This window comes from Hakea prostrata, chromosome 11 (genome assembly GCF_041222555.1).
Source record: "Hakea prostrata isolate BN-2017 chromosome 11, UWA_Hpros_2, whole genome shotgun sequence".
In the NCBI taxonomy this organism is placed as follows: Eukaryota; Viridiplantae; Streptophyta; class Magnoliopsida; order Proteales; family Proteaceae; genus Hakea; species Hakea prostrata.
Genome location: NC_142610.1, coordinates 6,588,457 through 6,660,545, shown reverse-complemented (window position 1 = coordinate 6,660,545; position 72,089 = coordinate 6,588,457). Strand labels below are relative to the sequence as shown.

Genomic DNA, 72,089 nt, shown 5'->3' with positions numbered 1-72,089 from the left:
TTATGCATTAGCCTTAAGGTGTGTCATGTAACACATAAAGTTAAAACTTGAGTTATAAAGATGACACATGTTCGTGGGAAGCATAATGTACATATATCTCCTTTTTGTGGCATTGAGTCACAGGTGTCGAACCATAATGTACATACTTTCGTGGCATTGAGTCACAGGTTCGTGGGAACCATAAAATATATTCTCTTATGGCATTGAGTCAGGTTCGTGGGAACCATAAAGTGAGAGATTTGGACTAACAACGGAATGACACATGAGGATTTCAATCAAGTGTCATTAGTTGCCACACTACCATATTGCATCCATTTTCAGTAGAGTTAAGAGTATTTGTGACCATGGATGGTCCTGTGTCGCTTAAAAGATGCAATCACTGCCATGATTCGGTACTTAAGGCTCTATGTGAAGGGATTGAGTTTTAGGATTATCCTCAGACCAATATAAAGTTGTGCACATAAAGGTCAAAATGTTTTCAACATGTTTTTTCAAATGTTTTCTTAAAACAAAAGAGATGTTTTGTTTTTTGCTCGATTGTGTCACAATCAATATAGCCCAAGTGGGAGAATCTTAGAATATTAATTAAATATTCCACATAAGATGGGCTTTATCGATTGTGTTACACTTTGATTTGGTTTCTTATTAGTCTAATATGGGTAATATACGGTTACTAAAACTCTTATATGGATTGGCTAGTGTGGGATAATAGGGACCGTTAGATCTTGATGGACGATCTAACGGATTTGCCTATATAAAGGATGCTATAGATACCAAAGAAGATTTTTTTTTATTTTATATTTTATTTAATATTATTTAAGGTTCATCGGGCTAGCTTGCGTGCACCATGATTACATCATCAAGTAGCTTTTTATATTAATGCAAAAATTAAATGTTTACTTTATATATATGCCGTCGAGTGGATGCAAACCCACGACCTCCCCGTGGGAGTGCGGGTCTTGTTCCAACATGATTTTATCTTGAAGACCAACAAACCATAAATGAACTAATTATTTTGCACATTTTTTCATTTTTAGTACTCACAAAAGAACCTAGATCTTGTAATAAAGGAGTTCTAGTTTTTGGTGTAGTCCATGTGTAATTGAGAGGCCAAACAATCACTTAAATCCTAGCAATAACAAGTGGAACATTATAATTAGGGTTTGGAATCAAATCGGATGAGCATTTGACAAAGTCACCTGACCTGACCTGAGAAGGGCCTGTCAACCACCCCTAGGCTGCTAAAATGCCCAACTCTCCTTGTTGCTTATTTTGAAGACCTAACTTTGAGGGGTTTGGGGGCTCATCTAGAACGAAAAATACACCCCAACAACACTTCCAATAATCCCCATAAAAATGCCTTTGCAAACATCCCCAGATTTCCAATGTTGTCAGAGATAGGATTTCTCTGAGAGAGGATACGGATAAAACAACAAGACAATATTATTGCACCCAACACCATAACTACCATCAATCAATTCATTAAACCAACAATAAATGTGGGAAAATTTATTGGAAAATGAAGGAAGATGGTTTTCTTACCTAAACATGCTTTCAACCAAGTGATTGGAGCTTTGGCATTGCCCAAATCTCTAAGAATCTCACCAACTCCAAGTCTCTCCACCCCTTTTGAGCTCTTAGCATCCAAGAAATATAAGTAATTCATTAATGAGGCTTATAAGCTATAAAATACGGTTTCCCAAATTAAAATTCTGTTTTTTCTCTTTTCTGGGTAGGTGGCGGTTTGCTCAATAGATCAACCGCCCCCTCAAAATATGCATTGAGATGGGGTTTTCAGCAAGGTTCATTCGGTAGACTTACCTAACTTTACTTAGCTTGAAGATAACATCTACTTGGCTTGGTGACCTTCCATCCGTGATTTCCATGCATGTGAAATTCATCATTCAAAATCTTCTAAGTTGGCTTTAGATCTTCTTCCAAAGTCATTTAAAGTGATTGAGTCATCAACTTCATCATCTATGTCAATGGGCTTTACTCCCGATTCCATGGTCTTAATTTGAATGTCCCACGACTGCATTCTACTGGCACTCCGGGTTCTCAGACTTTCAAGATGGACTTTTGGGTTATAATTCTAGGGGATTTCACAATTATAGGGATAATGGCGTGCCGTTTGATCCTTAAACGGCAGACCGTTTAACTTTGAAATGGTAGGCCTTTAGCTTTCTTGTTGTTTTGATGTTTCAAACGTATGGAACTTGGGAGAGTTAGGATATTGAGGTGCCTAACTTATTCAATGGGTGAATCAACTCTAATTCTCTCCTTAAGTTCAACAAACCTATTCTCACTTAGGGGTTTGGTAAGTATGTTTGCCAATTGATGGTTGGTGACTATAAACTCAAAGACAACCTCACTCTTTTGTATGCAATCCCTAAGGAAGTGATGCATAATATCTATATGCTTGGCTCTATAGTGAAGGACATAATTATTGCTTAGGTTTATTGCACTAGTGTTATCACATTTGATGTGACATTTAGATAAACTTATAGTTCAGTAAAGTTTGCTTCATGCATAAAATTGTGCATAACACTTGTTGGCCGCTATGTATTCTACCTCGGTTGTGGAAAGAGCCACACAATTTTGTTTCTTGCTAAACCATGACACAAAACATTGCCCAAACAAGTAACAAGTCCCACTTGTACTCTTCTGTTTTTACTTATTTATTTGTTTTTATAGATAATGGTGTTACAGAATCACATGTCAAAGATTTATTTGAAGTTCAAAGTTATAACAACTACTTAAGTTTATATCGAAATAGAAGAATGTGGTGTAGATTTAGAAGTGTGCATGTCTTGAGGTTTCCTAGATCATTTGATGTAAAATAGTGCTTGAGCATATTCTTAGTAATTGTACACTCATATATTTGGTTTCGAAGAAAAGAAAATTAAAAAAACCATAATAATGAGGCAAGAGTTTTGAAATTAAAATTTGAAAGTAAACGTAGGTCGGTTACCTTCCGGTGATCCATTCATATCTTAACTAAAATTTATTATTGCACAACTCTCAAAAGACATTGTTACAACATACAACTACCTAAGTTAATATCTAAAGAGAAGATTTGGTGTTGATTTAGAAGTGTGCATGTATTGAAGTTTCCTAGATTATAAAATAGTTCGATTCTTGATTATTGTACCATCATATATTTGGATTTAAAGAAAAGAAAATTGAAAAACCATAATAATGAAACAAGAATCTTGAAATTAAAAGTTGAAAGTAAATGTAGGTCCAATCACGTTACCTTTCCATGATGCATTCATATCTTAACTAAAATTTATTACTATACAATTCTCAAAAAACTTTGTTTGATCTCATATTAGTTTTGAATTTCAATTTTGTTGTATTCCTTAAATTCTTCATCTCTCAAGTTATCGTTTTTCTTCTTTACTTCAAGCCTGTTTTGGTGGTTAATTCTAATCCTCCTCCCCTTTTTTTTTTTGTCTATATTTTATTCTTGTATTGAATATATTTGGCTTCATCCGTTATGGTTGTTCCACAACTTCTTTCCTCTTCGTAAAAGAAACCCAAATAAAATGAGTTGAATTTACATCAAAGTACCATAGAAAAAAGAGCAAATTGCACTGGCACCCCAAATGGGAGGCCTTAAAGCACAGACACCCCACTTTATTTTTAAAAAGCACAGAGACCCCAAAATTGAATTTTTATTGGATATTTTAGTCAAATTTATCACTGAAAACAGTTAAATCACTGTTTATTTTTAAAAATATCCCTATAATAAGCCATGTCTGAAAGGTTTTCAGTGACAAATTGGACAAATATATCTATTGAAAATCCAATTTTGGGGTGCCAGTGCAATTTGCTCTAGAAAGAAAAAGCGAAACGACTATAAATTGGATCCAAATTATTATAATTATATTGAAATGACACATAACACATAAAAAATAAAAACCGATCTATTATAAAAAAAATAAAAATAAATAAATAAAATAAAAAAAAGGCATCATTCATTTGTTATTCATGTGAAAAAAATCACTACTTGCTGTTTGCATGATTTTTTATTAGAATTTGCATGATATTCACCTATAACTGATAATTGTCCAAAATTTTTTCATCATTGTTTTTTGAAGTTTTTTCTTTTAACTTTAAAATTTGTGCCAATGGAATTTCATAATATTAGGGTATTGGAGGAAACCAACATTAATGTATGCACCCAAATATTGATAAAAATATGTTTAAGTATAAAGGCAACAAGATTCAATTAAAATAATAGAATGGAGCAAAGTGGTTGACGAAAATGCCAAAGAAGTTGATTATAACAATGGTATACCTAGTTCTAAAAAGCCTATTGATATTTATTATTTGACAATATTTAAGAATTAATTTTTTTCAAAAGGCCAAATTTTCTAGAAGATTTAAAATCAGAAAACTTGTGTTTAAACTACTAATTCGATATAATTGATTTGTAATTGTGTTTTTATGGTATAAGAATAGAACAAATGGATCCTGTTCGGATGGGAGGTAATTCAATCTTTAGAGTTTCTGCATATTTTCCAAAATATTCTCTTCATAGTGTCTAATGCATATCATAAAGACCAAACTTTGGTTCAAGATGATGAAGTTTTTGGCTTCAGATTAATCATAGAAATGGATTTAAATTGAGTTGACTTGTCAATGGCAAAGAAGAAAATTCGAATTGAAAATTGAGTCCAAATAGTTAAAAAAAGAATAAAACTTGTTTTGTTTTTTATATGGCAATGGGAGTAAGGTTACTTACATTATGTTGAGAATAATTTTGTTTGACTATGATTTGATTTGTACCTGTTTTATTTCAAACATAACCATCTTCCAAATGAATAAAGTTTTTGTACCCTTTTGATTTTTAGTTTTCATAAAACTTTCTAAATCTTGTGATAAAAGGACTTTCTAAAAGAGCAATCCGAAGGCATAGTCATTGGGTTAGTTTCCGTTTAAAAAGTTTTTGTTCTTAAATCATTGCTTTAAATTTAAAATTTTTAGTTGCAAATGCCATCATGTTCAATATCCTTTGACTTTCATGCTTTGTGTTGGATACTAATGATGAAAATAATGCAACCATACATAGCTCTGAAATTCTTAACACATTCCCTAGGATTTCAACAGTCACAACTTGAATTTGAATTTGGAGTGCAACGGCAACCAAGTTTCTAAACAAATGACATGAGTACCTCATAACAGTTTTCTTGGTTTTAGTGTTTACCTTTTAGATCTTGGGAATTCTTTTTTTTTTTTTTTTTTTTTTTTGTAAATAGTGACTTTTTTCACCAGCTGAATTCTGTCTTGTTGATCTCTGAGTACCTTGGTGTTTAGATATTGAAGAAACATGAATTAATATGTTGGTGAGAAAGTATCCAGAATTTTTGTTTGAAGATCTTCTTGAATATTATGGATGAACTCAAACCATGGAAAGATTTGAGTGCGAGCGAGAGTTAAAATTGTAAATCTACAACTAAAAATCTCAAAAATAAAATAAAATAAAATATTTTACATTTGCATATATGCTTCTATTTTTTTAACCCATACATTTGGATAGCTTATTAATACATGACAAACATCTAATAGTAGCACTTGAAAAAAGGAATAAAAAAATTTATAAAGGTACCACCAAAGGTCAACTCAGTTTGCCATGATCAACACCTCCAACGACTAGGTTAGGGTCCGATCCTCCCTTATGGTATATAAATAGTCCTTATATTTATTCTCAATAAGTTAATATAAAATACCTTTTAATGAAAAACTATAAAGGTATTTTGATTACAAAAATGACGATAATGTCTTGATTATTATTATTATTATTATTATTATTTTTTTTTTTTTTTTTTTTTTTTTTGATTACCATAAGAGAGGCAAATGCAAAACTTTATTTTGTTTGAGTTAAAAATGACACGGATCCTTTAGGGTATGAATCCTCTAAGCTAAAGAATTAAATGAAGCTGTAACCTAAGGCTTTTGTATGGTCCCAAAAAAAACTTCACTTCTTAGCCTTAAAGGTTTGAAGCATCAATATCTTGTATTGTGTCAACCATGTGATTCTAATAGGACTTGTCATCTCGTATGGAGTATTGTATCATACTGGTGAATACATTATAATCCAATACAATATGTATCCAAAAAAGGAAGAAGAAATGTAACCATATGTATCATGTCGGTTGTATCCAATAATATAAATACTTATTGGCTAGCATAGTATTATATTGTAGGATACTTTACACCTTGCTCATGTTCATGCATTTGTTATGCATAAAAATAACAAATCAATGCCCTCACTGCCTTTGTTTGCATGATATTTTATAGCAATTAATTTTCAGAAAGTTTTTTTTATCATCACTACTAACTTACATTTCTTTACTCAAAAAGTAAAAGGTTATGATATAATTTAAAAAATGATGATGAAAATGGAGCTTTCTGGCGGTAGGGCACTGGAGGAAACCGACATTAATTAATATAAACAGTTGAAAATATGTCCAGATACAAACACAAAATTTCTAATTATAATGAAGGCAATGAAGGCGATCTTTGGTGAACAACCAAAAGTGATGGATTAAAAGAAAGGTGTGCTACTTGTTCCAAAGCTATTGATGTTTTTATTATTCTATTATATTTAGGAATTTTTCCCTTAACTAGTTTTGACCAGGTTTGAGGTATTCTACCAAAGACAAGTCTAAACTGCTAATTCTATTAATTTTTTATAATGGTATTTCTATGATAGATATTCCAAATAAATTAATCCTACATTAGAGATACACATCCTTTGCAACTATAAGGAATCAGTTATCCTTCTGCGATTTAAGGAGAGTTCAACACTTAAACATTGTCAAATCCAATGATGGAACATGTTTCTTAAAAACAAGGCAGCGGTAAGAAAAAGTGCAATAATTTAGAAAGTATATTAATGCTTTGTTTTAGGAAACATGTTCTACTGTTGGAACTGCCAATATCCATTAGTTAAATTTCCTTGAGGAGTAGATGGATGGTTGATACCTATATGCCTTGCGAAGGATGTGAAATCATGTACTGGAGGCAATTCAATCTTCTAGAGTTTTAATATATGTTCTGAAATATTCTATTGATAGAAGCTCACACCAAAAAACTTGACCCTAGATGATAGAATTGGTTTTCGATTAACAATAGAAATGGATTTAAATTGAGTTGATTAGTCAAAATGGTGGGGGATTCAAATTGAAAATTAAATAGCAAATAATTGAGAATATAAGAAAAATGGTTTTAATTATATAAACATGATTTCCCCCCATAAGACTAACAACCCATCAATAAACAAATTGTTTTGCACATTTTTTTTATTGCAGTATTCATTAAAGATCTATAAAAGGACTTTAGTATATGATGGAGCCCATTACTTAGAACGAGTTTCCTCCATTTCTTTTCTATTCATTTATACAAATAGAATCAAAACTGATGGTGCTTCCAAGAGATCTAGGGGTTAAGTGTAATGATGTTGTTTCTATCAAGTATTCATATATTTGAATTCTAAGGAGAAAAAAAAAAGAATATAATACTTTCACATAAGAAGTCAGAGTTCAAATCTCTTTGAAATCAGAGGCTAAGCCTCACCTATACTAATTATAAGAAGATCAGATCTCTTGAAGAGGATGAACCTCAAATCCCCAATAAATAAATAAAATAATAATAATAAAACAAAAAATTTGATGATGCATTGATGCTTATATCTAATTTTCTTAAAAAAAAATTTGGAATCAGAGGCTAAGCCTCACCTATACTAATTATAAGAAGATCAGATCTCTTGAAGAGGATAAACCTCAAATCTCCAATAAATAAATAAAATAATAATAATAAAACAAAAAATTTGATGATGCATTGATGCTTATATCTAATTTTCTTAAAAAAAAATAACAAAACAAGATGGTTGGATGAGAATATAAGAAAATAGAAATAAAAATATTATAAATTGTTATTGAACATATGGGATCTATTGATGCACCACGATTTAATTTTATATATGATACTTCCGGATGAACAAATAAATATCTTTCCTTTTAATTTCATTTTTATTTGGGGGCATTGGTTCATGGACTCTAGCGTATAAAATTCATCAAATTATGGTTTCAAAATACTTAAGAAATGGTTGATCAATGGAGCCAACAACAACTACGCCTCAGCTGATCAATTGATCAATAGAGCTATCCGAGCTAACAAGCTAAGATTTTTTCAAATTTTTTCCGAGCTAACAAAGCTAAGACTTTTCAATTTTTTTTCTTGTCATCGGTTTTGGAATTCTAAGTTCTAATGTTTGCTCAATTTGTTTTTTTCATCCAGTTATTATTTATCCATTGGGTCATTGGCTCAAGATGTGTTATTTACTGAAATAATGAAAATCTTGGAAGAGAAGTGTGAGCATTAGATTATTGAGCTTTCTTTAGTGTTGAATCTTCAAGAAATATGAACCAGTACTGCTATCTCAACCAAACATAATACAAGTGGTAAGGTACTCCTAATTTACATTATGGAATTGCTACAAAATCAAATTTTTGCTGCAATTGTGGAACTGTGAACTGGCTAATTTCCTAAGGTGATAATTTGTTTATAAGAAACCCTCATTTGTCGGATTCCTTGTTGTCATTCAGGTAAATAGATAATATTATCCTCCAGAAGCAAAATGTTACCTATGAATAAAACATGAAGGGATCTAAAGAAAATATTATCCTCCAGAAGCAAAATGTTACCTATGAATAAAACATGAAGGGATCTAAAGAGAATTGTAGTCGCTAGCTCTCAACTTCTTGGGTTTAATACAAGGGGGAGCTAAGGTAATTCATACAATAAAATTTGTTTTGACTTGTGAAACTCTCGCATGAGCTCTGAACTTGTGAGGTGAAAAATAACACAAAGCCGAAAATAGGGAGACAGAGAAACTATTTTTTTCTTATATTGCATAATCTAAGTGGGTTTAGGGCCACTTGTATTATTTTTGGGTATGATTTTATTTGACAATGACTATGTATGTTTGTTTTTTCCGATGACCAACAATCATCAATTAACAAATTCTTTTGCACATTTTCGATTTTTAGTATTGAGGATGAATCCTGCATCTTGTAATAAAAGTATCTAGTTATTTCTAGTTTTCATGATGTATCATACATTTCGTAATAGAAGGATCAAAATATATTATCACAATATATTAAATAATCTGTGGGGCATTTTGGTCTCCTCACATTTGAAATTTGAATATACTAAACGGCGGCTAACTGTGTTTGTCTGCTTGGGACTCGCAAGTAATATATTGCATTAAGGGGACCCAACATTAGTTTATGATCCACTAAAGGGACCCACATGTAAAAGACTCTTTTTAAAACATTTTCTTTTCATGCGATTTTACAGTAATCCTTAAAATGAACATTACTTTTAATCCAAGAAGAATAACAAGATCTACAACATATCAAAAGAAACAATTTTTCGAGCTCTACAGCTCCCTTATCTGGGTTTACCCTGTATATACCATTTGACCTCCAGATTCTATCATTTAGTGAGTTTTCGGACATTTTTAGTTTTCTAGTTAGATTTGAATTCTTAATTTGAGTTGTTTTCACTTTGTTTTATTTTTCCTTAATATTTTTAGGACTTCTTAGTTGTAATTTAATAGGCGTCATTATCATTGCAAGGAATATTCTACTTTTGAATAATAATTTTCAATTTATGAAAATTTCTAAAGTATTTGGCTTCAAATTAACCACAAAAAAATTTATTTAAAATTGAGTTGGCTAGTGAAATGGTAGTGTTATGGATATTTTATAATAGACCTATCTAAGTCAACCAAGAAGAGCCAGAACCGATCAAACCTTGGTCGACCACTAATAGACGAAGACACTAAGCAAGGTGTACAATTTGAATCATATCCAACCTCCTTAAAGCTAGGGATAAGGATTCCGATCAAGTCGGGTATTTTGAATTACTCTTAGAGTCCAGGTTAGACTCCACAACTACAATCCAAATAATACGCTCTTGGCAGATAATATTCCTCTCTCAAGGAAGTTAGCAACAATTATAGAGTTTCAATCGAACTCCATTATTGCACAATTAAGCTATGAGCTTCTAATAACTCGATCATCGGAGACACGCCTATTCTACAATGTCTCAATTGGGTTATATTATGTTGGCTTTAGGTAAGAGGTCCTATCGGGCTGCTTTATTTCATTTGATCACCCATGCCTATTCTAAAGCATTATTGTTAATAGGACTGTTATTATACCTATCAAAGAAATTTGATACATTATATAAGGTATGGCTGTAAAAAGAGGAAGAAGCCGAGCTACAAGAAAAATTCCCGCTGCTACCATAGTAGCCGCGTGTATAAGAGCCGAAATAGGAGTAGGGCCCTCCATGGCATCGGTAACCATACATGAAGGGGAAAAAAGTGCAAATTTAGCAACTGCACCGACGAATAATAAGGAAGCACAAAAAATAACAAATAAAGAATGAACTCCATTATTATAAATAAAGTTATTGAATATTTCGAACAAATCCCGAAATTCAAAACAACCCGTTATCCAATAAAGACCTAAGATTCCTAATAATAAACAAAAATCTCCTACACGATTAGTTACAAACGCTTTTTGACAAGCATTTGCCGCAATGGGCCGTGTGAACCAGAAACCTATTAAAAGATAGGAGCATGCTCCAACTAATTCCCAAAAAATATAAATTTGGATTAAATTTGAACTAGTAACTAAACCCAACATAGAATCATATAAGTAAAAAATCTTAAATATCCTTCATCATGAGACATATAATTGTCACTATAAATAAGAACCATAATTCCAACAGTAGTGATTAAGATTGACATAATAAAAATAAGTGGCCGAACTCTAAGGAAAAATCATTATTGATGGTCCAAGACCATACATATTCATAGATAGAACTGTCAGTTATTTTCTAAATAGACAAATGGACTGAAAAAATCATAACTATACTTAACAATAAAACACTAGGAAAGGCCCAAATACGACGAAGATTTTTTGTTGCCGTTGGAACAAAGAGAAGTCCCATCCCTATTAACTTAGGAACTGGAAGTGGAAGGAATGGTATGATCCACACATATTGATAAGTCTGTTCCATAAGAAAATCAAACTTTTTAATTCTTATTAATTATTTCCAATTCGCCAGCTCTTATCTCCTTTTGAAGGAGGTCAAAAAAATAAAGATAAAGATTGAAAAAGTCAAATATATATTTTTTTTTTTCAGTTTTTTATTATTCTAATTTTTCCCATACTTCCAATATGAAATTCAAATAAAGAGGTTGCAAGTGATCAAATTAGATGATCAAGCCACTAGTGAAAAGTTACTACTTAGTTATTAACGCTAGTTATTAATAAAATATTGAAAAAGATAAAGTATAGGCAAATTTCAGTAATTCGATTAATGCTATTGCAATAACTAATTTACAATAATTAATAAATAAAAATTCCTCGCCAACTAGTGGGCACAAACATTCCCGAACACATCTGGAAGTGTATCATTATCTCCCTAAACAAATCATGGACGGGAAGACGGAATCTACTCTTCAGAGCATCCTCATAGAGGGCAAACTAACTGGGATGAAGAGTGCTCGCCCTTTCATCATTGGTCGGGACACGAAGAAGAAAACGCAGAAGGAAATGAAGGAGGTAAAGGAAGGTATTTATAGGAAATAAGATTCCAATCTAATGACATTTACGAGCCCAACATCAGCGGTCTTAATTCGAATATTTTTGAATTCGGATCCAACGTCCCTTAAAGCAACAGATGGACGGTGGTCAAGGACATAACTTTTCAAATTCACAGTAGCAATTAATGCAACATGATGACAGTGATAATGGTAGACCACGCATTGTTCTCGGAGAGCGTGCTTCGATATTCGTGCACAAGTGACGGCTGTTTCATGATTGAGACGTTATGTTTTTCGAGGAAAGGATCTGATCGGACCGATCAAGGACACCCTACACGGGAGTAATGTAATCCCTCGGGTCAAACACATCCTCGACTCTAATGAACTGGGGGGCTTATGTTAATGACTAAAATAGTCATTCTTCCCTAACCGGTCCGACTAGCAGGTTCAATACAGTTGTCTCGACCCTAGTGATAGTGGCCGGTCCAGCCATCATGTTCAGGGAGCCTGATCTAGGTAAACTTCTATCACCTGTCAACTACCTAGAAGGATAAGTCAGGTAAAGAACTCTTTGTAGAGTTACTTTCCTAATACAACTCTTCTTAGAGTTATATTATGAGTCTAACCCTGATATCTAGAACTAAATAAACACCTCAAGCAAGCATAATAAAGTAAGTATTCATATTTTGTATGATCAATTACTTGAATTCTCTATTGAGTAGTTGTGATCATATCTCATTGGTACTGACTTGCTCGTCAGAGATGTACCTCGACCCCCAAGGTCGATCACATGTTTTGCATGAACGTGACAGGGAAGGACGAGCAGGATTCCATATCAACAGGTAGGAAAAACAAAATTCAAATTGTCAATGCAGGGTTGGTAGAGTGGTATGATCCATACTTCTTAGTGGAGAGGTCATGGGTTCAACCCTTGCGAACGACAAAGCTCCTTTGACGATGTAATCAAGGTGCACATGAGCAAATTGAAAACTTATTATAGAATAAACAACTTTTTTGTTTTCTAAGTTTTTGTTTCTAAGAAAAGAGTTCACATACTAGGCTTCCATCCAGATTAAAATGGATTTCAATGAGGGAGTTAGATTGTAAATTTTAATTAAAAAAAAATAAAATTAGAAAGATACCATCAAAAGTCAGGTCAGTTGGCATTGACCACGCCTCCCAACAAGGAGGTCAGGTTTAATCCTCGTTGATGGTATAAAAATAGTATCTACCCCTATTCTCGGTAAGTTAATATAAAATATTCTTTAAAAAAAGTCATGAAATTATTTTAATAAAAAAATTATCAATATGTCCATAATTTGTTTTTTTAAGAGCAAAGGGAAGACAAATGCCAAAGTTATTTTATTTGAACTAAAAATGGCTTTGGCCAAACCTTGGGGGACAAATGAAAAATACCCAATTTCAATAAATGAATGTTAACAAGAAAAATATTAAAAAATAAAAATTGAAAATATGATAATGAAACAATAGTCTGCATGATGCACTTTTGGATCTGTTTTTCTTAGTGATATAGTCTTAAATAAAAATGGTGGTTGAATTGGTCGAGAATACTAAAAGGAAAGAAATAAAAATATTAAAAATTGAAAGCTGTTACTCTTAATAAAATAAAATTGGTTGACAATATGGGAGCACTCTTTAGGCATGCAAAATTAAATTAATTGCATCTCATCTAACGAAAAGTGGGAGGCGTTATATTTTTTTATTCCAATTTTATCAGTTGTCTCAGTAGATATTAATTTTATTTAAAATATTTTGAAAATGTAGGTTTCCACATGAATCATGATGCAACCATTTCGTAATTAATGGAGCCCATAGGAGGTGACAGGAGCGCCCAAAATGCTTGAGGAGTTTTAGAATCTTGCCGGCCTAAAGGAATGTGGAGTGATTATTTCCGACAAAATCAAGAAAGGTGGAGCGGCTGCACCATCTAGTGTGATGCATTTTTCTTTTAGATGATGAAAGAAGGGGAGGTCTGGGGATTGCATTTTGGAATGAGCTAAAATCGATTTCTAATATGCTTTATATACCTTCTCATCTTGCATCTGCGTTTCAAGAAGAAATTGAAGCCATCAGGGAGACTCTACTGCTGACTAAGGCATTGGGTTGGACTGTTGGAGGAAGGTAAGAGTGGAATCGGATTGTGAACGTCTAGTGAAAACTCTCAACAACCTTGACTGTACTAGAGAGATTGCAATCTCTACGGTAGATGATATTCATTTTCTGATGTAGGATTTTTCCTCCTGTCAATTTGACTATTTCTAGGGATTGTATGGACTTGCCACTCTCTAGTCTGAAGGGCTCTCACTGTGTCGAGTAGAGTGGAGTGGCCTTTACCCTGTCCATTGGCACAAGTGTTTTTTTCTCCTAAGTTTGTGAGTTGTTCTCGGTTTGTAGTTATGTAATTCTGATTTGGACCCTCACCCAAAAGAAAATAAAAATAAAAAGATAAATTTCCTAAAAAAATACTATAAGAAAAAGGCTTAAAATTTGGATCAAATGTATTATAATCGTTTGATACAGTACATGTATTAATAAAAAAAAAAAAAAAAACCTTGTTTTATTTATCTGAAAAAGTTGGCTTAATGGAAAAAGATTAACATTTCATAATATGGATTATGAGTTTGAATCTCTTCGGGACCTAGTGGTGAAGTCCCCATTTACATTTAAATTATAGATAAAAAAAACTATTTTAAAGATATAATCAAGTCAGGCCCAAATTAATATAGACGAACCTCATATCTAAAAAAGAAAAAATCTATTCAATTAGGCCTAATCTAATTAATCCCTTTAAAGTTTTAGTATGTCTTGCAAAGTGTCCCTTAGATACACTTCAATGCCCATTTGAAGCCTCCAAATGAGGCAGGACAACTTGGTCCAAGAGGATACAATTGCCACTGAATTACATAGATTAAACTCCAAACCAGATGGTAGATGGGATCAAGGGCATCTAAGATAAAAGTTGGGAATGAGAGCTGTTTGACAAAATGACTCGTTTGTTTCTCAGTTTGAAGATCAACAACATTCAAGGAACAAACTCTGTTCACAAGAGCGGAAGAGATAGGCATGCACTAAGAGTGGAAGAGAATCACGCACAAGAGCAGAAGAAAAACATGGATTTTTAGAGTTGAATGAAGCTTTAAGCTAAGGCTTTTGTATGGTCTTAGAGAAAAGCTTCACTTTTTTTTTCAGCCTTAAAGGTTTAAAGCATCGGTATCTTGATCATGTCAATAATGTGATTTTAAGAGATGTATCATTTCGTATGGAGCATTTTATCGAACAAGTGAATACATTTTAGGGCAATCCAATATGTGTCCTTTAGGAGATGATATGTATCATGTCATTGTATCCAATAATGCGGATACATATCAGCTAGTATTGCATTGTATTGTATTCTAGGATACTGTAAACCTAGCTCATGTTCATGCATTTGTTATGCATACAGTGCCCTCACTGCATTGTTTGCATGATATTTGGTTATAATAATTAATTGTTCAAATTTTTTTGTGCATCACTTTTAACTTACATTTCTTTACTAAAAAATGCAAAAATTATTTTAGGATTTGAGAAATAATGATGACAATGGAATTTTATGGCACTAGGCTGAGCACTGGAGGAAACTAAAATTAATTAATATAAGCACCAAGATATTGAGAATATGCCCAAGCACAAACACAGAAAAACCTAATTATACTAAGGGCATGGAGGATGATGTTAGGTGAATGTAAAGGAAAAGTCTCTTAACTTCAAATTCAACTTCAAATTCAAATTCAAATCCACCATAACTAACTCTATCATCAATTGATCTTATCTCCAACTTATCAAAAAGAGTTTGAGTTATGGTTAAAGTGTCAACAAGTTGTAAAGTTTGATTGTAAACAATATATAATTCTAATTCAATACTCAAATTGTGATTCAAATAATATTAATATGCATCTCCCACTCACAAATTTTAGTGTGGAAGAATTCTTTCTCAAACGAAACTCTAACTTGGTATCAATTTCTCCACCTCTGAACACAGTCCACATGATCCCAAGACCTTTGTTCTCCCCACAATGAGCGTACCTGCTTCCTCTAGCTCCACCACTGTCATGGCTGATCCTTTGAATTCAGCTACAAACATTGTTTCTCTTCTACCTGTAAAGCTTGATTGAAGCAACTATATCCTTTGGAAATTGCATATTCTCCCTTTACTTCATGCACTTGACCTTTATGGCTATGTCAATGGAACCAATCCAGCTCCTCCTCAAACCATACCCACTCCCTCCACCACATCACCCACACCAACCTCCATCCCTAACCCTACATATTCTCAATGGTGCAAGCAAGACTAGATGCATGATCTTATCTTGGATCATCTCCTCCCTTTCCAAAAGTGTTCTTTCTCAAATCGTTGGTCTTACCACTTCCCACGCTGCTTGGAGTTCCCTTGAAAGAACTTATGCCTCCCAATCTCAAGCACGCATAATGCAACTGAAATACCAACTCTTGCAAATTTGCAAAGGCCACTCTTTTATGGCCAAGTATGTTCAGAAGATTAAATCTATTGTTAACCATTTCACAATTGCTGCTCACTCAGTTTCAGATGTTGATATTTTCCTCATAATGCTTCGTGTCCTAGGCCATGAATATGAATCATTTGCCACCTCTATTACTTACCGTTTTAACCCTCTTCCCCTTGATGATTTCATAGTCCTTTTACTAAATCAAGAAATCTCCAAAGATCAAACAAGACAATAAATTGACTTGCCTTCATCAGAAGTTAATCTATCCACTAGATCAACCCTGGCCTCTCTTATAGCTATGGCAGAAGATGAGCTCGAGGTTGCTCTAAGCGTGATCAACATGCAACGCATCTTCCCCCTCTCCTCCCTACCCTTATAGTTGCTTGTTAGATTTGCAACAAAACTAATTATACAACGGTGCAATGTTATTTTCGCTATGCACCAAGTGTGCCAATGCCTCCAAGCTGAATTCTTACCTAGAAGCTTTCTTGGCAGCACCCATGACTTCATTTGATCCTTCTTGGTACCTTGACTCAGGTGCCACTTATCATGTTATGTCTAGTGTCATGGATATAACAATGCCTTACCATGGTATTGATCAAATTTAATTACATTGGTAATGGCTCAAGTTTGCATATAAAAAATTTATTGGGTGTGCTTCTCTATTAGCCCCTTCAAAAATTCTTACTTTATCAAAAGTGCTACATGTTATGTTCCTTCTATTACTAAAAATTTGCTCTATATGAGTAAATTTACACATGATGATGATGTTTATATGGAATTTCATCAAAGTTTTTGCTTTGTGAAGGATCTCAAGAAGGGGGGGGGGGAATTGTTCTACTTCAAGGATCAATTGAAGCTGGCCTCTATCATTTCCATCCACCATCCGCATCTCCCTCTATTCATCTCAACAAATGTGTGTTTCAAGAAGTGTGGCATGACAGATTAGGGCATTCGTCAAAGAAAAATTTAAACTCTCTCATTTACAGTTATGGCCGGCACCAACCTTCATCCACTTCATCAGTTTTGTGTGTCCCAAGCAAGATGGGAAAATCGTATAAATTACCTTTAAAATGAATAAATCAAGGTTTATATCTCAATTCCAATTATTGCACTCTAATATTTGGGGGCCCTCTTTGTCACCACCTACATAGGTTATAGTTACCATATTTCTTTTTGGATGATTACAATAGATTTACATGGCTTTTTCCACTTGTACATCATTCTAATGCAATTTCAGTATTCAAGCAATTCTATTATTATGTAGCCAATGTCTTTAATTCCAAGTTCAAGTTTTCCAACTTGATGGTGCCAAAGAATATGAATATTTTGATCATTTCTTTAAAAAGAGTGGTATTATCTCATGACTACTGATGCTAACACACTTTTAAACAGAATGGGAGAGCAGAATGAGGAGCATAGACATATAGTAGAAACATGCCTCACTCTTATGGCTCGTGCTTTAGTCCCCCTTATTTTCTAGCTAGCCGCCTTTGAAATGGTTGTCTTCTTAATCAACAAAATGTCCACACTGATACTTGAGAATAAATCTCTGCTTCAAATGTTACATCACAAAGATCTAGATACTTCATTTATTAGAATCTTCGAATGTGCATGTTTTCCTTCTTTACGGCCTTATAAAAACAAGTTCTAATATCACTCCAGCAATGTATTTTTTTTTGGATACAACAACTCACACAAGGGGTATGATCCAACTCTTAGCCAATCCTACATCTCTAGACATGTAATTTTTTTATGAAACCAAGTTTTCCTTTGCAACTCAACCTCCCAACCACCTTCTTGCTCTCATCCAACCCCACCATAGATACAGATAATAATTTCATTTCAAATTCAAATCCAAAGTTTGAATTCTCCCATCCCACCCGAAATTCCAATTCAAAATTTGAAATTTCTAAAACTTCTAATACAAATTAAAATTTTGAACTCTCCTTTCCCCCTCAAAATTCAAATGCAAATTCAAAATTTGAAATTTCTAAAACTCCATCTCAACCTCTCACCGCACCAAAGACCCTAGCCCATAACCCACCTGAAAACCTAGCCCGAAACTCTAGCCTTTAACCCACTTCTACCATCCCAACCAACTTAACCTGAACCTTACCATGTGCAAACCCGATCCAAAATGGGGCATCCCAAACCCATCTCTAAATTGAACCTCCTTGCCACCTTCGTTGCCGATAATCCTGAAACCAAACCCACCTCATATACCATTGCTAGTAAAGATCCCAAATGGAGGCTTGCTATGAGCAACAAATTTGATGCTCTCTTACGTAATGGTACTTGGGAGTCTAGTTCTTCATCAGCCCCACATGAAATTGGTTGGAAATAAATGGGTTTATAGAATCAAAAGAAACAATGATGGCTCTGTTTCACGTTATAAGGCTCGAAGGCTCGTTTGGTCGCCAAGGGATTTCATCACTATGAAGGAATTCATTATTTTTGACTCTTTTAGTGTTATTGTCAAACCTACTACCGTACGTAGTTGCCCAAGGATAGACTCTTCGCCAATTGGATGTCCAAAATGGATTTTTAAATGGTGAATTATCTAAAGAGGTTTACATGGTTCAACCACAGGGTTTCATCGATCCAAAGAAACCAACTTATGTATGTCACCTTCAAAAAGCTTTATATGGTTTAAAACAGGTCCCTTGAGCATGGTCTTATCGGCTTGGTAGTTATTTACTCACCCTGGGATTCTCATAGTCCTCATCTGACACTGCACTATATTTTCGTAGTACTTCAGCACATCAAATAATCTATCTTCTTGTATATGTGGATGACATTGTCCTCACGGGATCTAATTCTTCCAAGGTTAATTCTGTCATTATAGCCATTAGAAAGGAATTTGCCATCAAAGATCTCAGTGACTTAAACTACTTTTTAGGGGTCGAGATCAGTCGCTCATCTCATGGCCGGTTTACATCTCTACCAATCAAAATATTCTTCAAATCTTTTGCGAATGACCAATATGCATGAAGCCAAATCAGTAGCAACATCAACCTCCATCACCAAAGCAACCTTTGAGGAACCTCCCCTCTATGAGGATTAGTCTCAGTATAGAAATACAGTGGGTGCTCTCCACTGTATAGAAGGGCCCTTCAGCATTTGACTCTCACATGCCCTGATATAACATTTTCTATCAATAGGGTTTGTCAATATATGCATTGACCTACAACTGATGATTGGGTTGCGGTTAAACGAAGTCTTTGTTATCTAAAAGAGACCCCATCCCATGGGATTCAATTTTGGCCCACAACTAATCTCTCTTTCACTGCCTTTAGTGATGTGGATTGGGTCGGTTCAACCACTGATCAACAATCTACAAGTGGCTATTGTGTTTATTTGGGCCCTAACTTGATCTCTTGGTGTTCCAAGAAACAGCCTATTGTGGCCCGCTTCTCTATCGAATCTGAATATAAAGACTTTGCTAATGCTACCATTGAGTTGATACAATTACATCAATTACTGTGTGAATTTGGGGTTGTTACTTCTGCACCAACTCTATATTGTGATAATATTAGACCTACTTATCTTGCTACTAATCTGATCTTCCATACACGAGCCAAACACATTGATGTTGACTATCATTTTGCTCACGAACAAGTTATCACAAAAAATATTTCAATCCGATTCGTTCCCAAAGGAGACCATGTCGTAGAAATACTCACCAAAGGCTTATCCTCTCCAAGATAAAACCAAGTTCATTGTTTGTCCCCGACCAATGAACTTGTAGGGCAGTGCAAAAGATAAACCTCTAAATTCAAATTCAAATCCACCGTAACAAACTCTATCCTCAATTGATCTTATCTTCAACCGATTGAGAAGAGTTTGAGTTATGGTTAAAGTGTCAACAAGTTGTAGAGTTTGATTGAAAACAAGTTGTAAGTCATTCAAATATTCAAATTGTAATTTAAATAATATTAATATACATTTCCCACTCACAAATTTGAATGTGGAAGCATTCTCTCTCAAATGAAACTCTAATTGTGAATGAGCCAAAGTGATCTATTATAAAAAAAGGTATGCTTAGTTCTAAAAAAAAAACCTATTGATATTTATTATTCTATTATATTTAAGAAATTTTTGCTTAACTAGTTTTGAAGTCAGTCACCAAATTTTTCCAAAGACAAGTTTAAATTGCTAAGTCGATTTAACTTATTATACTGGAGTTTCTATGATACATATGTCAAACAAATGAATCATATATTAGGGATCTACATCCTCTACAACTATAAGGGTATCGGTATCCATCAACCCTTTAAGGAGAATCCAATATGTAAAGATTGAGGAATCCAATGATGGAGCATATATGTTTCTTAAAAACAAGGTAGTGACAAGGGGAAAGTGTGATAACACAGAAGAGTGTCACTACTTTTTTTTTTTTTTTTTGGTAGTGAGAATACGGGGTCAAAACAAGACCCAAAAAAGAACAAAAAAGGTACTACACTGGCTTAGGCAGTAGATCTGCCCTAAGTAACTCCTTCAGATCTACAGAAGGGTCTTGAATAATCAACGAATTACTATCCAACGGAAGGACCATTCTCGAGCACCAATCAGCAGCTTTATTTCCTTCCCTACCCACATGGGTAAATTGAACATGTCCATGCGAGTGGTAGCTTTTCCGGATAGCGGAAATTATGTCACCATATTTTCCATGAAAACTCCCATTTGGCTCCAAATGAGATATAGCTTGCAATGAATCTGATTCCACTTGAACTGGCCACGCCCCTAGATTAAGTGACATGTGAAGCCCTTCTTTTATTGCCATCAGTTCTGCCTCCAGCACATCACTACAAATAACCTTTTTAGAGAAGCCTCCTCTAAAATTGCCATCATGATCTCGTATTACTCCTCCCAATTGGGCAAAATTGTTCTTATTGTAGAAGGAAGCATCCGTATTACATTTGAACCAACCCTCTCGTGGTCTACACCAACTTTCTTTTTTATCATTCGAAAATTGAAATCTCAACGGAGCTTGGCATGACACCCATGCTTCTTTTTCTGTGTTATAGAAATCTTCAATAACCACCCGTCCATTTCTTGGCCTAATAAAATCAGGATCATGATGATCTTTATTTCTCCAAAACCACAAGAAATAGAGAACACAAACAAACTTCTCGGACCAATCCAATGCCCATCTGGATGCATCACCATAAGTGTTAAGAACGTACCATTGTTTCATCGCAACCAAAGAAACAATCCCTGTTCAGAGGAGCCACAAGTTGAAGCCAAATACCCTTGGTGAAAGAACAGTCTCTAAATATATGTAAATTATCTTCAATTTCAGTTTGGCAAAAGTCACAACGATCCTCGTCTTGTAAGTGCGGGTATTTCATACGAGCCTTGGTTAACAGTCTTCTCGACTTGCTAACGAAAAAGAGCATAATCTTGAAGGCGGCTTGAATTTCCAGCACTGTCCCGGAATGTTGAACTATAAATATCTTGTTGAGTCCCCTCTTCGGAGGAAGAGCTTCATATGCGAGTTTAATTGAAAATCTTCCATCGGATGAAAGTTTCCAGATGTATCTATCCTTCGCTTCTCGATGGTGGCAAACACTCCTGGATTTTCTGACTTATGTCATTCGGTAGCCAGTCATCAAGGTTTGGGGGCCATGTTCCTCCAAACCTGCTATACATCAAACTAATACTTTTCCATACCATGGAATCAGGGATAGTATTGAATGCCTTATCTTCAAGAATGTAACCAGGATCCAGCACTGTCCTTCCAAAATAAAGCTTGTTTCCCATCACCCAAAACTACTTTACAATGATAGCGTACAATGGGAGCTTCTCTTGATATCGCCTTCCATAGTGGTGAGTCAATAGCTGAAAATTTGAGAGGGTGGGATCTCCTTCCTGTGCCATATTTCTCATTCAAAATGGTTGCCTACATTGAATCTTGTTAAAGGTACCCCCATGCTAATTTCATAATAAAAGCTCGATTCATTTTGTGAAGACTTTTGAAACCTAAACAGTCGTTCTTCTTCGCTTGACACATGCCCTTCCAACTTACTAAATGGATTTTCCTATGCTGTGAACTATCTCCCCAAACAAAGGATCTTGTAGCTTTCTCAATCTCACTAAGTACACCCTTGGGTAAACTCATCGATTGCATAGTGTAATATGGAGTCGCCTGCAAAACAGATTTGGCCAAAACAATTCGCCCTGCTAATGACAAAGAGTTTATTTTCCATGATGATAACCGATTCTTTACTTTGGAAATAATATAATGATAATTTCCTTTTTTGATTCTGCCATTCCATATTGGTACACCTAGATAGCGTCCGATATCTTCTATTATCGAAAAGCCACTAGTGCTAGCAATATTCCTTCTTAATTGTCCTTCTACATTTTTTGAGAAGTAGAGGCAAGTTTTTTCCATACTTACTTGGCTTCCTGAAGCACTGCAGAATTTATTCAAGCAATCTTTAATATCTATTACAAACTCCCCTTAAGAAGTTGATGGATGGTTGATACCCTTGCGGCCTGCGGAGGATATGAAATCATGTATTAGAGGCAATTCAATCTTCTAGAGTTTTAATATATGTTCCAAAATACTCTATTGATAGAAGCCCACAGATAGAAAACTTGGCTCAAGAAGATAGATTGTTTTGGATTAACAATGGAAATGGATTTAAATTGAGTTGACTAATCAAAATGGTGGAAAAAATTCAAATTGAAAATACAAGAAAATTTCGTTTATTTTGCATTATGTAAATGGGGTCATGACCGAGATCTTTTTCTTTCTTCCAAGAAAAAAAAAGACCGTGATCTTTTTTCTGGAAGGCAAAAAACTATCAATGGACAAATTGTTTTGCAAATTTTTTGACTTCTAGTATCTATGGAAGACGAACAACTCATCCATTGAAAGAACATTATAGCAACTGTGAAATTCAATTGCTTGTCTCTGTGAATGCCAGCTTTTGTAGATTCTTCAAAGATCTGATTCCTTGTTCTGAAACCTTCATTCTTTGTAAAGGATTCAAACTGGTGCCATAGAAGCTCTTCAAAGTGTATATTAACAAAATGTTGTAGTCTCCGGAGTTTCGAGAATAACATGAGGCAGTTCATGTATATAAGTATCTTTGACATTCTATTTCTAGGTTTTGTAATTTCCCAATGGAGTTGGGAAGTTTCTTGATACATGTATTCCTGATATTTGAAGTTGCTTTTCTTCCCAGAGTTTCAGTCGAACTCAACTTCTTCGGAATTTCTTCTATTGGATGTGTTAAGGATAAAATTGGTCATTCTTTACATACCGGTCGAAACCCACAATTGAACCGTCCGACCAGGCTTATTAATTAATACGATTTGACCAGGAGGTTCATGGTAGGACCGACCATAACGTCAAAGAGTATCCGACTAACATATTTAGGGAACCTGACTAAGGTAACTCCTATTATCTATCAAACTTTATGGAAAGACAAGTAAAAGGACTCTTCATAGAGTTACTTTCCTACAACAACTCATCTTAGAGTCATATTCCAAATATAACTCTATTATCTTACAATATAAAGACCTCAGGTAAACATAATGGGGTAAGCATTCATACTTTATGTGATCAATTACTTGAATTCTCGATTGAGTAGTTGAAAACATATCATTGGTACTGACTTGCTCGTCGGAGACATATCTCGACCAACGAAGGTCGAGCACGTGTTTTGCAGGAACGTGACAGGAAAGGACGAACGAAATTCCGTATCAACAGGATGTATTGGTATTGGAAACCAAGACTAGTATGTTTCTAATTGGCTTGGTTTTTAAATTGACCAACATTGTAATAAAGCTATTTTCCAAAATAATATTTTCTTTTATTTCTTGTTGGATCTCTAACATTCATGTATGTGTATCTTTATTCTTGTTCTACTCGATCATTAAATTATCTCTCAATGTCTCATACTTGTACTGAAAAGACATCGCTACATTTTTCTTTTCCAAAATATTCTTACTTATTCAATTCATTAGATATTTAAATAATTTAAGAAAGACATTTAAAATTGTAATTATCATTTATAGACACAATATTAATTAATATAATAAACATGAACTCAAAGGATATGATTACGTTTTTCTTTGCCAAAGTACCATTGCTTATTATTATTATTATTATTATATTTTGTTTAAGGTTCATCCGGGCCAACTTGCGCATACCCCGATTACATCTTTAGAGAAGAGGAAGATTTGTCGCAAGAGTCGAACTCACGACCTCTTCACTGAGAAGTATGGATCTTACCACTCTACCAACCTTGCCAAAGTATGTTTCTCTTTGCCAAAGTACAATTGCTTATTCAATTCATTATATTTTTAAATCTTATAAGAATAATGTCCAGAATAATAATTATAACTCATAAATAAAATATTTATTAATAATATAATATAATATAACAATTATCATTGGTTGAGCATGAACTTAAAGAACATGGTTATTCCAAAATACTTTTGTTTATTCAATTCGTTGGATCTTTAAATCATTAAGAAAGATGTCCAAAATTGTATTATAATTCATAAACACAATATTAATTAATATAATAATTTAATAATTATCATTTATTGAGTATGAATTCAAAGACATGATTACATTTCTCTTTTTCAAAATACTACTTCTAATTGAATCTTTAAATCATTTAAGAAAGATGTCTAAAATTGTAATTATAATCCATAAACACAATATTTATTAGTAAAATAATATAATAATAATAATTATTATTATTATTATTATTGGATTAAATGTAAAATGTAATTGGGGAAGAGGGAAGTGGGTTGGGGGGTTTTTTTCAAGGGAGGATGGAAATTTTCCTATATTAAAATTGAATTAATTGGTCTGAGTGGAGAAGGAGGCCAAGGATGAAAATATCCAAATCAAGTGGTCGCAAATATGTTGAATAATATAAAATAGCTCTTTTTTTTTGTTTGTGGTAGATTGGGTCCGGGTCATGGGCATCTATTATACAATTTGGGAATGATTATTCCTTGACAAAATAGGTTGCATCTTTGTCAATTTGGATTAATCTTGTGGCCTGTTTTTCAATTGTTAAATATTCATGAATGTCAACGCAAAGTTGTTCTAGTGGTGAAATCAACACCTTGTTAAGGCATATTAATATCACCATTCCCTGGCTTAATAAAGCCTCTTTGTACAAAGTGGATATATATATATATACACATATCGTGAAGGATCTAAATCTTCAAAGTGGACATTTTCTCAAGGTTTCGCTAACATATAGACCCTTGATGGCTTATTAAAGAGATTTATTTATTTAATGTTTACATGATTTGAGTGTTATTAGTGTGGTAAGAGTGGGGTTGAAATAGCTTACAATGTTTTTTCTTTTTTGTATCTGGGGTTCATTCGGGCCAATTTTTTTTTTTTTTCATATCTCGATTACATCCTCAGAGGGTGCTTTGTCATCCGCAAGGATAGCTCACAATGTTGATATGGTGAAATTACAACTTCACACGTTTTTTTATCCCTGTATTTTGAATTGGGAGCTCTCCAAAATGCCAATACTGCAATCCTTTCTACCATACTAATTACTGCTATATAACAAACCACTTTATGATTAAATTCATATAAACAACAACTTTCATTGGATTCTACGTAACATATTTAAGAATAAAAGAAAACAACAATTTGAATTTTTCTCTCAAATTTTAAGTTAGTGTCCCTCTCAACTCTCAAGGCTTACATACTATTAGCAATCTTGTCACTAAATATAATATGCATTCTTATCTTTATGTCTAAAATAATATCTCTCATTTAAGGCATGAATCAACCCATAACAGCGCATCAGACCTATAACTAACAAACTAATGTCTGTTAAATTAAGAAAATCCTCTTACATGAATCACTTGACATATAACTGTTAAAAATACTTAGCATGATAAATGAAACCATTTAGAATTTTTGTCTTAAGGAAATGAGGATTCTTTATTTTACTTTAAAATTTTTTTTTGGCACTAATCGATTTATATATATTTCTATTGTCAAATTTAAATTCTTATTGTTAGTATTTTTATTTTTATCTTGACATCCAAGATATCTTATAGAATGTACCCAAAAAAAAAGATATCTTATGGAAAAAAGAGTCCCTAATTAGCAATGATTAAGATCTTAAGGAGGATTAGCAAAATGGATTAGGGCAAGGAAGAGATTCTAGGTTCACTGAAAAGGCCAGAGGCCCACTTGGCTTTGCTTCACAAATAAATTGCAACAAACATGGTGAACCATTATGTTGATATACATCATTAGATCATTAATCATATAATAAAATGGCAAATCTATATATTCTCTTTCTCTCAAATATCACTAGTATATATAATAGAAAAATATTCAAATGGGTTGGTAAAGCATTTTTCTAATTTTTGGGTAATGGGTTGGAACAGCATTCAGGGACCGGTAGGAAATTATAATAACTACATTTCTTTTTATAAAATTTAAAATTTAAAGTCCTGACAATCACTTGAAAATAAAATATATACATGACAGCTGCTAGTTTTTAATTTTCATTATTTTAAATCAGTTTGTAATTTTGTATGGGTTTTTTCTGTTTTGTTGTTTTGTTTTTGTTTTTGTTTTGTGAAAGCATATAAATAAGAAATAAAAAACATATGAAAGAGACTGATGCGAAGGGTCTGGTCAAGAAGCAAAGTTCAGGTTAGGACATACATCTCGAAAAGTGAAAAGCACTATTTGACCCAACCCGTATGGTTCAACCATCGGTCTTAGGGTCGGTCGGTTCACACTGATAGCGATTTAATACTGACTCAAATTATTTAAAAAAAAAGAATTTTTTTTACTTTTTATTTTGGATGGATCTTATGAGCCAAGATTAGTTAGAATATTTTAAAAGCTAATAAAAGGTACAAGAAAAAAAATCATCACAAATACTTTTAAAATTGTAATCATTAATATTAATATAATCTCGATATTAGGGTTGTGACAAGATTGGATTTAATTAGGCTTTTCTAAAATTCTAAGGCCAACCTCGAATATTTTACCCTAACCCTAATCCTTTTGAATGGCCAAAATCAAGTTTCATTCTAACCTAACCCAAACCCCTCACCTGGTTCTTAACCACAAAATAATGAAAAAAGAAAAGCATAATTTCAGATTATACTTCTAATATCGTAAAAAATAAAAAATTACAAAATTGTATCGTTAGACAGGGCCGGTCCTAGTGAGACCCTCAATCGACACATCGTTACCAGCCTTTATGCTCTGAATTTTGAGCTTGAACCTTGTTGCGGCTCAAGAAGGATCAAGACGATTTTGGTTCATCAGATCCAAATTTACATCCGCTGCTAGAGGTGGATATAGGATTTAACATCGGGAGACGCCAATTATCGATATTTCGCATATGATACAATGAATTTTTGACCCTTACCATTATTGTTAAAAATTTTGTGCAATGAAGGACCTAATACTAACCTTGTCTTTGAACCCGTCGAACTGAACCAGTTGGGTTAACATTTCCGGTCTGATAAACCATGGTTGATTCGTCATAACGTGAAGAAGACGACAACCAAATTTGACTTTGGTCCGTATATGAAACAAGCACCCACGTTTCTCTTGCATTCCCCATTTCAAATAAAAACGAATTTGACAAGTACAAATAATTCATTCTCTTCCTCTCCACAGCTTTTATCTTATCTCATTCTTCTTTGAAAGTTAAAGATCATTGCAACCATGTCTTCTGGCAGTGGCGGCGGTGGCGGTGGCGATAGAACCTATCCAATGAACGATAATGGTGGAGGAAACTGGATCGGCGTGGTTGTCACATTAATCCTTTCTTTACTAATTGCAGTCACGTTAGTGATTCTTCTATACCTCACAGCATGGTGTCTCCTTCGTCGCAGCACTGCAAGGCATCGTTCGAGGATCAATCAGTTAATCAATGAAGCCACAATCATGCGATCAGACCCATATGAACCGTCAAGTAATTCTGGTGTTAATCAATCTGTAATTGATTCTCTACCGGTTTTCGCTTACAAAGAGTTAACAAACAACCAACAGGACTACAAGAACGGTGGCTCAAGAGAGTGTCCAGTTTGCTTGAGTCTGTTTCAAGATGAAGAGATGGTTAGGCTTCTACCGAATTGTAAGCATTTCTTTCATGTAGATTGTATCAATGCATGGTTGAGATCAAACATGACATGCCCCATTTGCCGGTGTAGCACCACCACCAACACCTCCACCACCACCCCAATTTCCGGCACCGCTGTCGGCGGAGCCACCTCTCCCCCGTCTTCATGAGATGGTTCCTGTGGTGGTGGTGGTACCTTCCCATTTGTTGGATCATCCAGCACGTTTCTTCAATTCTTAACACAGAGAAGTTCAGTATTCATTAATGGTGAATTCATCATGTATTGAAAATTCTTTTTTCATATCAATAAGGGAGGTTGAAATTGTTCAATACGTATAGTTGTTTGCTCTGAATTCAACTTTGATGGCTGCCGGTGTTTGACTTGGCTGGGTGCCTTGTTGATTTGGCTCAAGAGAGTCCACGATGTTCCAGAATCCAGATTCTAGATGAACCGTCTGGCCGGGTTCGCTCGACTTAATGAACCGGAAATTTATCCGAGTCATACGGGGTGTCGGTCTATAGATTTGCTCAGAATATTTCGTTGAGCATGCAATGCAGGAACGCTTTCACTTCAATCAGATTGTCAAGGGATGAGTCCACGTCATTCTCCACATAACCATGCTGTGTTAGATTGATACTGCTGATGTGGCAAGTAACCTAGCTTACATATAGTGATTGTAACACTTATCAAGATTAATAATATTCATTTTTCTCTGTATCAGTGTATCAGATTCATCTCGTTCCGTTTTCGATGACGTCTGCTCCTACTCCTTCGATTTCACCCTCGGAAAAAAAAAAAAAAAAAATAGAAGAATTTACTCTAGCCAATTGAAAAGAAAAAGAACGGATCAGTTAAGAAAAGGAAAATTTGATTATTGTTAATCCTCTTGGGATGTAGGGTGTAGCCCTGGGCCTTACGGATTATGTAATACCCCATTCTCAATATATAAAATTGTTGTCTATTTCAAAAATTTTAATTATTGTGAGATACCATATTATATTTTTTTTAATCAAAGGTGAAGGTTATTAGTAGGGTAGGATTAAATTGATTATTATTATTATTATTTTGAAAAAAATTAGAGAGATACCCCAAGATAGTTGGCGAAAAGTATAGACACCCCAGAGCTATGCCAACTTAATTACTACTTTACTTTTTGTGTTTTGTTTTTTAAATTATTGTTCAAATTGAATTTTGCCTGAAACCAAGATCGATTCGCTAAACATTCAAGATTCATTCGAGGTAATGAGTCCTCTATCAAGACGTCCCCCGCAAGCTTGGCTGGATATGGATAGGCGAAAGGCGAGGGACGGGCTTCTTGAAAGGGTCCTCTGGGGCAACGATGGATTTGTCTCAAATGACAAGCTTCGCAGGGTCCAACCGCTCGCGTTCACCAGTTATGCCACTTCCTAAGTAAGAGGAGTCCGACCACGAATCTGTTGTATGCTCGTTAGTGACGGACTAATATATGCCTAACACTGCTGTTGGTTACTGTGATCAATCTAGTTGGTTAGATTAGACTGACATGCATGGAAGGGTGAGAAGGGCATGTTTAAGGCATGAAGGGATAAAGGAAGGGCTTGGACAACCTAATCGTAATCGCATGGTGGAAGGACTAATCCTCCAGGGCTACCGAAGAAAGAAAAGACACCGTGTGGCGTGTGCCATTAAGCTCCATTAGTTAAATAATGACATGATATCTTTGTATTTTTCAAAAACCTAGAATAAACTTGTGTTTGTGATTATTTATGAATAATTGTTGATGCCCCTTGCACTATAGGTTAATTACTAATCGAACCTTGCTCTTTATGAAATTACTATTTTCCCCTCATTTCTAATGGTGATAAAAAACAATTAGGTTAGGTGCACAATGTCCATTTTACCCTTCACTAGAATTAAGAAGCCAAAGATAATATTATATTTAAGGATAATTATTATTGTCCCCCGTTCTAACAGTGTTTTGATGTTGTTACAGGTTTACAATTGAATGTTTAATGTCGATTTTGTCTTTCAAGTACTAATTTTTTAATATTCTTATCATTTTGGATTAAAAAATTACCTAAATTATTATTCTTTCTGCTAAGAAAATGAACCTAATGGAAATCAGATAATAAATAAATGAAAAGTAAGGGACAAGGTAGTAATTAAGCTATAGTACATGAGGCTACAACAATTACTCCTTATATTTATTTAAAAAAAACATATGGAATATCCCTTTTAACTTATTAATTCTAGTAATTTTGGTTTCAAAGAGTCAGATTTGATGAGATAGCGTACAAGGAGAAATAAAAATAAACTTCAGGGTTATTTTGAGATTTTTGAAAAGTACAAAAGTCATATAATAACATCAATAAGTTGGAGCAAAATCAATGCATGGGTTCGTAATTTCAAAAGGTACAAGGAATAGTAATTAAACTATAATACAAAGGTGCATCAATAATTTTGGAAGGCAAAATGAACATTACAAAACCAACTTTAATAGCTTCTTAACACCGCTAGAAATGACGAAGCAACAATAATATCATAAAGAACATAATTTGATTAATATTTAGCTCTAGTATTAGATGACACTAGTAATTATCATTATAGACAAGCTATGGTACCGGAGGACAAGAGTACTTATCCTTGTAAAAAAATTCTAGAAGGAAAGAAAATCAAAGAATTACTTAGTTATCATATTTTGTGCTTCTTAAGAAGGGAAGGAAATGAATTAAGTGGATCCAATTCCAACTTAATGGAATCGACTACAAGGAAAACTCTCCCTTGTTGGGGAAAGAAGTACTCATTCTTGTGTGACTAATACAATTCATGGCTAATCCTTGTCAATTTTTCTTATCATGCCTAATTGGCATGACTCTTGATTAGGTTGTTCAAAATCTTGACATAATTTTAAGTACACACCATTTCAAATTAAAGAATTATTCTAGTATGATAACCATTTTGAACTTACCATTTCAACTTAAATAATTATTCTAGTATGTGACCAGTTTAAACTTGAAATTTACATCCAACAAGAGGATATTTATTTATAAAACTGACCAACATAACTAAAGACAAGCAGAATAATACTATCAAAGCAGAAAATTAAAGGGAAGAAACAAGTAGATTAACGTCTTGTTATTACATGATAACTTAATTAATTAAGTAGAACCCATGCATGCATGCATGCATGCAACCACTGATCAGTGATCACACCTTTCCCTAGAGAGCTTGCAGAATCTTCACACTAATTGCAGACAATTTCTGCAAAAAAAGGTTCCGCTCCTTCAATATTGAATCATCCGCACAATGTCTATTGAACTCATTAGTACATTGAGGCACAAAACCAAATGCAACGTCTTCCATGCTTGCTTCAGCAGATTCTCAAGGGGTGTAAGGTAAAGTTTGGGTCTATATAAACCTTACCTTTCCTTGCATGTGGTGTGTAATAGAGACACTCTTCACACTTGCATAATTTGTGTTACAAAGTTAATTTCTTTATTTGAATTGGTCTAAGTGTTGTGTTGTAGCTTTTGGCTCCTTGAGGGGACTAGAAGAACTGCCTTATCTTCTAGTTAGAGGTTGTTTTATCTTAATTGGAGGTGGTGGTGCGAACAACCCTTGGTAGTATGGTGCATTAATTACCTTAAAGACAACACTCAAGATGTGACTCAACCTCATTGAGTGGTGGTTCGTTCGATTGCAACATCAAGCTCTTCGGATTGGCTAAGGATATTCATCTTTCAATTGTATTGCAATTTCATTTTTGTGTTTTGTAGAATTTGTAATACAATTACACCAACAATTTCATGAAATAGTTTTTGTGGTAGAAAGATCATATGTATGGTAGTGATGAGGAAAAATAATATCAGGCCGGGTTCGACCACGGTCGGGTCAAAGACGATTATGGGAAGAAACGTGCTCCCATCAAATTCGGGATACACGATCGTGCCACTAAAGGTAACCGCCACTAACTCTGAAAGGGGGTAAAAACCCTAGGATCAAACTGTCAACAAAGAGGAAGGTGAATGCATCTAACAGTCGAGAATAACAGGTAAAATCTATATAAACCAAAGGATTGCACACAGTGAAAGTAACTCAATCGTCCCCCTCCATTAATTTGTTCAATTCAAGCTCTGCATCAAGTCAGAGTTCTGTGGTGTTTCAATTGTTGATTGACTTTCAGAGGTGGCTACCGGAACGCACGGTCGGCCGGCGTTTGATGTCTATTTTGCAGGAATCTGAAGGCTAAACAATTTTTGGATGCTTCATTTGGCGTCGTTTATGGGAAACGCTTCAAAAATCTATGGTAGACACTAGATCTACGACTCTGAGGCATCAAAATCAAAATCTCCAACCTCCTCTAGGATAAAATCCTCCTGAGGGAAATCACGTTCGTGAAGGAGAAATCCATGAAGAAGAAATTGCCAGAGAAGTCCATCTGGATGACCCGAACGATGAAGTTCAAATGGTTCTAGTCATTTAAGAATAGATTAATCAGATGTAAATCCAATTATTGGAAATGCAGCAAATGCTTCGAATGGTGGCTAGACGCTTAGGAGCCCCAAGACACCCTAACCTTCAAGATCGAGAAGAAGCTTGAGGACGAGCACGAAGGGTTGAGAGATGAAATTCTCCAGTCAAGGGGCGTTCTCCTCGGATAAATAGACAACAAATTGAGGACCAAAACTTCTGGTAGGAAAGAAACCAAGGTCTACAAGGAGTATGGGAAGAACGATCGAGTGTAAGGAGGACTGGAGAGTTGCCTAGGAGAGATGATTAGGATGTTCAAGATAGTGCACAAGGGAGTTGAACTGTAACTCTCACCATGTTCAAACGTGGAGTGCGAACGCACACGTGACTTCCCAACGATCAGGCAGGGGTAGCGTCCGAACGACAGGCACTCAAGCAGTGCAAATAGATCGAGAACTGGTTGATTTCAACAAAAAATTGGGAACAACTCATGAGGGGCAAAAGGACCAATGACATCTATTCAATTATCAGAAAAACCCTGTTTGTATATGTCAATGCTAGGTACAGATTCCCCCACAACTTCAAACTCCCAATCTTCTCTTCATTTGATGGATCTGGAGATCCAGTTGCCCATATGAGTTACTACCAATAGACAATGGCTGTTGCTGACAACTCGGATATAATCCTATGTAGAGTGTTCAGGTCTTCACTCACAGGAGTAGCTCAGAAGTGGTTCTAGAACTTGCATTCGGGAAGAATCGCTGATTTTGATGAACCAACTCGAAAGTTTATCAATCGGTTCCAGAGTGGGATCCAAACCAATAAGACCGAAGAGACTTTGTTCACTATTAAAGAAGCAAAGAACGAGTCTATTCGGGATTATTTACAAAGATTTAATAAGGCTATCATGAAGATCGAGAATCTTGATGAACAGGTGACCAAAACAGCTTTCTTTACAGGCTTCTCCAATAGGCGACTACTGGAGTTGCTGTTATAGGATATGCCGACCACATATCCCTAACTTGTCCAAAGATGTCAAAAACAAGTAGAAGTAACAGAGATCCTCGACGCTTTGCAAGGAGAAGGGAAGGCAACTACTATGGAACAAAAGGCCTCAGAAAAAGGTCAAGGTTTGAAAGTACTGAACAATGATCGAGGGAGAAAGGTGCATTCAGGATGGAGGCAGCGTTCTCTCGACCATGCAGAGTACACACCGTTAAATACCCAAAGATCAGATATCCTAAAGCAGATTAAGTATTAAGACATCTTGAGATGGCCACCCAAGATGATTGCCAAACTTGGAGAAAGAAACATGGAGAAATACTATCGTTTCCATAAAGATTATGGGCACTAGACTAATGAGTGTAGGCACTTGAAGGCAGACATAGAGAGATTGATATCCCGGGGACACATGTCCAGCTTTGTAAAGGGTCAAGGTGATGATCAGGATAGAAGAGCCACTGAAGAGAAGAGAAGGGAGCGCTAGGGAAGTAGATATCGTTGGGTTGAGGCCCCCCAATCCAAAAAAGGGAGGAGATAATAGGGGCTAGTCGATCCTTGATCCTCACAATATTCGGGGGCCCAGAATTCAAATCCCTCAGAAAGTTGAAAGCAAAATCAAAGTTCGTGGGATCAGGAGAGGCAATAAAAAGAAAGAGACTGAATGTAGAAGAAAGCATTGTGTTCAATGAGGAGGACGAAAGAGGCATATGCACACCTCATGATGATGCGATCGTGATCAAGGTCGAGACTAGCCATCAGGAGGTGCACAGGGTATTAGTAGACATAGGATCATCAGCAGGTCTTCTGTCTTATGAAGCATATCAAAAGTTAAAGATGGAGGAGGATTTGCTGAAGCCAACCTCCACTCATTTGTACGTCTTTGCTGGATCTTCAGCAATATCGGAGGGATCAATACAACTGGATCTAACAGTTGGAAACTTCTCGAAGGAGACTGCCATTTAGGTGAACTTCTTGGTCGTTCGGAAACTCCCTACATATAATTTTATACTCGATCGACCATCCCTCACAAAGTTGGGAGCAGTCGTATCAACCAAGCTTATGAAGATTGAATTCCCAACTGAAAAAGGAGTAGGAGAGGTAACTTCTTATCAGAAAACCTCCAAACAATCTTATGTTTCATATTTGAAGGATAAAGTTGGACCAAGAAAAGCTACAACTTTATCGATTGAAGTTTAGGATGATAGGGACGAAGACATAATGCAGAGACCTGAACCCATTGAAAAGCTAGAGAGAGTCCAATTGGATTCAACTGATGAAGGTAGAACAACCTTCATTGGGTCAAAACAAACAAAGGACTTATAAGAAAAATTGAAGAAGTTTCTTTGGTAGAACATCGATGTGTTCGCATGGTCAGCGCCTGATATGTCAAGCATAGACCAAACTTTGGCAGAGCATAGACTATGGATAGACCCGAAGGCCAAACCTGTAATCCAGAGAAGGAGAAATTTCTCAATGGAAAAGCACGAAGCCATCAGTGGAGAATTGTAGGGTTCGGGATTCATCCAACCGATTGAGTGTCCAACTTGGTTAGCTAATGTTGTGATGGTCAAGAAGGCAAACGGGAAATGACAGATGTGTACTGTAACAACCCCCGTAATTCTAACATAGAATCCCTATTGCAGGTCCGATAACCTGAAGGTCAAGCTAGAATAAGTTGTGGAGTATCCGGATTGAAATCCATGATCCATATCTTGAGTCCATGGATCTGGATTCCCTTAATGAAGAACCTGCCTTACTAGGAAAATTGATTTCCAGTCAGAATCAAGAGGTGTTTGAAGATGTCTAGATTGAAGGTAAGACCTCCCCCAGATGTTGTTTAGGGTTAAGTTTGAGTTGGGGATCAACCCCTTGAGCAAAACACCCGAGTACTAAAAAATACTAGGGGGCGGTTGCTTAAGGTGGTTAATTGGCCAATCAACCACCCCAAGCGACCGCTAGTTTTGTTTGCGTGGTTTTCCCCTAATTTGTCCCATGTTCCCTATATATAGCAAACCCCGACCTTTTTACTCATTATTTTACTCAAGATTGCTGTTGTGGATGGTTAGGAGGCAGAGAACACATGTTGGAAGGTGAGAGAAGCGTGGATTGTGAAGTAGAGCCAATCCCTCGTCTGTTTTGTGAATCTTAAAGAGGTAAGTGATCTTCACTCACACCATTCACAGTTTTTAGTCCAGCAACTACCTCCATGAATACAAGGGTAAGGCTTGATACGTCTGATCCTCCTTTGTACATGCAATTCATGAATAAAGTTTGGGAAAAATATCTCCAATGGTGATGCGGTGTGGTATTTTACCTACAGCCAAACATAGTTGTGCCTGTAGTGTTGAGTGTGTACAACGATGGAGCTAGGATTTAACATCGTGAGGGCTATGTACATAAGTTTTACATAGAATACAATGACTTTTCTACCTATTGTTTTTACCATTATATTTTTCTTCAATCGGGGATTAAGTACTGGTTCACTCATTAAAAAGGGCCAAAGGAGAAATTGCAAAAAAAGGGGGTGGGGTGGGGGGAAGGAATTAAAAAAATTAAAGAGAACCATGAGTTGATATTCCACACATAGAAAGAGGGCTAGAAGGAAATTTTCAAAAAAATTGAAAGAGAATGAGGAATTTCAAAAAATCAGGGAGGGCCACAGCCCGCTATTCTAGCCTTGTGGTAGCTCTGCCCCTAGGTATATACTTGGTGTTTTCTACTTAGAGGAACATGCCAATCATTGCACAGACATTTGTGTTTGGGTGAAGTACACGCTATTATGCCATTTGTTAGTATTTTTGTAATGCTCGGTCAATTCTAAGACTTCTTTGAGCTACTATCTCTTCCTATGATGCTGCCACCACTGTGCTAGAATTACATCCATGTTTTTATTAAACTGCCAACCCGATGATTCAGAAACTGCCTTCTTTATGTAATAGATCTAGCTAATGCCATTTGTATGATTTGACTCACACTTTCAACTCATTTACAAGGAGGTTGCGTTGCTTGTTGAAATGAAACACAGTTAATGAAATTGGGGGAGCAATGCTATATGACGTGAATCCACCCAAATTTTCCAGTTTACAATCAACCCAGATACATGACCATAGACCTTTGTTCTCAAAGGTTCGTTTGAAAAGATAAAACGTTCCATTCTAATGGCAATTACACATGGAACACAAGCTTCAGATTTGGTTTCTGTCTCATCACTGGGAATCAAACACTTACCACTAGCGTCTGTGCTGGTCAACTAAAGTCACTACACACCTAACAACAGTGAGAGAAAATGGGATCATGAGAATCAATTTGAACCGTCCATGGTGTTTCCCAGGACCCCCACCATGATAGGTGACAAGCGCTCACGAGGGAGACAATACCAAAAGCATGTTGTCCCTTCAAATTGGTCTGGGGAAAAAGCAACTACAGAGACTGCTCAAGGGCAAATCATGAATTGGATCGGGTTTGATCATGGTTCTACTAGGCACCCGATTCTGCATCTTGTTTACACACGAAATGTATATACATTTCATATAAAACTAAATGTCTTTTTTTACCTATTGTCATTACTATTAAGATTTCTCTAATCTCAAGACAAAGTACTGATATTTTTACACATGGAAAGAAGGTCAAACAGAAAGTTCAAAAAAATTGAAAAGAGGAATGAGAGGGAAAATTTTCAAAAAATTAAATTGGACCAAGTGCTGATGTTTCACATATGAAAAGAGGGTATGAGGCAAAAATTTCAAAAGACTGGTAAGGGAGGGGGGAAATTTCAAAAAATCAATAGTGTGCCTAGGAGTAATGGCTGTTTGTTAATATTGTTAGCAATCTACACGTCATTATAGATCAATCTGACCATTATGTTACCGTTATATGATTTCCTAAACTAATATGTAACGAGGTGGAGAGAACTACCAGATATCAACATCAGATTGATATTGTATTAGTTGCAGTGTATAAATAAAAGATAAAATCCATTTATTAAGAAATATTAAGAACTAATATGTTTGGGTACCAATTCTCTTGAGGCCAGGGGCAAAACTTTGTTTATATTTAAAATATATGTAAAAGCTACTCCTGAAGACGTAGTCAAAGTGCGTGTAAGCTGTCCGGTAAACCGGTAAACCTCAGTTCCTAAAGGGAAAAAAATAGTTTTGTAAGAGATATCAATTCGGATATGCATGGCAATCTTTGATATTTGACCCAATCCAATCCGACCCGACCTAGTTCAAGACAACAATTACAATTGACTCTAATAAAAGTCCAACTATAGGTGGGACTTCTATTATAAATAAGCCATAGCTTCCTACACAAAGCAAGAGAAAAATCTTCTTCAGGTGCTTTTCAAAGTCTTCTACAGCACATCCAATGGAGTTTGAAATTCCGGCAAGTGATGATTTCATAGTGAAATTCACCGGAAGAAGCATTGCTAAGGCTTCAGGTGTTACCTCACAACCCATCAATGTCATCTCCCTTTCAAATTTAGATCTTCTTTCCGGCCGTTTTCCAGTCACTTATTTCTACTTCTACACCAAACCACCCTTCAAGAGTTATGCTACCATTGTGAATGACCTCAAGAGTTCCCTTTCAGATACACTCAAACACTATTACCCATTTGCTGGCCAGATAGTTACAAATCCAAGGACTAACGAGCCAGAGATAGTATGTGACAACCATGGTGCCTTAATTGTTGAAGCCCATGCAAATATTGCCTTAGAAGATTTCGATTTCTACAATCTTAACAAGTCTCTACAAGGTAAACTAGTCTCTAATACCAAATCTGAATTTCCAGTGCAAGTTCAGGTAACGAATTACGCTTGTGGTGGTGTCTCCATTACATTCACCTTTGATCATGCATTAGGGGATGCAAGCACCTTCGGTAACTTTCTTGTGTCATGGTCGGAAATAGCTCAAGGAAAGTCGATTTCGTGCTTACCAGATCACCGGAGGCATCTCCGGCCACGGCTTCCTCCTACTTATGATCCCTCATTAGACCACAGATTCATTTCATGCAAGTTGGAGGAGATAATCAACATGCCTGCAAATGATATCTTGCTTAAACGGCTCTATCACATTGATGCATCAAGTATAGATCATTTGCAGAAGTTATCATCCATGGAAGGTGTTAAGAGAACAAAGATTGAAGCTTTCTCTGCATATGTTTGGAAGGTTATGGTAAGAGCCATTGATGAATCTCACACTCGATGTAAGATGGGGTGGTTAGTGGACGGACGCACAAGAATGAGTCAACATAGCTATTCCATGTCCAATTACATAGGAAATGTCTTGTCAGTGGCTGTTGGAGAAGCAAGTGTAGTGGATTTGAAGGAATTGCCACTTTCAAGTGTGGCATCAATTGTTCATGAATCAATTGCAGAGGTGACTAACGAAGCTCATTTCTTGGACTTGATTGATTGGATTGAGTGTCACAGGCCAGGTTTGATGCTAGCCAAGATTGTGTTAGGCCGGGGAGGACCGGCACTCACTATTTCATCCGGTCGGCGGTTTCCGGTGGCGGAATTGGATTTCGGGTTTGGTTCTCCGGTGCTGGGAACTGTGTGCTCAACCATAACAAGGATAGGAGTTGGGTACATGAACCAACGGCCAAGTGCAAAGGGAGATGGATCATGGGTAGTGTCTGCTATTCTATGGCCGGCAATGGTTACTGCCTTGGAATCAGATCCTCATCAAATCTTCCAGCCAATGTCCAAAGCTTTAATTGGACTTTGAATGATCTTCTCGTAGTCTTCCCTCAAACAATCTGCCTCTAGACTCCTTCGTTTCTTTGTGTTTGTGTTTGTGTTTGTATTTGTATGTTTCGTAACTAGTTGATGGTTAATGTTCAAAAGAAGATGGTTCAAGCTCAGGAAGAACCAATTATGAAGAAAACAACAGAGATTTCTGACCCAACAGCAGAAACTTGGTTGCTGTCCCAGTCATAGCCATGTTCCTGCTGTCCTGGGCGGTCATAGACACTGATTTTGAAACCTTGAATTATATTTTAAAAATGTAAACCTAAAGAGATATTTTTTCTACCAATTAAAGGAGAATCATCATTCCTAGTTGCAGCTAAATGTTTTCTGGCCCAACCAACAAAAACCCTAAGTGGGTCTTCAACTGGGAAATTCTCAAAACTATGCAATGGAAACTAGATTGATCTCAAATTCTCAATCTATTATTTCGAAGAAGGCTTAGATCCATGATCATAGACCCTAGATTTCAATGGTTAACGTTCATTTCAAACATGGCTTCAAACTAGGAATCAACCACCTACTACTAGTGTTGGTTGTTGGGCACGCAGGTGAATTCACTAGGCGCCAAATGACAGTGAGAGAAAGCGAAAAAGCTTGTATCCTGCACAGGATCATCAAGCCAAAATTTCGGCCGTAAGATCCAAAATTTCGACCGAAATTCCAATCCCACCGCCCAAAGTGTATGGCTTGATGGTCCTGCATATTTATGGCACAAGACCCAAGCAAGGTACGAGAGAAAGAGGGAGTCTTAAAGATTCTGAACCATCCATGGTGCTCCCAAACATGAAATGACAAGGGTGCAGTAGGGTGACAATGACAAAAGTTTATTGTCCCCTCTGATTGCAATCGGAAAAAAAAGGCAAAAATAGAGCCTGCTAGAGGGCCACTACAAGAAAAATAGGTATTTGCAACCGAACTTTTGCCACAGACACCAGAAAAGTGGTAAATAGTTAATGTATAACTAACTAGATATTATGTATACTTATACGGTACGGTTTTCTACTTCTGTAGCAAATAGTTCAAATCCCATACTAATTAAATTTACGGTCATTTATGTGCTACGGAAATAACAAACCGTATGTGATGACCGGTTTAAACTTGAAACTTACATCCAACAAGAGGATATTTATTTATAGAACTGACGAACTTAACTGAAGACGAGCAGAGAAAAATCCAACGGATATAAAATGTAGAATAGGTGCTCTTGTTATCATCGTTTGGTAATACATATTAGGAAAACTGGAATAATACTACCACAGCAGAAAATTAAAGAGAAGAAACAAGTAGAACCCATGCATTCATGCAAGCACTGATCAGTGATCACACCTTTCCCTGGAGAGCTTGCAGAATATTCACACTAATTGCAGACAATTTCTGCAAAAAAAGGTTCCACTCCTTCAATATTGAATCATCCACACGATGTCTATTGAACTCATCAGTACATTGAGGGACAAAACCAAATGCAACATCTTCCATGCTTGCTTCAGCAGTCCCAAAATTCTTTGTTTCTGCAAATGAACGAGCCTGTTGGACTGTAAAATATGTCGTGCGATACATCACATTACAGAAGTCCAGACATGATTTGAGTGATGGATCTTGGATTTCGTTACTCATTTGGCTTGAAAATGCCAAAGCGTGGGTCAGATTGGCACGGAGAAGGTCGAAGGAAATGATGGCCAATCCATAAAAATCTGCAGATTCACTTCTAGGGTCACTTGCAAGTGCACCAATGCAGAAATTCTGATCTGAGGACTTATTACATAAATCTATGGCCACTCTATTGGTTAACGATGCTGATGCTGGGTCATTGATGTTGAGAATAAAAACAAAGGCTAGAAGAAGGATCAGTGACAAGTGATGAAGGCTGGCTTTAGCACCCATTTCATGAAATAGTGTTTGTGATAGAAAGATCATATGTATGGTAGAAATATATAGTCATTCTCCTCCAATTATATCCTTACTAGCTATCGATGTATACTGCAAAAATATCGACATCATTACTATTGCATTTACCATAACAAGAACATAATTGACGGTCATGCTTAGTACATTAATTAGTATTCATTTACTGATCAGTTGTTCACAGGTTTAAGTCCTGCAACAACCTCCATGAATACAAGGGTAAGGCTTGATACGTCTGATCCTCCTTTTTACACGCAATTCATGAATAAAGTTTGGGAAAAAGATCTCCAATGGTGATGCGGTGGGGTATTTTAACTACAGCCAAACAAAGTGGTGCCTGTGGTGTTGGGTGTGTACAACGACGGAGCAAGGATTTAACATCAACAGGGCTAAGTACTGAAATTTTACATAGAATGCAATGATTTTTCTACCCATTGTCTTACCGTTAAATTTTCTTCAATTGGGGATTAAGTACTGGTATTTAGCTCATTAAAAAAAGCCTAAGGAGAACTTTCAAAATATGGGGCTGGGGTGGGAGGAAGGGATTAAAAAAATTAAAGGGAGCCAAGTGTTGACATTCCACAAATAGAAAGAGGGCTAGAATGAAATTTTCAAAACATTGGAAAGAGAATGAGGAATTTCAAAAAATCAGGAAGGGCCACAGCCCCACTACTCTAGCCTTGTGGTAGCTCCGCCCCTGGGTACATACTTGGTGTTTTCTACTTAGAGGAACGTGCCAATCATTGCACAGACGGTTGTGTTTGGGTGAAGTACATGCTATTATGCCATTTGTTAGTATTTTTGTAAAATCCGGAGGTCACATACTCTGTAATTCCTTTCCCTACAATTCCCTCATAAGATTGTGCCATGTGGCATTTAAGTAATTCAACGGTTACCCAAATTATGGGTGGGTTTAAATAAAATTCAAATTTAGTTTGAATTGGGTAGCCGTTGGATTACTTAAATGCCACATGGCACAATCCTATGAGGGAATTGTAGGGAAAGGAATTACAGAAGATGTGGATCCTGCTCGGAGGATCTCATCAAACTTGTTTTCGATTCTTAGACTTCGTTGAACTACTACTCTCTCTTCCTATGATGCTGCCACCACTATGCTAGAATTACATCCGTGTTTCTATTACACAGCCAACTCATTGATACAGAATTAGCTTCTTTATGTAATAGATCTAGCTAGTAGCTAGTGCCTTTTGTATGATTTGACTCACACTTTCAACTCATTTACGAGGAGGTCGCGTTGCTCGTTGGAATGAAACACGGTTAATGAAATTGGGGAGCAATGCTATATGACGTGAATCCACCCAAATTTTCCAACTTACAATCAAACCAGATATATGACCATAGACCTTTGTTCTCAAAGGTTCGTTTGAAAAGATAAAACGTTCCATTCTATTGGCGCTTACACATGGAACACAAGCTACAGATTTGGTTTCTGTCTCTGCTGGTCAACTAACGTCACTATACACACCTAACAACAGTGAGAGAAAATGGGATCATGAGAATCAATTTGAACCGTCCATGGTGCTCCCCCAGGACCCCCACCAGGCCACCATGATAGCTGACAAGCGCTCACGAGGGAGACAACACCAAAAGCTTGTTGTCCCTTCAAATTGCACTGGGGAAAAGGCAACTACAGAGACTGCTCAAGGGCAAATCATGAATTGGGTCGAGTTTTATCAGGGAGACAACACCAAAAGCTTGTTGTCCCTATATATTCTGCATCTTGTTTACACACACAAGAAAAAGGAGAAAAAAAACAAATTCAATGTCTTTTTTACCAATTGTCATTGCCATTAAAAATTTCTTCAATTTTACTGATATTTTACATATGGGAAGAAGGTCAAACATAAAGTTTAAAAAATCAGAAAAAAGAAGAAGAGAAATTTCGAAAAATTAGATTGGACCAAGTACTAATATTTCACATATGAAAAGAGGGTTTGTGGCGAAAATTTCATCCACGGAAGCTGTTAAGAAGATAAAGATTGTGGCTTTCTCTGCATATGTTTGGAAGGTTATGGTAAGAGTCATTGAAGAATCTCACACTTATGTAAGATGGGGAGGTTAGTGGAAGGACGCACAAGAATGAGTCAGCATACCTATTCCATGTCTAATTACATAGGAAATGTCTTGTCAGTGGCTGTTGGAGAAGCAAGTGTAGTGTGGATTTGAAGGAATTGCCACTTTCAAGCGTGGCATCACTTGTTCATGAATCAATTGCAGAGATAATTTACGAAGCTCATTTCTTGGACTTGATTGACAGGCCAGGCTTGATGCTAGCCAAGATTGTGTTAGGCAGGGGAGGACCGACACTCACTATTTCATCCGGTCTGTGGTTTCCGGTGGCGGAATTGGATTTCGGGTTTGGTTCTCCGGTGCTGGGAACTGTGTGCTCAACCATAACAAGGATAGGAGTTGGGTACATGAACCAACGGCCAAGTGCAAAGGGAGATGGTTCATGGGTAGTGTCTGCTATTCTATGGTCGGCAATGGTTACTGCCTTGGAATCAGATCCTCATCAAATCTTCCAGCCAATGTCCAAAGCTTTAATTGGATTTTGAATGATCTTCTCGTAGTCTTCCCTCAAACAATCTGGCTCTAGACTTCTTCGTTTCTTTGTATTCGTGTATGTGTTTGTGATCGTATACGTGATGAAGAACAAGAAATGCATAAAAGAAAGCAAGGAGACACACAACAATGATTATGGAGTTTGGTCATAAGACCTATGTCTCCTGGACTCAAGACTAAGTCATATTCAATATGAGAAAATTTTGAAAACCTTATAGATATTGGGTAGAAACAATGCAAAAGAAAGGGTAATCAAAGAGAACCAAACGCCGCCTCTAATTGCCTTCAAATGCACATCAATCCCTGGAAAATCTTTCGAGTTGCAGCAGCAACGCCTTCCGTTGGAGAAAAATCGCACGAATGAGAGAGAAAGAGGAAGAGAGAAGAAAACCCTTAATTCTAACCCATGCTGAACTTCTCAACTTCTTTCAAACCAACCCAAATACATATATACAAAGCAATGAACCAAACCGGTTCACCAAATGGCTCACCCAAACCACAAAATGACAGATTAACCCTTATAAATCTCCCCCTTAATCTGTAAGCATAATTTCCCATAAAGTAACCGGACTACAACCGTCATCATCCAAGTGTTTATGCAAAACAAAAAGAAAAAATAAACCAACAGTACCATGCAAATACAAACATGCAAAATACATATATATATATATATATATATATGTGTGTGTGTGTGTGTGTGTGTGTGTGTGTGTTCCCCCTGAGTATGAGAGTAATGGTTTGTCTCCTTACGAAAGATTTTGCATTTTGACTTTCTGAGTTACCCACAAGTGATTTAGGAGAGCCAATTTGGGCATTTTTTTATCTAGATTAAATTGGATCAAATTGAAGGTACCCATAGGATACTTTTACTGCCAATTAAACTTTCCCAAAGTTTCGTTTCGATAGCGAATTAAAGACCATTCACTAGTGAGGTTGAGAACTATCTTTTTTAACCTAGTTTTCAGATTTGGGTTTTCATGGGAAGATTTTGGGATATCCTTTGAAACCCAAATTTATTCTAATTTGTGATAATTATTTCTTTTGCATGAATAGGTTTATGTATCTTATATCTTTAGTTATCAAGTTGTGGGAAGTAATTATTGATCTTTGGAGAAATGAATCCAGTTGGAAGGTGAGGAATATACTTAACCTTATATTATATGTATAATGATGTTAGTTAAATTTTATTATTGATATCTTGATTTACTTTAGTATTATCTTGTAATTATGTCTTTTATCTTTCAATATCCTTTGAATGGTGATATGAGATGGATAGATTGAATGGATTGAGTTTTCCTTTTATTTTTAAATCGTAAATTATTGATATGAAATTATATAGATGATGTTGAATTAAATTACTCCTTTTATTTTATATTGCTTACTAGGGTTGTGCGTTCACCTATTGCCTTAGTGACCTTATATGATTGCTTAGGTTCTGATTGGGGAATGGAGAACACATTTTGGCGTTTCTGTCATTGGACACCAGTGGATGTGGTATTAGACGCATTCCTGTGGTGCCCTTAGCGCTTTCCCTGATTATTGGTTGACATACCTAGTACATGTCTAGAAATGTTTGGTTAGGTGACCCAATGAATACTACTATCTTTTCGGCAGGGGTATTGAAGCCAGTTAACCCGTGATGTTAATGGTTGGGTCTTGTGTGCTAAGCAAGTCCACTATCATCATAGAGAGGTAGGGTTGCATATAATAGATAACTGCTCATGGGCGCTCAAGACCGGTAGCCAACCCATGAGAGGACATGGAGATCATCATGTCCATTATATGTGAATAACCACTACGTTAAGAACTAGGATCCAACAGATGCCTCCCGTTGAGGATTTCATTCATAGGTGGGAAGGTATCGAACCAACAGAGCACTAGGCATGGGGGAGATATCCGGATCATATGTAGTATGAGACTGTATGACTTTGCATTGGGCTTAGGATTATCCTTAACATGCTTCAGATCTTATACCAATGGTGATCTGAAGAGTGGTGACCTAATCCCCAACCATGGTTTGGCAGGACTTTACCCAACAACCGCAAAGAACCCAACATACGTGCTTGAGTGCCGTGAGGAAAGAGTGACTGAGACCGCCTAAAGAAAACTGGTGTATGACTTAATGCTTGTCTACCATAAAGCTTCATGATAGAATTAGGAGCCTAATATCATAATCATTCATTATCATTAATTACATTATCGATATTCATGTAATATGTGTGGTGTGGAATCTTGTGAATGAATACATGATATGATGTTGAGTTGACCTTACTGAGTTCAACAATTCCTATTTATATTTCTATTAGATTATGTTGCAGATTATGAGGACTTCTTCCAAATGGAGGATTCGTTGCCGACATATCTTCTTGAAAGAGTGACCAAAGAAGAAGTGGATGTGATTGGAGCTTCATGTCTATGTTAAGATTGTTCTTATAGGGTTGGATTTCATTAAAGAATTAATTTAGTTTATTTTTCCGCTACAAATAAAACTATCATATTTTCTTTCCAAGACTCTAATGTTATACCTTTTGATTTGAAATAATGAATGATTGTAATCATTATTTCAAATTTGATAATTTTATATGAGAAACTTGATTTATTCTTGTCTGTTTGATTTTATTATATCACATGTTGTATGGAATTTTCACTGAACCTAGATCTTGCGGTGTATCACCCCCACAGGTATTCAGGTATGACCGGATCCGGCTGGGTGGGTGTGGTAGTTACCATTGAAAACTTAAAAATTTTAAGAAAGAAAGAAGGTGCGAAAGAAATTTTAGGAAAAAAAGATAGATTTGAAGTCTATTAACTAAATATGAGAAAACAGTTAATTTACATACATAGAGTACAAAAATATTCAATAATTATGATTAGTTCTAAAAAAGCAATGGCTAGAATTCTAAACATTGAACTAATAAAACTAAAAATTTAAATTGCCCCCAAAAAAAATTAAATTGCTATTTGTAGGAATTGAAAGTTTAAGGATTCAAAAAAAATTAAATGAATATCATTATATCTGATACAATCAATGGTTGAAATTGTAAACAAGATTTAAATCGTTATTAATATGAATTGAAATTTTAGGAAAAAGTTTAGGGATTAAAAAAAATTCAATGATTATGATTAGATCTGTTAAAATCAATGGCGGACTCTGACGAGATTTAAATTGCTATTAGTATAATTGAAATTTTATGAGAAAGTTTAGGAATTCTTGGAAAATGGGTCCCTCTTTGTTACCAAATTAATCTAGTCTGCAGCTTGTTCTTGAGAGGATATAGTAATTTTAAATTCTTCATTTAGTACAGTCTATTGAAAGCCAATCAAATACCATGGGGTTTTGTATTTTCAGAAACATCTCTATTTTATTGGCCACACAATTATAACTGTTATATATTATTCAGGTAGCAGCTAAGGTTTATCTAATTACAGCTGATGATTAGAATATATAAAAGAAGTTATGTAACAGAGTTAGTTGAGCGGTTAAAAGCCCAAACTCCCATAAAATAAAAAAGAAGAAGAAGAAAAAGGAGGAAAAATAGTTATACTCATGGATCGGTTAGGTACATGGATAGCATTTCCTCAACAAACCTTAACCAAAATCCAAAAATGCATTACTGTTCACCAATATTCTATATATAGAATTCGTGTCAACCCCATATATCATCATAGCATTGCCTTGCACTCACATCTGAGAATTGATCGAAGATGAACATGATGAAGAGGTTATTCTCACTCTCATAGCTATTAATATTTCTTGTTTGATCACATTTGAGAATTGATCGAAGATGAACATGATGAAGAGGTTGTTCTCACTTTCATGGCTATTAATATTTCTTGTAATAGATTTCAAACAAGATCTATGTGCAGCTGCCATGAAGAGAACCCCAAGCAACAACAATGGAATCGATCAAATACATAAAGCATGTGACCACAGCGATGATCATAACCTCTGCATCAGATTACTCAAATCAGATCCTCGAAGCCTTACGGCGGATGCGAAAGGGCTTGCTGGCATCATGCTAGAGTTGACACAAAAGAATGCAGTGCATACATTTTCTATATTCTACAAGGGTCTCAAGAGCACCAACTTGGATCAGGAAATGAAGAAAGGCTTCCTTGCTTGTGTTGATGTGTATAAGAAGGCTACTACATCTAACATCCCTGAAGCCCTTAACTCATTGCATTCAAATTCTTTTGCTGCTGCAAGGAAGGAAGGAAGTGAAGCTTTTATTACAATTCAGACTTGTGAAAGAGAACTAATTAAATCAGGAGGTTTAGCTAAAGATCCCAGAATCATTGAAATGAACAAGTTCGATCAGCATCTTGCTAGTCTATCTTTGGATATCATCTACACCCTTGGTTGAACACTTGTGGACAATAATCTTAGGGTTGGTGACTAGGATATTCACTATAGGGTATTCTAGGTAAATCATTGTATATCCCTTTATATAAGGGCTTGTACTCTTTCATTTTATAATATGAAATCAGAATTATAATATGGTATCCAAAGCAAATTAGATCATAATGTTTTTCTAGTCTTGTTTCTTGTGCATTATTTTTTTTTTCCCTTGGTTATTGTGCAAATTTCACCTTTTTGGTTTTTTGTATTGTTCTTACCTATCTTGCTTCCTATGCTAGTTTGTTTTCTTTAATTTTTCTTTTCCACTTTACCTTTCTTGATAAACATCTATCTTACTTTCATGACTTAGACTTTTCTTTTCATCTTCACGTTTCTTAATACCCATCACTTTACTTTCTTCTCTTTTTCCTCTTAACTTTTTCTTTCTTGATAAAATCACTTTTCTTGTCTTCCGAAATGAGCTTCTACAATCTTTTGTTCTTGGCCATGGCGTTTGAACCTTCAAGCTTCTCTGCGGCTCTTCACGCTTCTGACTCCACTCCCTCTCTTTCCTTTGCTAATATTCATCAATATCTTTCTATTAAACTCTCTTCTTCCAACTACCTAGTCTGGCGATCTCAGTTTATGCCTCTTCTGAGTTCATCTGGTTTTCTAGGGTTTATTGATGGATCAAAACCCTGTCCAGATCCTTTTCTTGAATCTGATTCATTCACACCTGTTCCAAATCCTGGGTTCTTCAATTGGAAACGCTTTGATCAGATTCTTCAAAGCTGGCTTCTAACATCTTTGACAGAGACGGTTCATTCAGAGGTTGTTGGATTAGGTTCTTCCAAGGAAATTTGGGATGCTCTTGCAGCGACATATGCTTCACCGTCTCAATCACGTATTATGCAACTCCGCATGCAACTTCACTCCATCAAAAAAGGTTCCGATCCGATGTAGTCTTATTTGCTCAAATTCAAGCAATTAGCAGATGCTTTGGCGTTAGCTGCTTCTTCGCCGATCTCAAATTCTGATTTGGTTCTGTTTGTTCTTGGTGGTCTTGGCATTGATTATCAAGCGTTTGTGACCTCCATTACTACCAGAGACATACCGATTCAATTTTTCGATTTGCGTGGCCTTCAGTTGTGTGAAGAAATTCGACAGGCTAATATTCTATATGATATTACAAATGCTTCGGCTCAGTTGGCTTCTTCTCCAGTCTCATCCCACCCTACTTCAATCCGTCCTAATCGCCCCTCTTTTTCTAGTCGCAATGCATATGGATTTCTTGGGGGTCGTTCTTCTGGTGGAAGATTTGTTCCTTCTGGCCGTGGAGGTAGGAGTTTTGGTGGATTGTTCTGTCAATTATGTGAAAGATCAGGTCATGTGGCACGCTTTTGTTATCATCTTTCAAAATATGCTGCTGCTATGTCTTCGACGGCTCCTTAGGCTCGATTTGCCTCTTCGGTTTTACCTGGTTCCTCTGCTTCAACTGGTTCTTCTCATATGGTAAATTGGATCCCTGATTTTGGTGTTACACACCATCTCACATCGGATCTCAGTGCCATTAGTAGTCCCTCTGAGTATCTCGACTCTGAGACAGTATCGATTGGTGATGGTTCAGGTATGCTAATCAAACATGTTGGTACTTCAACTCTTCCTACTGCAACTTCTGCACTTACCATGAATGATGTTTTACATGTTCCTACTGCGTCTCATAATCTTCTGTCTGTCAGCAAGCTAGCTAGTGATAATTCACTTTTCTTTGAATTTCATGCTCGTCATTTTGTGGTTAAGGATCGCTTCTCGGGCCATGTCCTGCTGACCAAAGAGCTTAAAAATGGTGTATATCAATTTTGTGATGATCCTGGAACTACTGGTTTTGTTATGGCATTTTCTGCTGTTAAGGCGACACCTGCAATTTGGCACTCTAGGCTCGAGCATGTCAATTTTCGTACTTTGAATAGATTACTTTCTCAGTTTGATTTGTGTTCTATTCATTGTGATAATCAGACTGTTCAAACTGTTTGTGAATTTTGTGAACTGGCTAAGGCTCACAAACAACCTTTTGTATCCTGTGATACACACACGACTGCACCTTTACAATTGGTATTTTCTGATCTGTGGGGCCCTGCTGTTGAGCCTTCCTCTGAGGGTCATCGATACTATGTGAGTTTTGTGGACGATATTATACTAGGTTCACTTGGTTGTATTTGATCTCCTCTAAGTCTGATGCTCTAAAGGTGTTTCAAAATTTTAAGGCTAAGGTTGAGAATTTGTTTTCTACCACTATTAAACAGTTTTCGTTCGATTGGGGAGGGGAGTATCGTAGCTTTTCAAAGTTTTTGACGGATTGTGGTATTCTACATCGATTAAGTTGCCCTACGATATCAGAACAAAATGGACAGGTTGAACGGCTTCAACTTCAAATTGTTGAAATGGGCTTGGCCCTCTTGCACAGGATGGTATGCCCAAGCGATTTTGGGGTGATGCTTTTATCACTGCTACCTTTATTATGAATCGTCTACCTTGCGTCGCTCTCCAATTTGATTCACCTTTTCAATGTTTGTTTCATCGGGATCCAGATTATAAGTTTTTGAAGATGTTTGGATGTCGGTGTTATCCACTTATGCGTCCTTTTACGAAACACAAATTAGATTACAGATCTGTTCCATGTGTCTTCATTGGATATAGCCCTCAACATCATGGCTATCGCTGTTTGAACAATACAGCTGGAAAAATAATTGTCTCCCGACATGTTGTTTTTTATGAGCTTTGCTTTCCCTTCAAACAAGTGGGCTCTCTATCAAGGCCATTACCCAATAGGCCTTCTATGGGTTTTTACCCTTTATTGCCAGTCTCTGGGCTGTCCTTTCCATCAAATGGGCCTTCTGGGACTACATCTCATGGGTCTCAAGTAGGTGAACCTCATATATTTTCCATAGGTGTTACTAGTGGGCCTACAGTGGATATTATTCCTGAGGTTCCACATGATTCTTCTCTTCTTATTTCTCAATCCAATTCTCCCTCCATTATTCTGTCATCCACCATGTTGCTTTCACCTATAATGTCCACTCTTCCACAACACTCTCATCACATGGTAACCCGATCCCAGGATGGTACTCATATCCCAAAGCTTCCCAAGAGTTTCTATGCTAGTCGTTATCCTCTACCTATGGCTTTGCTAGCTTCTAGTCCTCATGAGGTCGAACCCACTTGTTTTACTTAGGCTAACAAGCTTGCTATTTGGCGACAAGCTATGGATTGTGAGTTTAATGCTTTGTTGACAAATCAAACATGGGTTCTCACTCCTCCACCCATTGATAGATGTATTATTGGTTGCAAATGGCTTTTTCAGATTAAGCGGAAATCTGATGGCACTATTGAGCGGTATAAGGCCCGTCTTGTGGCCAAAGGTTATACACAGGAATATGGGCTAGATTATGAAGAGACTTTCAGTCCTGTTGTAAAGCCAACAACTATTCGCATTATTTTGTCTCTAGCTGTTTCGTCTCATTGGCCGATTCGGCAGCTTGATGTCAATAATGCTTTCTTGCATGGGAAACTCATTGAGGAGGTGTATATGCATCAATCACCTAGTTACTTGGACTGATAGCATCCCTCTTATGTTTGCAAGCTTCAGAGATCTCTTTATGGTCTCAAACAGGCATCCAGAGCTTGGTTTCAGCGTCTTAGTTCTTTCTTGATTAGTATTGGTTTTTTGAGCTCTAAGACGGATTCTTCTTTATTTTTTTGGCCACAGTCTTCCACTCCATTGTATATTTTGATCTATGTTGATGACATTTTGGTTACGGGTCCTTCTCCTCAGACAGTTGATGAGTTGCTTATGACTTTATCATCGGAGTTTGCTCTCAAGGATCTTGGTTCTGCTAGATTCTTTCTTGGCATTGAGTTGATTCCCTTAGCTAATGGGGTTCTCCTGTCTCAGCAACAGTATGTCAGCAATTTACTTGAGCAGGCTGGATTATCTAATGCAAAGCCTATTTCCACTCCGATTTCTACCCCTGCCTCTTTGTCCAAAGCGCTTGGTACACCTTTATCCGATGCATCTCTTTATCGTAGTTTGGTGGGTGCCTTACAGTATTTCACAATGACACGCCCTGATCTATCCTTTGAGGTAAACAAGCTTTGTCAGTTTATGGCTTGTCCTACTGATTTACATTGGATTGCCTTATAGCGCCTCTTGCGTTATCTCAAGGGTACCCTTTTATATGGTTTGCATATCACACCTTCATCTACTTGTTCTATTCAAGCTTATACAGATGCAGATTGGGCTGATTGCCCTGATGATCAAAAATCTCAAGGAGGTTTTCTAATCTTTGTTGGCGACAATTTGGTCTCTTGGCAGTCCTGAAAGCAATCCACAGTCTCTCGTTCTAGTACAGAGAGTGAATATCGTGCTCTTGCAACTGCTACTGCTGAAGTTTCTTGGATTCAGTCTCTTCTTTGTGAATTGGGTATTTCACAATCTGGACCTCCTACTTTATGGTGTGATAACATTGGTGCAACATATCTCTCTGCCAACCCTGTGTTCCATGCATGCACAAAGCACGTTGAGATTGACTTTCACTTTGTACGTGACAAAGTAGCTAAAAAGGATCTCTGTGTCAGTTATCTCTCCATTGTTGATCAACCGGCTGATATATTGACCAAGGGTCTCTCTCTTTCTCGTTTTTATTTTCTTCGGTCCAAACTCAAGCTCCTAGAAGGACCGTTGACTTTGCAGGAGGGTGTTGGTGACTAGGATATTCACTATAGGGTATTCGAGGTAAATCATTGTATATCCCTTTATATAAGGGCTTGTACTCTTTCATTTGATAATATGAAATCAGAATTCTAATACTTAGAATTTGATGTTGGAGTAAAATCTAATTTATGGGCAAATATACTAATCAAATTGACGGGTATTTATGTTATCTTAAAACTTAACCTATTTGTTATAAATAGAGCAAATTACACGGCACTTGCTATATTTGGGGCAAAACTCTTGACCACTTGCTATTACCTCTTAAATTACATCGCGTCTACACTCAACCCTCATTGTTGATCGAAGCCATAATAGTACTCCATACCGGTACTTGGATCATACCACAAGCCACAGTCAATTCCCGTTGTTCCCTTAGTTTTATAATCAATGAGAAATATCTCTGAACTCATGCTTATGATTTCTTCTTCAGCTACATAAACATCTAAAACAACAAGCCATGAGGGATGAGCTTCGAAGAACTCAACGAGTAAATTCAAAAACATATACATATCATTCATTCACATAAAAGTAATAACCATAATATGCTAACATGGTATAAAGTATCATGAATATGCAATGCAATATAATAATGCTTCTAGACTCTAATCGGTGCAAGTCTCTACTTAGGTAGAAACGCATTAAGATATAACATCAACCTCCTCTGGGAAGGTCTCGTCACTCTGATCTCTCACGGGTTGGTTACCGATCTTGAGATAATCTCGAACAAGGGGTAAAGTCATTCCTCTCTAATCATCACCGTGGTCGAGGTTTAGGTCATCACTCTCTCACCACATCATTGGCATGAGTATTGGCTCGTGTCAAGGAAAAGCCTAACCCAATGCAAGTCATCTACTTAGTCACATCATTCTAAGTCTAGATACCTCCCCTCATGCGCGCTTCTCGCCTTCTTGGTTCAATATCCTTCCCTATCTAGAGTCAATGTATCATATGGCTCCAACCAACTCGAACTACGCCTTCCCTTAACCCTATTGGTCATCCACATATAATGGGCGGGAAGCTCTCATTTCGCCTCATGCTTCTTGCTTTCTTGGGCGCCCACGAGCCCAAGCCTATCATATGCAACTCTACCACTGAATGGCTCCATGGCAATGTTGTGTCCCCTCATGCTTCTCGCACTCTTGGGCATCCACCAACCGAATACCACTGCCATGGTTCACTCGGCATCAATAACCCTGCATATAGGGTAATGATATGACGGGGGTGTCTAACCTAGTTATCTAGACAACCTAGATGTGTAACTTAGACTATGTGTTCATTCTAGGGTTCCTAGGGCAAATGGATATACCACAACCCGAAATCAAGAGTCTGTATATAATAATGATATTCCCAATCTCAACCATATCAATTACTAATCAAGAAATCAGTAAGAAAACATAATTTCAGAATATTATATGCATGAGGAAACCATATTACAATAGCATATGAATCAATATACAAGTCTAGCATTATGTTGGGAATTTAAAGTAAGCATATATATAAATGAATTTCCTCACCTTGAGATTAATTTGTGTGCTTCCAAAAATATTCGAAAGATAGTTTCACGTGTCCTAAAAGTTTTAATCACATGTTGGTTCAAGGTTAGAAACAACCCTAGAAGTCCTATATCGAAAAGATAAACAAAACCCAACACTGCAGGGAGTGGTTGGTCGAATGGGTTGCCTGGGGCGACCAGGGAAGTTGACCAGGGGGTATTGGTCGCTCGGGCTGGTCGCCTAGGGCGACTAGGCCTATCAACTAGTCTTCGAGTACGGACAGAATCAACTTAGATCGACAAGTAGCTTCCATAGTGGGTCCAAACTACATCTGAAGTACATAGAAAATTTTGAAATAATAATAGAACATGATCTAACATTATTTAGGCATTCAACAACGAAAAAGGAATCGAAAACCTAGTGAATTAAAAGTTAGGTCTTTTCGGAAGTCATTCCTAAAGAATACGGATAATCCAAAGTGAATGGGGATTCACTCTAGGGTAAACAAAATAGAGGAACTAGGTTATTACAGTACTTAGAAGGCTTCTACAAGGTCTAGGTAGTAGAGAAAACAATCGCGAAAGAAAGTTAGAATAAATGAAGATGAGTACTAACCTTAAAAAAAGTCAATCACTGTACGAAAATCCTTTTGAAAGATCTACACACTGTCCTTCACCAACACGAAGCACTCTCTTATATGTTCTGATGTCATTTGACAGCTATGGATCGTAATGACATGTTTTAGAACGAAAACACATTAAATAAGGTCTCAAAAATATCATTCCAATTTGCCCTTTTTCTCCTGGAACTAGTCTAGTTGTCCACGACTAGCCCAATCAACCCACCCCTAAAACATAGTTCCAAGAGAGGACTTAAGGCTCAGACAACCCTTGGCCCTACCCTAGCTCCTATGCCATACTCAAGAGGGTCTTACATAATTTTGGGGACCTTCCACATGTGTCATCAAGAAACTCTTGATCCATCTTCCAAATCTATCAACGTCCGAGTTAGATCTCCTTCTAAAGTTTGATAGAACTCCCAACTCAGCATCATCACTGTCCACGTCCATTGGATTGGACTCCAATCTAATGGTCTCTATTTGGATGGCCCACATTTGTCTTCAACCCACACCCCGAGTTCTCAGACTTACAATATGGATTTTCGAGTTAGGATCATGGGAATTTCACAGTTGTTGTGCAATAGTTATTAACAAATGAACTCTCAAGCCTAGAGGTAGTTTTCGCCAAGAAATTGGCATCCACATTGGTTTCCCTATAACACTGGGAAATCTTCAAATCAATAGATTCCAAATATGACTGCAGCCCTCTCCAACGTTGAATTATATACCAAGGTATTTTCTATTGCTCAATGAGGATTGCCACTACCACTGAATCACACTCAACCTAGAGCTTCTTCACTTCCAGCTGTCTTGCCTAATTAAGACCATTAATAAGAGCCTCCAATTCTTCCTCAAAGTTGGTTTTCACATCCAAATAACTTCTAAAATTAAAAATCACAACAACCGAATCATTACGGAAAACCCCACTAGCTCATGCTTTGCATGGATTCCCAAGAAAATCCATCTGTCAATTTCACCTACCCAGGCCTTGGTGACTGCCAAAAGACTTCTTGATGGCATCTAGCACTCTTGATGGATAGCATTAGGCTTAGCCTCCTAGCTTCAGCAAAAATTAGTGGAGTGACTTGACAACCATCAAGACAAAGCCAATTTGTAAGAGTGCCTCTCCTACTGAGAATGGGAGTATGCGGGAGGTTGTGGGAGAGGACTCGTCGTCTCTCCAAAGTGGGGTGCAAATTGTCCTAGAGGATGCGGGATTGGCTGATTCTCCTTCATCCAATGAGCATCGAGATCATTTTAATTTGAATAAAGGTCTACCTGCTAATGGGCAGGTTGAGTTTGGTGTGGACTCTTCTCAAAGTCCGATTTACCAAAAAAGAAAAAGAGAAAAACAAAAGCTTTTATTCTTATGTGTGCCATAGGGTTTATCTACTCAGGCTTGTTATATATTATCATATGTGCTAACTAAACTAATTAAAAAGTAAACATGATTAAAAGAAGTGGTAAGCAGCTTGGTCCACTTAAGCAAGGTTCCGGTATTGAAACCTTGTGGATGCAAAAAATTCTCGCTGGGAGACTCACCCACCACAGCCAGGTGTGCGACCCGGGTCGAACACCGAATTAGTCAAGGCAAAGCCTTGGAACCGGGGTTGGCAACCAAAAAAAAAGAAGTGGGTAGCAAAACATTATTGCCCTTTCCATCTCTGCAATTCTATGTGTTTCTAGTGTTTTTAGATGGCTACTCAACAATTTAAGGCAAGCTCCAAGTTGAGACACTCACTATAAAAGTAACCCAACCTTTAATTAAGCTAGATATGCTAGTACAACTTATATATAGGATGGACTAGGGTTGTATTATATTACCCACTTTTATTAATGCTAATTTATGTTCTAAGAAGAAAAAAAAAAGTCTTTATTCGGACCTTAAGCCCAAGAGGTAAGATCCAAGACCCATATGAATTTTAATTTGAAATGAGTTATAATGGTTTGATAATAGGTTGGTAATGGTCACAAGACCGCTTCAACCCGAACCCAAACCACAACAAACCGGAAGTGTTATTCTACAACTGGTATGTGTTTGGGCTTGGCCTTTCCCAAAACCATTGAACCTAAGCCGAAACTGTCCCAAAACAAACCGTTGACACCCCTAGTTTACAACCAAACCATAGTTGGGATAGAACACCATGTAACTGAAATTTATTACCATTAACCAATTTGTTTTTATGGAATATCTACAATGCCATGTAACAGAAATTTATTACCATTTTGTTGACCAAAAGGAAAGAAATTTGTTACTATTTTTACTATTCTATTTATGGAATATCATAAATTTTACAACCAAGTTTCTAATATCGAATACGTACAAAGTCCTTATAAGCAAGCGTTGCCTTGCACAATTCTTACACTCGGCATCAAAGCCTGATAGAAGATGAAGCTGATGAAGAAGATTGTCTCACTTGCAGGGCTATCAGTACTTCTTGTTATAGCTTTCAAACTAGATCTCTGTGCAGCCATTCAGAGAACCTCAAGCAGCAACAATGGAGTTGATCTGATACAGCAAACATGTAGACATACCGATGATTTCAACCTTTGTGTTCAACTGCTACAATCAGATCCTCGAAGCCTTACTGCCGACGTGAAGGGCCTTGCCGGGATCATGCTTCAGTTGTCACAAAAAAATTCAAAGCATACACTTATTGAAGTGAAGGGACGCCTTCAGGAGCCCAGTTTGGATCCTGAAATTAAGAAGTGCTTCCTTACTTGTGTTACTGTGTATGACCAGGCCATTACATCTTACATCCCAGAAGCCCTCAGGTCATTGCAATCAAATTCTTATGCGGATGCAAGAAAGGAAGCTAGTGATGCTTTTACTACAATTCAAACTTGCGGAAGAGAACTTTTTAATTCAGGAGGTTTAGCTAAAGAGCCCAAGATCGTTGATATGAACAAGTTTGATCAGCACCTTGTGAGTCTATCATTGGACATCATCTACTTAGTTGGTTGAATACCTGTGGACAATATTCTCAGTACTTGAAACCTTGAACCCGAATGAAATAATCCAATCAAAGCCATGAAATAGCTAAATTTTTATTTTATTTTGCCAATTGTAGGATAGTCGAGCGCGCGGTTGCTATAATATCAACTCGCCAGCTCCCAAAAAAAAAAAAGCTAAATTTTATTGAAGGAAAAGGTGGCTAATTGTGGTTCATTAGTTGTCACGAAGTACACAATTGCAAATGTCTTGCAGCCTATTTTCTAAATTCTCAGGCTGCCCTCCTCATAAAGAAAAGAAAAGAAGAAACAAGAGAGATGGGTGAAAAACAATCATGACTAAATTTTAAGTATTTACATGGTAAAAAAATTTGGCGATCTTTAGCCATGTCCTTGGGGTGAAACAAAACAAGGGGCGGAACGAATATGACAAAATATCGCTGAGAAATCGACAATTTATTTATGTATCGCCAATAATTCAATAAATAGCAATGATTTGGGAGAAAAATCACCATATATATACGAAATTTTGCCTATTTTTGAGCAAAATTCTGTTTGAGTTTCTCTCATATTTCTTGTATTCTTACCATATTCCATTAATAATTCATTGCACTGAAAAAGGAAAGTTTATATGTTGCTAATTGGTCTCCTCCACTCGGGCAAAATTTGACTGAAACACCCCCAAATGTCAAAGAAATTTCAGGGTTTCACCAGCCAACTAAACCTTGAAACGGGTTGCTTGTAAGAAGATTTCACAAGGGTAAATTTTATTTTTTTTTTTTTTTTTTTTTTTTTTAATTTAAAACTAACAATGTTAGGCACAAGAGGACATTTATAATATAATAAATTCCACAGGTTGTAAATATAATACCTTACAAATTCAAGGGGCATATATGTAATTTTCTCTAAGAAAAATTATCAATTATGACTTTTTCTTCCTATGAAAAGAAGTTGCAAATGATAGTTATTAATTGAATTTGAGCAATCTCAAAAAAATGAGATCAAACAAAAAAGGATAAGAGATGCAAGAGTTTAACATGGTTCAACAATTGAAAGACCTACATCTAAGATTATAAATCAATGTTTCTTACCCACTTTGGGGAGATTTTTTTTCTTTAAATAATGGTGAATACAATCGTCTCAATTATACTAAAAAAAGACTACAATCATTTCAGAGTACCAGATTGGTAACAATATGATCCACTACTGTTACAAGAGGATTCTACCAAATCTCATCCAGATTTCTAGTTGATTGAATTTGGTTGGGCTGGCTTTCCATTCTTGCATGCTGATTGTTGGCCAACACTCCCTTCAAGGTTGGAGTGAAGACAATGTCCAAGGTCAACCTAAACATCATGCTTTGAAACACTCCCTTTGGTAGCGCTCTAGTAAAACTATTTGCTAATTGAATGTCACTATACGGAGATAGGAAGTTTCAATAGTTCGATCTTGAACCTTCTCTCGAAAGAAGTGACAATCCACCTCGATGTACTCCATTCATTCATGGAACACAAGGTTGGAGGCAATGTGGATTGCTGCTTGATTGTCATAGAACAACTTCATAAGCTCATTTGATGCTGCAAGACCCAACTCTTGTAACAACAATTTAAATCATATTAATTCACTTGTTGTTGAAGCCATGGCTGTGTGTTCTGCTTTAGCCCTTGATTTGGCTACTACGGTTTAGTTTTTACTTTTCCAAGTGACCTGGTTTCTTCTTAAAATGTATGGAAACTTCTTGTTGATTTCCTGACTTCAGGTTTCCTACCCAATTTGCATCACAGTAACCAATAATATTGGTATGGTGATTTTTCTTCATCCAATTAACACGTCGAGGAGTAGACTTCAAATAGCAGAGAATTCAACCAACACTTAATTTCAAGTGGTTCAAGTACAAGAACACATGCCTATTGTGTTGCTTTGCCATGCCTTACTAAACTTAATTTCTTCTTTGTTTACAGAAACCCTGCAAGTGCAAAACCCTGTACAGATCTTCTTCCAGTTCCCCTCTTCAATTAATTTAACTCAGTTCAGCTGCATATGGTGTAAAATCAGGTTGTCAAGGCATAAAAATGACTCTTTATGTTTAATTCTTTCACCAACCGGGAAAGTACAATCAAATGAAATCATAAAAACCACCCATTTTATGGCTTCCAATCTGCGTATAAATCTTGCCTTTCATTCTCTCTTTTAATCTATTCACCTCTTGTTTAATCTAGGCTCTGTTGAGAGGAGAAAAGCACAGAGACAAGAACTCGCTTCAGCGCTGCGCATTTAACGTGCAGGACGGTCCTGCGAGTCTTGGGGGCAGTCAGATTGAATCTTGACCCAAATCCCACATCCAACAGTACCAAAACTCACAGGACGGTCCTTTGCAACTGAAGCTCACTCAGAGAGAGAGAGAGAGAGAGATCTGAAACAGAAAAATGAGTTCGAACTTTTGGGTGATTGCTCTTCTGGAATTTAAGTGAATCAGGAGGGTAGGGGTCTGGGGTGAAAGGGGTTGCAGGGGGTGGGGGTTGAAAGAGGACTGGGTGGCTTTTTCCTTTCCTTTTTTTTTTTTTTTTTTGGGGGGGGGGGGGGGGGGTGGTTAAGGTTTAAAGTTTTATGTAACAGAAAGTATTTATACACATGGATCTTTAGATAATAACAGGACAGCATTTTCTAGACCTATTTGGTTACATGAATCCAGAGACTTCCTAGAGATTTGAAGTCTCTGGATTCATGAATGCAAGATTTATACATGTTTGGTTGTGAAAATCGAGATTCATCTTTTTACCCTAAAAACGTGAATCTGTAGATTTATGGGTAGGGGTGAAATACAGAGGTTTCATCTCTACTATGAAAAACATTAAACATTTATGCATTCACAAAAATCACAAATGAATCCACAGATTTTCATTCCACATATTCAATTAACCAAACAGTTAATCTTATAAATTATGACTCCATAGATTTAAAATCTATAGATTTGAAATCTCTAGATATTTGAAATCTCCAAACTCATGTAACCAAACAGGCCCTAAACAAATCTTTCCCAGAAATGTATTAATGAACATAATGAAGAGGATTTTCTCACTTTCTTGGCTATTTAATATTTCTTTTTATAGCTTTCAAACAAGATCTATGTGAAGTTTCCATGCTAAGAGCCCCAAGCAAAAATAATGGAGTCGATTTAGATACATAAAAGATGTAACCACACCGATGATCACAACCTTTGCATCAGATTACTAAATTCAGATCCTCAAAGCCTTACTGCCGAGGCGAAGTGCCTTGCCATAATCATGCTTGAGTTGTCACAAAAGAATTCAAAACGTACACTTATTGAAGTGAAGGAAAGCCTTCAGAACATAACAAGACATATTAGTAGCCATGAAAGGGAGAAAATCCTCTTCATGTTCATCTTCAATCAAGTTTCAATGTGAGTGCAAGGGAATGCTATCATGAATTTACATGGGGTTGATACCACTTCCATTCCATACGTAGGGTATTGTTCAACAAAAATGCACTACTAGTTAAGATTTGTCCAGGAAATGCCATCCATGTAATTACCTAACTGATCCATATGTATAACTATTTTCTGTTACATAATATTGAAAGAGAGTGAAGTCATTGTCTAGATCTGATGCAAATTTAGCATTCTGTTGCTGACCTGACATTCAGAGTCATACGGTGATCATCTTGTTCTTTTCTCCAGAAGTGGACTTCGTTCCAATTCCTATCCCACCTTGTAGTCGTTCTGGCTTTCCGGCTAGCGAATCCCTCCCAAGTTGAGACCTTAATTTTGCCGGCATCCATTTAGCCGGCCAATGACAAACAATTGTCCGGCGATTTTGCCGTTTGAAATGACATGTTGGGGCACCTCAAAATAGAGATGTTAATGCATTGACACCCATTTATGTTTCATAAGTCGGTACAAATATTCTAAAGTTGAAATTTCATTGGACACATTAGTCCAATCCATTTTGATTTCCGTTAAACCATCATTTTCTTTTTCTAAATTTCAAAACTACCCTTTGGATTTTTATAAATTACCTGATACCTTTTTATACTCTAATACCGTATAATTTTAATCAACTGTTGTATATGTAAACAGAGGTATATTTGTTATTTGCTTTTCTCTTTAGGACTGGGTGTCTTATGTAATTGATAGAGGGGCAGATTGGTCTTTTCAGCCTTCTATTTGTATGCTATATATTTGGGGGTTTAGGGTATCGATCCATGTATTCTCTTTTCATCTCTTCTCTTTCCTCTTTCACTCTCTCTCTCTCTCTCTCTCTCTCTCTGGCTCTCGTTCTCTGATGTGCGAGTGTGGCTCTGGTTATGCCCTAGTGTGATTTCACTTCTTCTTCTTGGATTGTGTTCTAATTGTGGTGAATAGCAGTTGCTATTGGTGCGTTGAAAACACTACGGTGCTATTGGTGTTCTTGGCTTGCGCAAGAAGGAAGTGATTGGTTCAATCTCAGTTTCAGGTGTAGTCATTTCTATACTTGATGTGTTCTACTCTCTTGGTCCATGTATAGAGTTCTTATCTCAAGAAGCTTACGGCTGTAATCTGATTTTTGCTATTGGATTATTACATGACTTGATGAGTTCACTACTCATCCTTGGATGTAAGTCTTAAAGACCAAACTAAATATATGATGTGTATTGTTCTTTCTTTCATTCTTGCATCAATTCTGCTGCATTTAGGTTGAGTTTCTTAACATTAACATAAATCTTCCTCTTCCTCAGCTAGTGCCACCACCATCACCACACCACTATTTGCTGCCGCTGAAACAACTTGAGCCCTGCTGCCATATTACCTCTTCCCACAAATGTGCTCTCTGTTGTTGATGAATTACATATTAAGTCCAGAAGATAAGGCATGGTTAAATTAAACTTCAAATCAAGCAAAGCTTTGCCAGCTTTTGAAATTGATTCCAACATTATTTTAATTTAATTTCAATCTTTTAATGTGACAAAAAGACACATGACACTCATCCATAAAGAATGGTCCATTTCCTTATTAGAAGTGGACAAGATAAATTCCTGAATATCACTGTTATATTATGTGGGCAGCAACTAAGTTTCGTTCAATCACAGCCTACAATCTCTGAAGCCTTGAGATCATTGCAATAAGTTCTTATTCAGCTGCAAGAAAGGAAGGAAGTGATGCTTTTATTACAATTCAGACTTGTGGAAGAGAACTTATTAAATCAGGAGGTTTAGCTAAAGAGCCCAGAATCATTGAAATGAACAAGTTCGATCAGCATCTTGTAAGTCTATCTTTGGACATCATCTACGCAGTTGGTTGAATACCTCTGTTCTATATTCTCAGTACTTGAAACCTTGAATCCATTGTTAGAATGCAATAATCATGTCTTCTGGGTTTCCGATCAAAGCCATCAAAATGATAGATTTCGTTGAAAGGAAAAGGTGGTTAACTGTGGTTCATTGTCAAGTATTAGTTGCAGAATTTTTTTAACTTATTTTTCATTTTCCTAAAGACAACTCACAATTTAAAGCCATGAACAAAACAAATATAAAAAAATAAAAATTTTGAAACAAACCTTGCATGCAAGAAAAGAAAGTTTAGCTAAGGAGCTTGGAACCATTGAAAATAACAAGTTTGATCAGCTCCTTGAGTCTATCTTGGAACATCATCGGCGAGTTTGGTAATTAGTGAGACACCTCTGGACAAGAATCTCAGTACTTGAAACCCTGAATCCATTATTTAGAATGAAATAAGTGACTTGGGTACACAACCATAGCCGTGAAACTGATAAATAAATTTTATAAAAGTTAAAGCTGGTTACTGAGAAATGTGTCCTGGATTAGTAATGTTTCTTATACATTTATCATAAAAATTTAGTTGAAAGTTTGGAAGATCTACTGTTTTTCAACTTACTTTTAGAACTTTTATACTAGGTTGGCAAATTGATCATGGTATCATGGTTGCCTAAGAAATTTTCTGTTTTCTTGCACATAAGAGAGCAGAATTATTTGGTTATGCTCTCTTTTCTCATCATTCATTATCTTAGTGAAATTTGTTATGATATGATCCGCATTCTTGCATCCAATTTTGAAGATAGACTTGCACCAAAATATTTATTTTGCAGCGCTACTCAGTAAATCTGATTCGTGAAATTCGAGATAAAAGCAGAGGGTTTGGGTTGAACCATTTACCTAATTAAAATATATAAATATGTACCTCATGTATTTCTATTAGGACATTATGGGTTTGGGATTTTTATCATAAGGTTTTGGATGAGAGCTTTGTAACATTGTTCTGGCAATTTTGGTTTAGATCTCTATTATATTCTTCCTTCACAATGAAAGTTCTTTGCCGTGAACGTAACATATCGCATCGATGTGTGAACTACGTTAAGTCTTTATGTTCCTTTAATATGTTTTTGTTTTTATTTGTAATTTTTTAGTGTTCATTCTAATAAGATTTTTTTCAAAATTAAGTGGTTTGATTTCCTACTTGTTTTGCTAATGTGAAGTGTGAGATTCTTAAAATTTTTGTAACACCAATGAGATTCGCTTTGAGACTCTTAGGGCTTTTTATTCTAGCTTGAAGGAATATGTACGTTAGTAGTCAATCATTGTCCAATTGGTGGGGATCACTTAGGATTCTTCCCAAGTTTGAGATTTTTTTTTTTTTGGCTCTCAAAAACCCTTGCAAATTAAGATTTTCTAAATATAAGTACACAAACGATTATATTCGAGGTTGAAATTAGACTTTTATCCATAGGTATCCAATTATCATTATTGCTGAATAAAACTGAAAATTATGCCCATTACCAACTGACATGGGGGACTAATGACTTGAGATATGTATATTGTAAAATTTTCTAGAATCTTAACTCATTAATTCATAGTTTCAGGTCTGTAAACTTGGAGCTCGAGTAGATGACAATTCTAGACCATTCAAGTTGAATCCAAAGGTTCGGAAATCGAATCTATGGAAGTGGATGACCAATCACTTTCATGGAGTTTAAGAGGAGAGAGAAATTCAGTTTGGAAAGATATTGAAAAAAGATACTGGCATGCATAAAAATTGATGCTAGAGGACTCAAATGTCACAATAAAGTATACCATTGATTAGGTCTTTAATAGGGCTTTCTACCTTTTGAAGCCCGTCAAAATTAGTTTTCGCATGAAGGAAATAAAAGACCAGTCAACTGGGGCTGGTTGCACAGCTGGATCGACCGCCCCTACCTAGATTTGGGGTAATTTCGGGATTTTGGATTTAAAACCCTATTTTATGTCTCTCCTACCTCATAAACATATTGTTTATACTAGAGGGAGGCTGAGAGCTTGGGAATGGTGAAGACTTTGAAGTTTTGTGGGATTCTTTCACGAGAACAGTGGCGCAAAGCGCGACTCATCGTGGTAAACACATGTAAAGATAAGACACTCATTAACCCTCTTTTCCAACAACTTTTGAAGATATTTATAGAAATTGAACACGATATTGTGATGGTTATTAACGTTGAGTAGTAATAAATTATCAATTATATCTTCATTTATGTCTCTCAACCCCTTTGAATGTTGGATCATACAACCCTTTTGTATTTGAGACCCATTGGACCTCTCTAAGATGCCCATGGGTAACTCTCTAAGAGCCAAATTTGGATTTTTTGTTTGCGGACTTGTTGGGATGATTGGAAGGTGATTTTGGAACAATATTAGCTAGTATCCTATTGAAGTTCTAAAAACCCCCAAGTGAATTGATTTTGAGAAGAGTTTGAAATTGACAAAACTTGATTGCAACCCTAGGGTGGGCAGACTAGCCCTTGACTAGCCCTTGTAGACCACAAATTCTCAAACTAGAGTTAACTTATGTTGTAATATTCTGTTTTCTTGTATCAACAAAAAAAAAAAGCTCAGAATAGAGTTATGTGGGTGAAATAATTAGTGGACTATTTCGGGAGGTTTAAATTTGTTTTTGTTACAAGCAGCAATGCAATAGGGACCGTTTGGATCTGGTATTTGCAAACTCTTAAGTGCTCTTAGCTTAGTTTATTCTTACCTGGACATTGATTTAGGGCCTAGCTAGATCCTTGTCCTTGATCAAGTCAAGCAAACCCTAGTCGAGTCAGGTGGGACAAACAATAATCTCAGGCCTACCATTTATCCTGAAGGGTTAGAGTATTTTGCTTAACCCACCCGTAGAGCTAAAATCTTAAGCACGGACACTATTCAAGAGCAAGGTAGAACAAGGATCAGGGCCATGGAGGTCAAACTCGCATCCCTCATTAGAGGTCAGGTTTATTTTTTGGATCTTGGGCCTTGGAATGTAGTACATTAATCCCTTGAATTCTTGTGCCATGGGCCAAACCATAACTGTGACAAGCTTTACCAAAAAATAATAATAATAATAAGTGTGACAAGCATTGCATAATAGAGTAATGAGTTATAATCTTACCCAAAAATAGAGAGTTAAAAACTTCAATGTAATATAGTTTAATGAGATAATCACTGTCGTTCTCATCCTATAGCTTAATTACTAAAGGGATCTTATTCTTCATGAAATTACTATTCTTCCCCCGTCATTTCTAGCGGTGTTAAGTACCATTAAGGTTAAATGTTTAATATCTATTTTGCGCAACATACAATATTATCCTTATTTGAGAAAATGCATGCCATATAATATACCAATTTTATCCTTGTAATTTTGTCATTTTAAATTCCAAGAAATCATATCCTTCCTTTTGTTAAGTCAAAAACTTGGATCTGCAACATATTGTAGCCGTTTCTTCCCTTACAACAACTCAATACAAGGGATTACAATCTATTGAAAGTAGGAACTTCTTAAATTTGATAATATCAAATTAGAAAATAATTAAATAAAAACCATACTTAACGGTCTTTTCCCCTCACATTAGCTTTACTAAAAGATAAAGCTAACTATAAAGTACATAAATAAAAGCTAAAAAGATTAAGGGATTACCATTTTGTTATTGCTTTGTATTTGAATTTTAGTATGCGTTTCATCTAGAGAGAGGAAGAAAGGGGTTAGGCTTTTTCATCCAAAGGAAAAGCAAGAAGACGTGTCATTTCTTTTATGGATGCATGACGTTTATGCAATAAAAAATCTAACTGTCATAATTAAATTGTGGGTTCACATCCCCTATAGCAGCTATAGCAACGGCCATCTTGTAGTCGAACAAGGAGATTGTGCCATGTGGAAACTGTAAAATCTAACCACAGGATAAACATCATTTTCAAGAGTGAGATTGAACTTTAATAAAACAAACCGAACTAACTTAAACCGGATTAACCCAAACCCTAAACAAAGTTATCATATTTGTATGGTAGGAGATCTCTCCCTCTATTGCAGCATGTCATTGAAGAGAAAATAGGCTCAAATTTTTCAGTCAAAAAAGTCACTGTACAAGATTTGGCTTGTTGAAAAGCATTGCTATATCTTTTTGACCTTTTTTTAAGAGAAAATTATTATATTTTTCATAAGATCAGGTGAAAATTTCTATGAAAAAAATTTCAAATAAAATTTTGTATTGATGCAAACATAGGCTTTGAAAAGGAAAAATAAGACTCAATCAGGGAAGAACCAATTTCTAAACACTATAATTAAACTTTCCTAAATATATGAGAGCATGAAGTCAACATAATATTCCTTTACCATCGAACCAAGATTAAAATGACCAAGAACATATGTACCTTTCTTGTTTGAAATCCAAGCCCCTTGGAAGTTGGAAGTTACACCAAGCAAGAGTTACTTAGTCATGAAGGAAACAAAGACCAATCTTTGTCCTATGCCAAGTCTTTGTCAAGGAGGTCATTCAATTCACATTCCACCCAATACAGAGTCAAATCAATCACAAATCATAATTCCTCTACAATTGTTATATCAAAAAGACCAAGTGGTGGTTGGTAACCAAGGGAAGTGGAGTCAAGATTACAAGCGAATAAGATCAACTGGGAGTGTTTTTATCCAAGTCTGCCTTCCTCCACAATTATTTGACCTGTGATAGAAAATATCAAATTCATCAATAGCAAGTTTTTGGGCTTAAAATACAATTATGTTTCTATGAAATCCAATTGTGTTGCGGATCATCGAGCAAAGAAGACCTACTTGGTTCAGGGTCCGAATTATTGATCATGTTCCTTTAATTGGATTCTAAGTCTCTGTTCAAATTCGAATCCTACCGGTCTCTTAATGAAAGCTTGATTACCAAAAACAAAACAAAAAATATCCAACTGAAGTGGATTTCTCATTGGCTTCACTGTGCTTCTATATTCCGAGTTTAAGATGTTGTTGGAGTAATTTTTGGGTTTTCCTCAAAACTTTAATCGAATTTCATATAAAATTATAATATTATATAGTGTTTAAAAGAATTGTGCGTACTTTACAGCAGAAGTATCTTCAAGAAGATTAAACCAAATATTGAATGCCAAAACATAAAGAGTGATGAAACATTACCCAATCTCCTCATCATTCCTATTGTTCCTCTTTCTTATGAAGAGAGGAGAAAACAAATAAATATATAAAAACTTAAGTAATTGGAAGGACTTTATCATAGCTATTTATAATAACAATCACAGACCCCTACTCTACTTCCACAATGACAGGTTTGGCCCATCTCCAAGCTAATGGCAGTATAATTGCTCGATGTGTTAAGAACCCATTAATTATTAACCCTAGTAATCAATCCAAGTCCACATAATATATTAAAATAATCCTAACAATTGCATCAATTAAAAAAAATTTCTTCTATCTCAAATCTTATATCTGATTAGAAGTGTGTCTTGTTTCAAACATTTGTTCGGTTAGAAACATATTTTGGTGAGATCTGTATACGCCCATAATTGAACTCCTCCGGAAGTGTAGGATCAAGTTTCCATGGTCTAGATGGATTGAACCTTAATTTTGAAGTGCATTTATCAATCTTTTTGTAAAGGGATAAAAATCTCAATGAGAAAACCTGTCATCCCTGACAGTGAAATTTAAATTCACTTCAAAACTAATATTTTGTACGTTTAAAAGTTACTATACGCCAATACAGTAGGTAAATAAATATTTAACATTTTTATTGTAGTAGAGGTATTTCTGGCATAATACAACAACAACAATAAGCCTTGTCCCAACTAAATGGGGTCGGCTACATGGATTCTTGCCCTCCAATCAGTTCTGTTCGAGACCATGCTAGATACAAGGCCTAAGCTATACTTATCACTCACCACTTCTCCTAAGGTTATCTTAGGTCTACCCCTAACTCTTCTAGTTCCTTCAATATGGATTATATCACTTCTCCATATAAGGGCATTTATAGGTCTCCGGACGCACCTCTCCATTTTATCCACCCTGTTTTAATTCTTTGGGAAACATCATCATCTAAATCACCTCTTTTACTTATGGTTGAACCTAAGTACCTAAAACAATCACTCTGAGGAATCTCTTTATTGTCAAGTATCACCACCTCATCATCTGTCCGATCATGACTAAAGTTACAAACTAGATATTCTGTCTTCGAACTAGTAAGTATAAAGTCTTTTGATTTCAAAGCTACTCTCCATGATTCTAATTTAGTATTAATCTCCACTTGAGTCTCATCAATTAACACAATATCATCCGCAAAAAGCATACACCGGGAGACCTCATCTTGAATGCATTTGGTTAATTCATCTATATTACCAGTGCAAATAGATATGAGCTTAAAGTTGACCCTTGATGTAACCCAACTGTTATCGGAAATTCATTATTTTGTCTCCCCACTGTTCTAACACTAGTAACCGAACCATCATACATATCCTTAATTATATCTATATATTTACTTGCAACACTTCTTTTCTCTAGTACTTGCCAAATTAACGCTCTAGAGACTCTATCATAAGTTTTTTCTAGGTGAATAAATACCATATGAAGGTCTTTCTTACATTCTCTATACCTTTCCATAAATCTCCTAATTAGATAAATAGCTTCCGTTATAGATCTTCCTGGCATTAACTTAAATTGGTTCTCTGTAACTATAGTTAAATGTCTCAAACAAGTTTCAATTATTCACTTCCATAACTTCATTGTATGTATAATAGTGTAGTAAATCCAAAGATTTTTGAGTTAAAAGTTCTACCCATTGAGCATTTTCTTCAATAAGGACATTGAAGGTGATTGTTTGATAATTACCATGTAAGATAGGCATAGGTGCATGCAGCAACGTAATTGCACAAAAAGTGGTGGGCCCACATTTATCCTAAAAAGGATAAAAAAAATCTTAGCCCACTAGAATGGTCTCCCTCAAGAAAGACAATGAGACGTCCCTTTGATTTGGCTTCTTGCAATCAATGCGATGAGAATTCAAAGTGGTGGTAGCCACTCTTTTTTTTCATTACTTTAAATCCTATCGTAAATTATTGTACATTAATTACGTAGCACTGAAGTTGAGCTAGCCCTCCTTGTTGAGATCCTATACGTAGACTTGATGACCATAAGGTGAAGGTCAATTGAACCAAAAAAAAATTTGGTAGAAGTTGAATTGGACAAGAAATTAAAACAAGAAGCCATATGATGATCTATGTACACCAATATAATGTGAGATATTTAGATGGAATGTATCAAGCAAGAGCTGCCTCTGGTAGGACATTTGGGAAGGAGAGTGGGGGAATGGGCCAATGGAGAATTTAAATGGAACCCCCACCAAGTAAGACTCTTGTCAAAAAAATTTAAGACCGACCAACATTTATGTCCATACATTCAGCTACACGAAAGTGATTTGCCCTTGAACTCATTCTTGTGTTCATCTAAGAAGTCATAATTACTGGGCTTAAGTGGAAAAGCAAATAAAATGAGTGTAGATCACCTCCTTGTTGGGAAAACACTTCTTCCCTTCAAAATTGGGTGGAATTTACATATGAATAATATATTTTTTTAAATATATAATTATCAATGGGTCCCACATGGGCCCCATCCAATATTGCGGTGAAAGAAGCATAGGAGGAGCAAAATTGGGTGAGATTGGAGGAGATTGATTACCTTACATTTAGACCTTGTTAAACGCCAAGGTCTTATGCATTATTGATTGTTTTTAATTTTTTGGATACTGAGGTTTATCCTGGCCCAGACTAGCTTACACATACCTTCACCACATCCTTAGGGGTAATTTTTTACATATAATTTAAATATGAATTGAAACTTTACTCTTAACTCTGAGGAAATTCAAACTCTTGACCTCATACAATATATAAGGCTTTCTTCTTATAACTTATAGTTATTCATATATACAATTTCATGGGTAATTAATTTCCACTGTCAAATATGGTAAATTTTTTTTGAGGTATTGTGTAGACGTGTAGTTCTTTTTTTTTTTTTTGTTTGGCCAACCCCGGTTTTCAAGGCTTTGTCCTAGACTAATCCGGTGTTTGACCCGGGACGCACACCTGACTATGATGGGTGAGTTTTCCAGCGGAAATTTTTTGCATCCAGAAGGTTTCAATACCGGAATCTTGCTTAAGCGGATCAAGCTGCTTACCACTTGGACCAACCCACGTTGGTAGACATGTAGTTCTATTTTCACCGATCGAACTTTTAAAATTACTTATTCCTCTTTTCTTTTATTTAATTACTAATCTTTTAGTCTAAAAATTAAAACTTTATAGATCAAATTGTCTTTATCTCTAAGATAAATTAATTTATTAAAATGTATTTTTTTTATTAATTTTATGTTGGGTGCAAGATTTTGGGAGTAGGATAAAACCAACATTGAAAAATTGGAAAGATCGTTTCAGTTGTTTATTCATAAATTTTTCAAAAATGATTAACAAAATATATTTATCTTAATGTTAAGAGTATTTTAGTCAATAAAGTTATGTTTCAAATAGCTACTTTAAAGGAGGTATTTGTAAATTTCCTTAATTAAAGTGACATCAGGTTGACGTCTGAGAGCATTATAATTTCAAAATATCAAATTATTGTATGAATCATATATAATTATTCTGGTTTTACTTATGTGGATGTGTTTCA

At 36.1% G+C, this 72,089-nt stretch overlaps 5 protein-coding genes across 5 annotated transcripts; 4 read left to right on the top strand and 1 right to left on the bottom strand.

The window, feature by feature from the left end:
* The first annotated feature begins 27,859 nt into the window (after positions 1-27,859).
* On the top strand, positions 27,860-28,426 carry LOC148999808 (RING-H2 finger protein ATL5-like). Its single transcript, XM_089139094.1, has one exon. It carries the CDS (start codon positions 27,860-27,862, stop codon positions 28,424-28,426), a length of 567 nt encoding a protein of 188 aa, XP_088995220.1.
* Positions 28,427-38,019: 9,593 nt separating this feature from the next.
* On the top strand, positions 38,020-39,511 carry LOC148999807 (HXXXD-type acyl-transferase family protein). Its single transcript, XM_089140519.1, has one exon. It carries the CDS (start codon positions 38,077-38,079, stop codon positions 39,436-39,438), a length of 1,362 nt encoding a protein of 453 aa, XP_088996645.1. The 5' UTR covers positions 38,020-38,076; the 3' UTR covers positions 39,439-39,511.
* A 1,270-nt stretch (positions 39,512-40,781) lies between these two features.
* On the bottom strand, positions 40,782-41,342 carry LOC148999806 (pectinesterase inhibitor-like). Its single transcript, XM_089139093.1, has one exon. The coding sequence runs from the start codon at positions 41,340-41,342 to the stop codon at positions 40,782-40,784; it is 561 nt and encodes a 186-aa protein (XP_088995219.1).
* Positions 41,343-47,731: 6,389 nt separating this feature from the next.
* Positions 47,732-48,310, top strand: LOC148999805 (putative invertase inhibitor). The gene has a single exon (XM_089139092.1). The coding sequence runs from the start codon at positions 47,732-47,734 to the stop codon at positions 48,308-48,310; it is 579 nt and encodes a 192-aa protein (XP_088995218.1).
* A 9,247-nt stretch (positions 48,311-57,557) lies between these two features.
* Positions 57,558-67,693, top strand: LOC148999804 (cell wall / vacuolar inhibitor of fructosidase 1-like). The gene is made up of 4 exons (XM_089139091.1): positions 57,558-58,094; positions 65,411-65,510; positions 66,671-66,727; positions 67,668-67,693. Exons 1-4 carry the CDS (start codon positions 57,558-57,560, stop codon positions 67,691-67,693), a joined length of 720 nt encoding a protein of 239 aa, XP_088995217.1.
* The last annotated feature ends 4,396 nt before the right edge of the window (positions 67,694-72,089 follow it).

What these genes read in the sequence shown, in the direction of transcription:
- LOC148999808 (XM_089139094.1), top strand. Translation starts at nt 27,860, where the DNA reads ATGTCTTCTGGCAGTGGCGGCGGTGGCGGTGGCGATAGAACCTATCCA.
- LOC148999805 (XM_089139092.1), top strand. Translation starts at nt 47,732, where the DNA reads ATGAACATGATGAAGAGGTTGTTCTCACTTTCATGGCTATTAATATTT.
- LOC148999804 (XM_089139091.1), top strand. Translation starts at nt 57,558, where the DNA reads ATGAAGCTGATGAAGAAGATTGTCTCACTTGCAGGGCTATCAGTACTT. An exon ending in ACTCATCGTGGTAAACACAT is followed by an intron (nt 65,511 to 66,670) that starts GTAAAGATAAGA and finishes CGTCATTTCTAG; the next exon opens with CGGTGTTAAGTACCATTAAG. An exon ending in TATTTTGCGCAACATACAAT is followed by an intron (nt 66,728 to 67,667) that starts ATTATCCTTATT and finishes GAAAAATAAGAC; the next exon opens with TCAATCAGGGAAGAACCAAT.
- LOC148999806 (XM_089139093.1), bottom strand. Translation starts at nt 41,342, where the DNA reads ATGGGTGCTAAAGCCAGCCTTCATCACTTGTCACTGATCCTTCTTCTA.
- LOC148999807 (XM_089140519.1), top strand. Translation starts at nt 38,077, where the DNA reads ATGGAGTTTGAAATTCCGGCAAGTGATGATTTCATAGTGAAATTCACC.